This window comes from Trachurus japonicus, unplaced genomic scaffold (genome assembly GCF_045865225.1).
Source record: "Trachurus japonicus isolate A0001 unplaced genomic scaffold, Traja_1.0 AP031097.1".
NCBI classification, from domain to species: domain Eukaryota; kingdom Metazoa; phylum Chordata; class Actinopteri; order Carangiformes; family Carangidae; genus Trachurus; species Trachurus japonicus.
Window position 1 is genome coordinate 1 of NW_028221230.1, and position 62217 is coordinate 62217.

The 62217-nt window shown below is 39.0% G+C and overlaps 7 protein-coding genes across 7 annotated transcripts; all 7 read left to right on the top strand.

Annotated features, from left to right (window-relative positions):
• The first annotated feature begins 11897 nt into the window (after positions 1-11897).
• On the top strand, positions 11898-12986 carry LOC146959764 (uncharacterized). Its single transcript, XM_085772921.1, has 3 exons — positions 11898-12071; positions 12194-12372; positions 12461-12986. Exons 1-3 carry the CDS (start codon positions 11898-11900, stop codon positions 12984-12986), a joined length of 879 nt encoding a protein of 292 aa, XP_085629047.1.
• Positions 12987-17498: 4512 nt separating this feature from the next.
• LOC146959765 (G protein-coupled receptor 4-like) lies at positions 17499-35774 on the top strand. Its single transcript, XM_085772922.1, has 5 exons — positions 17499-17681; positions 17814-17998; positions 18108-18603; positions 33698-33899; positions 35665-35774. Exons 1-5 carry the CDS (start codon positions 17499-17501, stop codon positions 35772-35774), a joined length of 1176 nt encoding a protein of 391 aa, XP_085629048.1.
• A 6097-nt stretch (positions 35775-41871) lies between these two features.
• LOC146959766 (mas-related G protein-coupled receptor member A8-like) lies at positions 41872-43010 on the top strand. The gene is made up of 3 exons (XM_085772923.1): positions 41872-42060; positions 42203-42390; positions 42500-43010. The coding sequence occupies exons 1-3, from the start codon at positions 41872-41874 to the stop codon at positions 43008-43010; spliced, it is 888 nt and encodes a 295-aa protein (XP_085629049.1).
• Positions 43011-45054: 2044 nt separating this feature from the next.
• LOC146959767 (G protein-coupled receptor 4-like) lies at positions 45055-46137 on the top strand. The gene is made up of 3 exons (XM_085772924.1): positions 45055-45237; positions 45333-45520; positions 45630-46137. Exons 1-3 carry the CDS (start codon positions 45055-45057, stop codon positions 46135-46137), a joined length of 879 nt encoding a protein of 292 aa, XP_085629050.1.
• Positions 46138-49156: 3019 nt separating this feature from the next.
• On the top strand, positions 49157-50319 carry LOC146959768 (G protein-coupled receptor 68-like). Its single transcript, XM_085772925.1, has 3 exons — positions 49157-49315; positions 49449-49636; positions 49812-50319. The coding sequence occupies exons 1-3, from the start codon at positions 49157-49159 to the stop codon at positions 50317-50319; spliced, it is 855 nt and encodes a 284-aa protein (XP_085629051.1).
• A 1997-nt stretch (positions 50320-52316) lies between these two features.
• On the top strand, positions 52317-59077 carry LOC146959769 (uncharacterized). The gene is made up of 4 exons (XM_085772927.1): positions 52317-52429; positions 57701-57914; positions 58291-58478; positions 58576-59077. The coding sequence occupies exons 2-4, from the start codon at positions 57714-57716 to the stop codon at positions 59075-59077; spliced, it is 891 nt and encodes a 296-aa protein (XP_085629053.1). The 5' UTR covers positions 52317-52429; positions 57701-57713.
• On the top strand, positions 54426-55565 carry LOC146959770 (G protein-coupled receptor 4-like). The gene is made up of 3 exons (XM_085772926.1): positions 54426-54605; positions 54748-54938; positions 55034-55565. Exons 1-3 carry the CDS (start codon positions 54426-54428, stop codon positions 55563-55565), a joined length of 903 nt encoding a protein of 300 aa, XP_085629052.1.
• Positions 59078-62217: the final 3140 nt, after the last annotated feature.

Here is a 62217-nt window from a genome sequence, read left to right on the forward strand (position 1 = left end):
TAAATTTTTTTTTTTACACCTTTGTCTGTTTTTGGCTTGTTTAACTTTTACACAATTATAAAGGGTTTCCAACTCAAATTGTTTGTTGTAAGTTCTTTCTACATTATTCCTTTTAAAAAAAATAAAAATAAACTAAACAACATGACTTGTTTGTCTTAATTCATTTTAAATTTGAAAAATCTCACTAATATTTTGTCATCAAGGGGCATCATTTAAAAAAAAAAAAAAAAAAAAAAAGCTTTAATGTAACTACAATAAAAACAACTGAGAGAACGACAGAGAAGCAAAGCACCTGCAGTGTTTATAGTTTATTACATTAATGTGACTCCCAGCAACAAATTCACCAGAAAACTATGTCTGACTTCCTCAGTGGTGAAGATTAGATGAAGCAGAGATCATTAAGATAAGAAAATGTTTTTGTCTTTTAAAAGTTCATGTACACCATTACTAGACGTCAGTTCAAAAGTTCATCATCATTGGTATAGATAACCATCTTTGTTTTCGTCAGGAGAAGAGAGCACAACCTTTTTTTTCATACAGCATATCATGTTAATGTTTTCCTTTTTTCTTTTTTTTTTAACAAAAATGACCTCAGCAATATGAAGAGAAAAAACACCTCTTTTCACTTCCTGAGAGCGGAAATAAGAAGAAGCAGAAATAAGATTAAGAAACCGACTTCATGATATAAGTAAATTGTTGCATTAGACAAAATCAGACCGACACAGACGAGAAAACAGTCAAGAGGAATATGCAGGTTGTTTTTCACCAGCTTTCAAAGGTAAAGTTTGTGTCACATTTAATCTATTTACAGTATAACCTCCATTCATAAAAACTGTAAAGTGACTGACGACCTAGAGCACTGGAAGAGAGAGTAACGACACGCATTGGTCCAATGGAAGCGCCTCCTGATGGCGGAATATGGGTATTGCAGAAGCGCCCAAGAACTGACATCTCTGCATTGATGGTGAATGAGCAAGTGTGGTATTTTCAATAATTTAAGGACATTTATAGATCACCCACGTTAATAGCATCATTGAGGATCCTTTACAGATAAACATGAACACATAGGCAAGTAAAAAAACAACAACAACAAAAAAACAGTTGTCTACATCAATGTTTCAATCTACATTTTGTAATAAACTAATTAAACAACAAAAGAAACACGGCCGTTTTCATCAATTTACAAGCAGGTGGGCAACACACATACATGGGAGTGAATGGGTTTTCTGGGCGCTTTTGCAATACCAATATCGGGGCACAAAACCCTTACCACGGGAGTCAATGGTGGTGTTGTTACTCTCTTTTAATTAGTGTGACTGCTGAAAGCAGTCACACTAATGCTGAAAGCTGCTGAAAGCAGTCACACTATTGTTCTTCTGTTCGGCCATTTTCTTCCGCCTTTTTACGGTCTTCTTCTAGTCCTTCATACTTTGTGCTATTTCAACAATTCATATATCAAAACGTGCAGCTTTTTTTGAACTTCATCGGTATTACTTTTCTCTTTTTAACTATTTATACTTTTTCAAATATTTAACTTTTTCTGATTTTTTTCAGCTTTATAATGTGTGTGTGTTGCGTCTAACGAGCAGAGCTAGAGTGGTGCTAGAGTGGAGAGAGGCAAAAAAACATTATAGAGTTTTTCTGGCTAAACTGTCAGCATGGCCACAAATTAAACTCTAGACAAATTATTTTCTCCAGTTTTGTAGCCACACTTGTCTTCTGGCTAAAATTCTGGTCAAAAATGTAAAGAGACTTAGATAATAATTTAAAATATTTTTTAAATGCAGCCAGGGAGCTCTCTGCTCTCATTCAGCCCAATGCATTTTTTCACAGCAGCAGGAGAAGGAGCTCAACTTTGTAACTTGCTGTTAAGTGCTTTTTAAATCATTTTAATTCACCAAAAAATAGTCACAGGTCACAAAAAAGTCCTCTTCTTTCTTGGTGTGGCTAATTTCTGCACTTTCCTTACCTTTTTCTTTTAAGCAGGAGCCAGTGATCCTCTTATTAAAGGTTTTCTTTACCCCTCACATACTGTCTCTGCCTGTAGCCTAGTGGTTAGCTTGCTGAGCTGGAGACCTGAAGGTTACTGGTTCAAATCTTGCCTCAATAACAATTATAGTGAATTATTTTCCCAGTCGTCCTCTGTTGACTTCTGATAACTTGCTTCATGTTGAAACTGCTGCTCTCAGCCTGAAATTCACAGAAATTTTCATTCTAAGTCATTCAAGCTTGACTCTCAAGCTTTCTTGGTGTTGACACAGTGTGTTTCCAACAGGTGCAGCTTTGGGCTCGTTAACTTCAGAGTGAGACAGAGTGCAGCTCATCAACAGACAACAGTCTTTGCAACAGTGTGTACACTGTGGCCTAGAGGCAAAGTCAAAGTCTTCTGACAATGAGATTGTGGGTTCAATTCCTACCTTGGTCAACCATTTGTATGGTCATCACTGCTTGCACTATTTTCACAAAAGAGTCCTCTACTTACTTGTTGTGGCTAATTTCTGCACTTTCCTTACTTTTTTTTTAAAGCAGAAGCCAGTGATCCTCTTATCAAAGGTCTTCTTTGCCCCTCACATACTGTCTCTGTCTGTAGCCTAGTGGTTAGCTTGTTGTTTAAGTTGTTTATTATCAGCAGGATAAACCCCTTGAGTTGTCGCAACTCGTTTTCGAGGGGGTCCTGCGCACCTCACGTCAACATAAAACACAACAACACAACACATCACAGTACAATGAAAGGATACAGAACAATACAATAAAAACAAAACAAAACAAAACAAGACAAAGACAAAAACTGGACAGACATACAATAATCAGTCGGACAAGTTGCAACCGAGTTTGGACAGGTATTTAGCGAAATGTGGTGACAGTTCAATGAAAGCATGAACAAGTAGTTTCAAGATGTGAAGACAGGGCATGATTAAAGCAATTAAGAGATGGAGAAGATCTGATACACATGGGTAGGTGATTCCAGTCATTTGGTGCTCTGAACATAAATGCTTTTCTACCGGTTGTTTTTCTGGTATGTGGAACGGAAAAGTAGGGGTGAACAGAGTGTCTGGTTTGATAAGTAGAGGTGAGTTGCACAAAATACTGTTTAAGATAAGGGGGGTAATTAAAATGAATACATTTGAAAATAAATTGGAACCAGTGTAACTGTCGTCGTGCATGTGGAGAAGGAAACTGAAGAGATTGGTACATTAGGCAGTGATGTGTAAGATAGGGACATTCAAGTATGAATCTGCAGGTTCTGTTATAAACTTTGATCAGAGGAGCTAACACAGATTTGGAAGCAGAGATATACACAACATCACAATAGTCCAAAATTGGAAAAATAAGTTGCATAGCAAGTTTCTTTCTAACACTATATGTAAAACAGTTTCTAGACCTATACAACATATTAATACGACAGTTCACCTTCCGTACCGTATAATCAATGTGCGTTTTAAATGACAAAGTAGGATCTAACCAGACACCAAGGTATTTCATTTTATCAACTTTCTGCAGAGTTGTACCATCTTTACAAGATATATTACATAAATCTGAAATGGATTTCAATTTGGAATTTGTGCCAAAAATCATTACGACAGATTTGTTTTTATTAAGAAGTAATTTATTTTGTAAGAGCCAGTCTTCAAGAATACTGAAGTCAGACTGAATGGTGGTTTGAACTTCAGATAGGTCAGATTTTGAAGTATAAATGACGGTGTCGTCTGCATACAATTGCACAGAGGAATAAGTAAATATAGACGGTAAATCATTAACAAATATAGAGAAAAGAAGGGGTCCCAAGGTTGACCCTTGAGGCACTCCTCTTTCCTGCACCAACAAGTCAGAACATTTTCCATCAACAACAACACACTGTTTCCTATTATGTAGAAAAGAGCTAAACCATAAAATTACATTTTTAGATAGACCAATGTTATAAAGCTTATCTAATAATAAATACCGATCAACGAAATCAAAAGCTTTGGTTAAATCAACAAAAATTGCACCAGTAATTTCACCATTCCCTGCAGCAGTAAAAATATCATTTGTTATTTTCAACAAGGCAGTAGTTGTTGAATGGTTGGATCTGAATCCAGACTGAGAGGGAGATAAAATATTATTAATCTTGAGGTATTCTGACAGTTGAGAATAGACCAGTTTTTCCAGGATTTTTGCAATTGAACAGATGATAGATATAGGTCTATAATTGTTGCAATCAAGGACATCATTTGCTTTATGAAGTGGAGTGATTCGTGCTGATTTCCAGATGTAAGGTAATTCATTAGTAGAGAGAGAGAGATTAAACAAGTCAGCGAGAGGATACATAAGAACATTGGCGGCTAATTTGATATATCTGTTTTCCAGGCCGTCAAGTCCAGCGCTACTATTTCCATTGGATTCCCTAATGACACTCAGCACTTCAGTTGGTGTGATTTTTCTAAATGAGAAAGATGAGGGTGAGGATGAGCTGATAGGAGGTGAAGTGTAGCCATGACAGTCATAGGTATAAGATGCAGGAAGAAGAGTAGAGCAAACAGAGGAAAAATGATGATTTAGTGCTTGGGCAACAGATAAAGAATCGTGTAAAATAGTATCGTTAACTCTTATTTGATTAATAGTATGCTTTTCTTTAGCATTTGTAATTGATTTAATCTTTCGCCAAAACTGTTTTGGGTTCCTGAAGTCAGAGTTCAGACATTCTTTATAATAATTAGATTTGGCATTACGTGTTTTGACTTTACTCTGGTTTCTAAGTTGTCTATACATTTCCCAATCATCATTGTTTCTCGTTCTACGGTAAGTTGACCATGCTTTGTCTCTTTGTCTAAAAAGACTAATAAGCTCTGGAGTGATCCAGGGAAGATGCTCACCCTTGACCTTGACCATTTTCCACGGAGCATGTCTGTCAAGCACTTCATTATATTCAGTATAAAAATAGTCCCAGGCATCTTGTACATTGGGTATTAATTGAAAACGATCCCAGTTTATGTTGATCAAATCATGACAAAATAAATCTGTATCCATTTTTCTATGTTGTCTGATCTTTATCAACTTTGGAGGTGATTTGGGGAGTTTAATTTTCCATACACAATAGACAATCGAGTGATCACTAAAGCAGTCAGACATAACACCAGATTTGGCAATCCTATCAGGATGTGAAGCCAGTATCCAATCCAACAAAGTACTTGTTTTCTTGGTGACCCTTGTTGGTTCATCTATAAGCTGGGTAAGGTTTATAGCAGTGAATTTTCTTTTGATTGTGTCAGATGATTTGTCTAGCCAGTTCCTATTAAAGTCGCCTAGTAAAATTAATTCATTCATGGCAGATATAGAGGTGATAGTTGAAATCAAGTTGTTAAAGGAGTCCACTGGGGAGGAGGGTGGTCTGTATATACTACCTATGTGCAAACACTTATTCGTACTATGTAATACAATTTTCACAAAAACGGACTCAAAACCATGTGGGCCAGTAGTAGGAATAACAATTTCAGAAGCAATGTCTGTAGAAACATAGATAGCCACACCTCCATGCCTAGTAATTCTGTCAGCTCTATATAGGACATAGTTCCTAATACTAATTTCATTATCTGAGATATCACTGTTAAGAAATGTTTCCGAAAGTGTAATGATATTTGGCTTGTGCAAGTAAACCCATGTACGGAGTAAATCAATCTTGGGTACCAGACTTCTGATATTTAAATTAATTATTTTCAAGCCTTTAATATCATCCAATGCGTTTTTCAAAACAGTTTATGCTGTCACCAGACAAGATACTTGAAAATAGAATCGAGTTGCAACCATTACAAATCAGAACACATACATACACACACACAACATATAACACAAAATGACAAGTTAAGTCCATCAAGGATGCCCAGGCTATATCCCAGGTAGCATCGGGTGAATCCCTGGGTTTAATAGCCAAGAGCATACCTATGAGGGTTAACTGTGATCAATAACTCAATGCTCTATCTGTTGTCAGAGAGAAAACGAAGTATATATTCGTAGCCTACCATAAGAAAAGAAAAGAAAAAAAAAATGCAAAAGAATAGGAGAGAGAGAGAGAAAAAGAAAGAAATAATGACAATAATATTATACAGGCAGCATCGTAGCCTAGCCATAATAACGTCAGAGGGGTCCTTCTCAAGGGTAGTGACGCGCTATCTGCGACAGTCAAAACATAAACAAGCAGGCTCAGTAGGCTCAGTGGGGCATGTATCGTGATGCCATCATGTTAACACAAAACACTTAGAAGCAACGCAAATAATCCCCATCAGAGTGCAAAGAAAGTCAAAAGAAGATGAAGAGGAGAGGAGAGTCAGTCGGCGGCTTCTTTCCAAGCTCAGCCCACCGACAAGATACTAACAGGTAGCAGTAGCTAGCCCAGTGCTAGCCAAGCCCGGGACAAGCACTGCTAGCACATACTGTCAGGAGAGTTCGGTGCTGTTTTTAGGACAGCTTCAGCATGCTCGGGACAGTCAAAACGTTGTTCTTTGCCAGCAATAGAGACACACAATGTGCATGGATAACGAACAAAGTACTTAATCTTACGGTCACGGAGCTCACGTTTGATGTTGGCAAAGCTCTTGTGTCGTCTAGCCAAGTCTGCGCTGAGGTCTGGATTGAAGTAGACACGGGACCCGTTGAACTCCACTTTCCTTTTCGCCCTGGCCAGCCGGATGATTTTCATCTTGTCCTGGAAGTTGAGCATCTTCATGATGATGGGCCTGGGAGTATCCCGGTCTTTTGGACGCTGTGTCGGTGAGCGATGTGCTCTTTCAATGACTGGAGAGGAGGGGAAGTTCTCCCGGCCCAGTAACGATGGAATTAACTGGGACATGAACTGGATCATATCTGCACCTTCAGCAGACTCGGGTATTCCAACAACACGAAGGTTCGAGCGGCGAAGCCGGTTTTCCTGGTCGTCCATCTTCTCCCGGAGGAGAGTGTTAGCAGCTTCGAGTGCTTTCACTCTCTCGGTAAGATCATCAATGTTGCTCTCGTTTGTGCTGATTCTCCCTTCTATCAGCTCAACTTGTGATCCCAATGTGTAGAGGGAGGTCTGAATATTAGCCAAGCCAGTCTGAATAGGATCCACTTTAGAGTTAATGTGCGTCAGCATTTCAGTCTTACTCTTCTCAATGGCGTCCAGCAAACATTGCAGTGTTAGAGTTGCCATCTTCACGCCAAACAGGCACAAAATGAGTTCACAGAAATATGACTGAAGCTGCTCAAACTCGACGGATTAATGAGAGTGGATCACATGCATAAAGTTGCAGTAGTATCGGCTACTAGGCTTCAAACAGACAGAGCGATCGAGACACGTACTCTCACGCTGCGGCCATCTTGGTTAACGAGTGCTTGCTGGTCTGAAGACCTGAAGGTTGCTAGTTCAAATCTTGCCTCAACAACAATTATAGTGAATTATTTTCCCAGTCGTCCTCTGTTGACTTCTGATAACTTGCTTCATGTTGAAACTGCTGCTCTCAGCCTGAAATTCACAGAAATTTTCATTCTAAGTCATTCAAGCTTGACTCTCAAGCTTTCTTGGTGTTGACACAGTGTGTTTCCAACAGGTGCAGCTTTGGGCTCGTTAACTTCAGAGTGAGACAGAGTGCAGCTCATCAACAGACAACAGTCTTTGCAACAGTGTGTACACTGTGGCCTAGAGGCAAAGTCAAAGTCTTCTGACAATGAGATTGTGGGTTCAATTCCTACCTTGGTCAACCATTTGTATGGTCATCACTGCTTGCACTATTTTCACAAAAGAGTCCTCTACTTACTTGTTGTGGCTAATTTCTGCACTTTCCTTACTTTTTTTTTTAAGCAGAAGCCAGTGATCCTCTTATCAAAGGTTTTCTTTGCCCCTCACATACTGTCTCTGTCTGTAGCCTAGTGGTTAGCTTGCTGGTCTGAAGACCTGAAGGTTGCTAGTTCAAATCTTGCCTCAACAACAATTATAGTGAATTATTTTCCCAGTCGTCCTCTGTTGACTTCTGATAACTTGCTTCATGTTGAAACTGCTGCTCTCAGCCTGAAATTCACAGAAATTTTCATTCTAAGTCATTCAAGCTTGACTCTCAAGCTTTCTTGATGTTGACAGTGTTTCCAACAGGTGCAGCTTTGGGCTCGTTAACTTCAGAGTGAGACAGAGTGCAGATCATTAACAGACAACAGTCTCTGCAACTGTGTGTGCACTGTGGCCTAGAGGCAGAGTGGAAGTCTACTGACCATGAGGTTGTGGGTTCGATTCCGACCTTGGTCAAACATTTGTATGGTGATCACTGCTTGCACCATTTGCTAATTCTGCAACAGCGTTCAGCTGCTTTCAGCATTCACACCATTTCCATTCTTGGAAATGCTTTTTCTAGTTAATTAATATGCTTCACATGAATTTACAAAACTACAAAAAGAAGAAAAAAGCAATGACATGAATGAAGAGAAATAAAATAAAAACTCACACCCTCACAGCTTTATTCAAACTGAACAATGTAAGGTCTGCATTGAAATACATGTTCTTTTTTTATAAGTTACAGATTTTATAGGAAGATGGAAGATTTCTACATTAACAACTCCTCACTAAGCTACAATAACAGCAACATCGACGACTACAAAATTGACATCAACGGCAACACTGTCAATCGTTCATTCATCAGGGACGTGGTGACGTGCATCATCATCAGTATCGGCCTGCCACTGACCCTATTGGCCATCTATGGATTTTACTCTCTGGTGAGACATACTAACAACAACCTCTGGTATCTCTCTTATATTTTTGTATAGCTCACTCCTCTTGTAGATTTTTTTTTATATAGTATATTTTTGGGGCATTTTTTTGCCTTTATTTAATAGAATAGTACAGAGAGACAGGAAATGGGGAGGCAGAGAGATGGAAATGACATGCATAGGGCTGACCAATGCAGGACTGTATAGCCTCTGCATATGGGCCGCCTGCTCTACCTACTGCGCCACACAAACGATAAGACGAACTGACCAAACCATAACCGGCTTGAAAAGAAGCAATAAATTAAGTTATCCTACGTTGCCTTCATCTAATCTACTAATGTTGCTCTTTAACTTGATATTATCTGTTTTTTCATCTGTGGTATTATGTTTTCATTCCATTCTTTTGCTTTTAGTCTTTTAATGCATGTTTTCTTCTTAGCACATTGAATGACATTTGTGTATGATAAAATACAGTATAAATAAATGTGCTTTTTCCTTTTCTGAAATATGGTTATTGATTGGATTTCTTGAGGAGACATTTGATCGTCGATCATAAATCATCATTTTTGACTCCAACCTTTATAGGCCATTTTTTCCTCCACACTCCTTGGTACCTTTTTCCAAACTGTTTGAATGGATCACTTTTGTCATCATGTTGGTGAACAAAGCAGAACATAGTGTTGAAGTTAGTCATTACATTTGGAAAAAACTTTTGAATAATAAAAATCCTCATTAATTGACTCTGTGCAACAGCTTCAGTAATTCTGCAAGTTAAAATCCAAACTAGTGTTTTTAAGCCACTGCTTGTAAGTCTAAATCATGTTCTCATGGATAACATCTTGCATCACACCACACAAGGAAATGATTAATAGCCACAGTATTTCTTCCTGTTTCTCAGAAAGAAAGAAAAAAGTCATTTCAGAGAACATACATAGTACATTTAGCAGATATTGTTTTACGTTTTTGCTTTGTTTTTTTCTGTGTGTGTGTGTTGACTTAGGTCAAAGTGTCGACCTGTTGTTGATTATGTCTTGTTCCACCTGAGTGGAATATGTGTTGTTAACATGAAAGAAACATGGAAGCTACAGCGTGTCTGTTCTTCTATTTTTACCTGTTACAGACACAGAGAAGCAAAGCACCTACTGTACAGGTTATAACAAGTTTATGTGATGGATTGATTTTATCAAGAAGCTAATCATTGATTGATTGAAACAGTCACAGCACGAATAGGTCATGTCTGCAGAGACCAACTGGGGCAGCTCTGGCCTCTGTGCTTCATTTCAGATTTCAGACAACTTTATTTATCCCAGAGGGGCAATTCAGTTTAGCAGACTCAGTTTTGTTAAAAGACAGATAAAAACAAGATCCATGATTTCGAGCAATCAGTCTGTGGCAGACTCGCACAGCACATCAATAAATCAAGAACACAGTTCTCAGTGAAACTATCAGAGACGAAGCACTTTGTCCCATATATTTATTGATATCTCACCTTTTCAGGGTTCAACATTTACAGTTTATAGCAAGAATGTCACTCTCAGCAATGAATTCACGAATACATCTGTTTCCATTAGTGATGAAGATTAGACTAGACTGAAATTTTATAATTTGCCTCTCCGTTTTTGTCTATGTGTGTTATCAAACAATGACTAGCACAGAAGTCCAACAACAACACCACCTGGGTTCAGATCTGGAGGCTGTTCAACCCAACCTCACCCCTCCAGGTGGCACTGTTGCTGTCAACATGGGCAGCAAAAGTCCAGATGGTGAAAGCTCTTCACCCACTACACCTTTCTGACAGTATCTCTTCCTGAAATCTCACTTACAGGTTGTCATCAGACCACTATTAAAAATCTGCTTTAGTATAGATTTGTGGAATGAAATGAAGGCATTTTTTCAACAGAAGTAGTAGCAAACATGGGAACAGAGATGCCATGCACTCACGTGCTTTATGGTTAAAATGACATCTGGCAGACAACACTTGTGTTCACTTCATGAGAAGCAGAAATATGATGAAGTAGAGATTAGATGAAGAACCGCCTTCACGCTATATTTAGCTTGAGTTACTGCATAGATGGGACCAGACTGACCAGAAATCAATGAAATAAACATCTGAGTTGTTTTCCACCAGCTTTCAAAGGTAAACTTTCTGCTGCATTATTTCTCTCAGTCTAACCTTATTGATAAAAACTTTAACAAAGGAACAGGACTGTTGATGTAAAACAACATGACTTACAGTTATATTCTTTGTTCGATATTCTTTGTTTTTCGTCTCTCTTGCCTTACGTTATTGATATTTGTGCTAAAATGCTGGATTCATTGAAATTTACACTGTACTGCAGTTGTATTGTGTTATTGTGTGAAAATTTGTAGGTAATCAATGTTGGCTATAAGGAGCGTCTTAAAGGAGTTGTATGTGAGAATGTGGCCAAAACTGTTGCTGCAGTCAAATTTAAAACACTGCAGCGCGTTGTTTCCTCTTCCTTTGCCCCTAGAATCAATGTTGATAGCCAAACGCTAACCTCTGCCCTTCTCCAGCTGGTATTTTCGTCCAGTGCAACAACGTGCGCAGCGGATTTGATAAATTGGCAGACTGCTGTGCGCCGAGATGTGGTCACGCAGCAGGGGGAGGTGTCGACAGATTCACCTTGGCGCAGTGACAATTTGTTCCCAATAGACCGCGCCGAGAGTGCGCATTATTTCTCTCAATCTATTTATAACCTCATTCATCAAATCTGTAATGTTATTGATGGCCATTGACTGTTAGTAATCTACAGTCAGTGTCTTTTAGCCTCTCTCATGGCTTTAATGAAATTAATTAGATTTTTGTGCTGGATGCTGGATTAATAAAAATTACACTCTAGCATAGTTGTACCGTGGTAGGAAGTCAGTGTAAGGCTATCTAACTCATCAAATTCATCATTGCGGTCAATATCCTGTAATAAAAAATGCCTCATGTTGATAGTGTTAGTCTCTCGATAATTAACTTGATCATTTTGACCAGAATCACAGCATCAGCAGTTTTCTACTGAGAAGACGACGGTGATATTCAACACACCGGCAGAAACCTCACAGTTTTTTCTCAGTAGACCCAAGGTGGACATTCACCTCACAGCTATATTGTCACTGAACGATGTGAGGTCTACATTAAAATACATGCTCTTCTGTCTGACAACAGATTTTATAGGAAGATGGAAGATTTCTACATTAACCACACCTCAGTGGACAAAAGCTACAATAACAGCAACACTGAGTCCGACAGCAATACTGTGAGAACATTATTTATTGTGGAAGTGGTGACGTGCATCTTCATCGGTGTCGTCCTGCCACTGACCCTAGTGGCCATCTATCAACTTTACTCTCTGGTGAGAACTCAGTTCATGACTGAGGAAGAGTTTGATGACAAATTCATGAGTGCAGTTTTCAGCAGAACAAGATAAAAACATTTCCAACCACTGTGTTTACTCTTCTCAATGTTTTCCTGCAGGTCAGAGATGGTCAGGTGGCTCCGATCTACATCATCAACCTTCTCATTTCTGACCTCATTCAACTCTGCTCCATGATCATTAGTGTGGCAAAACCTGATGATGACAATATCTCAAGTGTGATTTATATGTATGGTCTGATGGCCAGCGTTTGCTTCATGGTGTGTGTTTCCCTGGAAAGGTAGCTATCAGTCTATTCTGTCTGAACATTTTATTTCATCATAACTCAGATGCTCCACAAAGACGATGTGTGTGTCTGTGTATTACAGGTATTTGGGCATCGCCTGGCCGCTGTGGTACCGCTTCAGAAGAAACATCAAGACCTCTGTGGTGGTCTGTGTTGTGGTCTGGATACTTCCTCTTCTCTTTATTCTACCCCACAGTTTTGGAGTTTATCCTAACACCATGCTAATCCTCATTGGTCTCTTCCTCCTCCTTCCCTTCCCTCTGTGCATCTTCTCCCTGTTTGGGACCGTTAAAGCTCTGTCTGCAGCCACCAGTGTCCCTCCTGATGAAAAACGGCGAATTGTGGCCATTTTGGTTTTGGTGCTACTTATTTACACACTGTTGTTCCTGCCCATCATCATTGTGCTCCTTGCAGAAGAAGCAAGGAATCATGATTCCTTACTTGTCGCTGACACTTTGGCAAAGTTCAGTCCTCTTGCAGACTTGTTTCTGTATGTTTTCAGTAGGAAAGGAGCTGCAGACAAATGTTTGGCCTGTGTGTGTCGTTGCAGGATGAACAGTGACAGAGATATCACAACAGTGACAGAGATGTCAGGTATCAACTCATAGGCAGTCGCTAAAAGAATTAGAAAAAGAAAAATGGAGGAAGAAATGTATAGAGACAAATCATACTGTTGTCCTCTGACGCGATTTGCAGTGTTACGCCTGACTATATATTCACTGTAACACATCGTCATCGTCAAATTAATTTGTAGACTAGCACTGCCTGAAAGGTGTTGACTCTGGCAGCCACAAACGTCTCACTTGCACTGCACCATCAAGGTCATTTTTATTTGCATGGCATCATTGTATGCCACTTGATGCCCGATTTTTTTTAAATACCTCTCACAATTGAGCAGAATAGAGTGATGTGCAATAGGCTCTAAATGGAGTCAGCTTTACACCATCAAAACACATGCTGGATTTCAGTGCCAGGATGTTCGCCTGTGCATACATACTGCGGCACTGCCTGTAAATGCCATCATCATCAGTCATTTCATCTGTGATCCGATGTCCAAGATACTTAACCTTATCACTTGTACAGAGGTCATTATTAGACCATTTAAAATCTGGAAGATTCTGACATTTGTCTTCTTTTGTTCTGATTAACACAACACTCTTACGGGCATTATATTTTATATCATTTCCCAAGCCATACAGTAGTCAGTACAAATATTAAGGAGCTGCTGAAGACCAGCGGGTCTTAGGTGATTCACCAACATAATACACCATTACACCAATCATCCACTCAGTCTTATAGGCATTCAGTCTAACGAGAAGTTTTGTTTTTTCTTTTGGTCAATTAAAAGTTGATGAAAATTATTATTATATTATCAAGTCATCACTTTTATAGCTGAGCATGATCACTCTGCCATTATAACTCTCTCATTTTTACACCTTTGTCTGTTTTCGGCTTGTTTAACTTTTACACAATTATAAAGGGTTTCCAACTCAAATTGTTTGTTGTATGTTCTTTCTACATTATTACTTTTTTAAATAAACTAAACAACACATGACTTCTTTGTCTTAATTCATTTTACATTTGATAAATCTCACTAATATTTTGTCATCAGGGGGGAATCATAAGCTTTAATCTAACTACAATAAAAAACAACAGAGAACGACAGAGAAGCAAAGCACCTGCAGTGTTTATAGTTTATTACATTAATGTGACTCCCAGCAACAAATTCACCAGAAAACTATGTCTGACTTCCTCAGTGGTGAAGATTAGATGAAGCAGAGATCATTAAGGACCCCCCCCCCCCCCTCATGACTTATCATGCAGTGTTGCTCAATTTCACATTATTAGACTGGATGAAGAGAGGAAACAACAAACTCTGCTAAAAGAAACTTATCCAGGTTCAGGTTGTGATCCAGCAGCTTTAATACAACGTTTCTGTTCCAGAGTTTGTGTCACATTATTTCGTACATCTTCTTACTATCTATTTATAACTTCATTTATAAAAACTGTTAAGTTATTGATGACCACTGACTGTGGGTGGACAGTAATCAATTTTTTTTAAAAACTTTTTTCATTTGTGCTAAAATGCTGGATTAATAATTTGTTCCAAATTGCTTCTGAACCATCTTCATGTGTTTTTGTCCGTGCTGCACGGAGCCTTACCAATTGGGCTGTATGTGGCCCCTGAACTAAAATGAATTTGACACCCCCGATTTAAAAGGTTAAAATTAAATAAAAATGGATTGCCAAGGTCAAATTTTTTTTATATGTAAAACTACTTGTTGCCTGTTTTGAGAGATGATACTTGTGATTTATTAGTCATGTCTGCAGAGGTCAGAAAGGGGAGCTCTTCCCTCTGTGCTACGTTCTGGATTGTCTCTTTCCTTTTGCCAAGGTTCAGTCCTCTTGCAGACTTGTTTCTGTTTGTTTTCAGTAGGAAAGGAGCTGTAGACATGTTTTTGGCCTGTGTGTGTTGTTGCAGGATGAACAGTGACAGTGACATCAGCAGAACAACAGCATGATTGATTGAACATTAGTGACTGTTATTGACTCCGATAAATGGAGACAAGACAGACACTGTTGTCTTCTGGCTGTGATTTCTATTTAATTGTGGCACCTGCTGTGCTGCACTGTGAAAGCTCATGAAAGCTTTTGTTAAATGTTCATTAAAAACACATCTCTCATTTTTACATCTGTATTTTGACTGTTTTCTGCTTGTTTAACTTTTTTCCCCAATTATAAATAGTGTCAAACTGGAACTTTTTGGTCTAAGGGCTTTTGACATTCTTTTGTTTATTCATTGATTTGAGTGCGTTTGGAAACCTCCTATATATTTACATTGTTTCTCAATAAAATAAGTGACATATTGCAAGGAACTGTATGTAAGACTGTGGCCAAAACTGTTGCTGCACTCAAATTCAAAACATTGCAGTGCGTTGTTTCCCCTCCCCTTGCCCCCAGACTAGAGGTTGCTAGATAAAGATGATCATGCCTCTCTAAAACATGTTAGACTACATTACTGTAGTTACTACCTGTAGTCAGAGAGTTGAAGCAGCAGTATCGGTTATCATAGTAAATATACAGTATCTCCTACATGTTCGTGGTTCTGTAGTTTGAGCAGGTTGTTGATTAATATTTAACTTTTTACTCTGATTGTTTAATTGCTCTGACTCACAGTAACTATGAGTTCACGTCAACTCAAGCGATCTTTGTTGCACTTCTCGGCTCCAACGCTGTGTGTGAGTGTATGTGTGCATAGTGCTGACACACACACTGTTACCCTGCATCTGCAGGAGCCTGTTCTTCACATGAGCCAACATACTGTATGAGAACCGTTTCTGCAGAATAAACATCAAGAGCATCTCTGTGTTTTCACATTAGGACTTTCCTCCACTTTCTGACCGCCGGTTTTATAACGACCACAGACTAGGAGAACTGACCGGGCCGGACTCGTCTCATGAACCGCTCCAAATATTCACCATTATCACCAACATTTCAACTTTTCAAACTTTCACTTTGTAATTCTTCCCTTTGGCTTTAGCTGCAGCTGCTGCAGCTCAAACTATATGCTCACGACAGGAGGCGGTGTATCAGACAGTGGAGTGACAAGCTGCTTATTTCTCCCATGTGATGTCAAGGAAATATGACCATAGCCGATAAACGAAAGCGACCAAAAAAAAATGTCACAATCTCAATTGGAGATCGTTTTTTCTCCCAGTCGTAGTAGCTTAATTGGCAACCCAGAGGCCGAAATGCCACCAACGCAAAACACAAAACACAAAACCAAAACATAAAAATGATTTGCAGGCTGCATATGTGTTAAAAGAATATTCTGGCTGTGCTTTGTTGTCAGTTAGATCAGTATTTCAAATTAACATGATTTCTTCGTCTCTGCTAACATAATGAGTGGTTTTATGATTACTTCCTGTACATTTCTTACATAAAGTTCCTTTAAATGTCAACATTCTGTTTACAACTTTTATACTAAATGGTTTTTGCAGGTCACACAGTTGTGAACCAACACAAACAAATTAATGTCCGCACTAGTCACGCACCTGCATAGTTTTCATAAACATTTGTATAGATAACCATCTCTGTTTTCCTTAGAAGTAGAGAACACATCATAAAGAACCTCTTTCATAACATTATCATGCTACATCGCTGAATTACACATTATTAGTCTGTGAGGATTCAGAGGAGAAACAACAGACTCTGCTAAAAGGAACTCACCCGGCTTGTGATCCAGCAGCTTTCAAAGGTAAAGTTTGTGTTTCTTTCCCTGACCATAACTGTAACGGTGTTGGGACTGGACACTAGTTCTTGTCATCTACAGTTAGCTCATGTGTTTCCCTCTTGTCTTAAAGAGACAAGCCAAGGCAAGGAAATTTTATTTGTGTAGCCAATTTTTAGTTTGGTTTGTGTCAAAGGGCTTTACATGGCAACATAACAACATCCTCTGTCGTAACTGAGATAGGTGCTAAAATGCTGGAGCACTCTCAGATGTATCATGTATTATAGCTGAAACTACTGTATTTGTGTGAACTAGACACAGGCCAGTATGATTGTGACTTCATAATAACCTTGAGCAAAAATATCACATTTTCACAATATTGTGGTTTTGCAACTACAGTACAGACACACACGCTCACACACACAAAGCAGGGGCACAGCAATTCTGCAGACTAGATACAGAGCTGGGGACAATATTTGTTTTGTAAAAGCTGATCAGCAGAGATGTTCTTCTTAAAAACAAACAGACATTAAAATTCAACATTTCTCTGACAGACGCAGGCAGCAAAGAGGAGCTGATTGGAGATGCTATATTGTCTAAACCTTTGGTGCTGAGGGAAAACCCTGTGTATTGATGGGGGAAAAGCTCTTGGAGTACTACCTTTAAAACTCTGTCTTTGAGTCATTTATAATCTAAAGGGAAAACAGCTTCCTATGCTTCCTAGCATAGGAAGGGTATGGTTGAAAATATTAGTGGTTTAGAAACACTGACTTTTTAATACCTTGAAACTGGAGACAGCATTTTACAGCATTAGTTTTATCTCTGAATACTTTAAAGTGGAGAATAAATGACCTGCTCTTCTCTTAAACAACAGGTTTACTGTTGAAGAATGGAGGATTTCAACGTCAGCAACACCTCAGCGTACGAAAGCCACAATTACAGTGACTACAACTATGATTACACAGGAATCAGCTATAAACAATATGTACTGATCAGAGATGTGGTGTATTACATTGTCACGAGTATCGGTTTTCCACTGATCCTATTGGTCTTCTATGGAGTTTACTCTCAGGTGAGAACTAATTGAAGTCTTAATGACGGATTCATATGAGTGCAGTTTTCAGCAGAACAAGATAAAAACGTATCATCAGCTCACAACATGTTTCCAACCACTGTGTTTACTCTTCTCAATGTTTTCCTGCAGGTCAGAAAGGATCACGTGGCTCCGATCTACATCATCAACCTTCTCATTTCTGACCTCATTCAACTCTGCTCCCTGATCGTTGAGGTGGCAAAACCCGAGAATTCCCTTTTTCTGGCCAATGAGGCCATTTACATTTATGGTCTGATGACCAGCGTTGGGTTCATGATGTGCATCGCCCTGGAAAGGTAGCTATCAGTCTTCTCAGTGTGTGTGTAGCTTTTCTCTGTTTGAACATTTTATTTCATCATAATTCAGATGCTCCACAAAGACGATGTGTGTGTCTGTGTATTACAGGTATCTGGTCATCGCCTGGCCGCTGTGGTACCGCTTCAGACGAACCATCAAGACCTCTGTTGTGGTCTGTGTCGTGGTCTGGATCCTTCCTCTTGTCTTTCTGGTCTCACTCATGTTCTGGAGGTCTCAGGTCTCAGGAATCATCCTTGGTGTTTACTTCCTCCCTCCCTTCCCTCTGTTCATGTTCTTCCTGTTTGGGACCATTAAAGCTCTGTCTTCAGCCATCAGTGTAACTTCTGATGAGAAACGGCGGATTGTGGCCATTTTGGTTTTGGTGCTACTTATTTACACACTGTTGTTCCTGCCCATCATCATTGGGTTTCTTGCAGGAGAATATCGACATGATTCAATGTTCCGGTTTGTCTCTGTGCTTTTGGTAAGGTTCAGTCCTCTTGCAGACTTGTTTCTGTATGTTTTCAGTAGGAAAGGAGCTGCAGACAGGTTTTTGGCCTTTGTGTGTCGTTGCAGGATGAACAGTGACAGTGACATCAGCACAGTAACAGTCTGAATGGTAACATGTGATATGCAGTCGTTAGATGCAGGCAGAGAGAGAAAAGCTGCGGAAGTACAGCAGGCAAAAAGTAAAATAGAAAAGGAAATGTAGAGACAAAACAGATACTGTCGTCTTCTGATGTGATTTAAAACTAATAATACTACTAACTATATATCCACTAAAAATATTAAGTTTTCTCTTTTTAATCTATTAAAAGTTCATGTCTATCATTATTACACTTTAGTCAGGAAAGCAAAGTTTATATCACTTTAATAAACTGAGATAAATTACAGCATGACCACTCTGTCATTATAACACAACTCTCTCATTGTTACATCTTTGTTTTGTCTGTTTTCTGCATTTTAACTTTGCTTGTGTTACTAATGAACAGTATAAAAACTGGATTTTTTTCTTCATAATTTCTAAATAAAAACATATTACTTGTTTACTTTTTGTACAATTAATATTGTATGAAAAACAGCAGGAAGGTGATGGTGGTTCTCAGGTTCTCGTTTCAGCTCAGAGCTTGTGAGGGGTTTGTGTGTGTTAACTGAGAGTACAGGGACAGGCGACGGTCAGAGAGGGCAGGCTGGGGTGGGAGTCAAGAAATGGGAATCAAAAGCAGGATCAGACTGGGCAGAATGTGACAAAGAGGTCATTCACCTGCATAGTTTTCATAATAATTTGTATAGATAACCATCTCTGTTTTCCACATGAGAAGAGATCACATCATCCGTAACCTCTTAAAAACACGTTGTGTGTTTATAGTCTAGTCTACAAATGAATGAATTGAATTCATTAGGAAATTACACCTGTCTTCCTTCATGGTAAAGATTAAGTCATTAAAGGGATAGTAGCATTTTTTTTTAAGTGGGGTTGTATGATCTACAAATAGCCCCTAAATACTTAAATTGCAGTAGTAGACTCTCTGCACTCCTCCCGTTAGCAACGCCAGCCCATAGCCCTGCCCAGAGATTTACAACATACAGTGTTGTGAACAGACCCAAAGAAACGGCCTATTTTTGTAGCCTAAAAGAGGTTTTACCTGAAAAAAAATACACAGTTCCATTGTTTGCTATAATATAATTTTTTCCAGCCCTTCAAAGTGCAGGAAAAACGCAGTTTTTATTTGGACCTAACCAACTCGTATCCCTCCGCCCAGGGTTAGCGGTTCGATCAGCAGTTGGTTAGGTCTTCTGTTATGATCTCTAATTACTGCTATTTTAACCCTTTGATGCACAACATATGCACACCCCCTCTAATGCGCAACATGGGTCTAAAATGACCCGCATTCATTTTCCATGTGAATTCATGCTGGGTGAGTGTTTCTTTGTGGTATCTTTTAAAATCAATAAATTTTATGATTGAATCCTCCAAGTATCATTTGAATATCTTGTTTTTAATTAGTACAGGGTGTTATTTCCATTTTTACTTTCTTATTTTATGAACAAATAGACAAAAAGTCTCAGAGAGTGGACCAGTTAGCTAGCTAGCTGTTGACATTTCTACATTCTACTGTATTAGTTAACTACAGTAGAACATGTCAACAGCTAGCTAGGTAGGTAGCTGTTGACATGTTCTAGCTGGTGTCTACAATAGAATATTATTCTATTGTTGTCACCAGCTAGAACATGTCATCATGTTAACAGTTAGCTAACTTGCTAATATTAAGGTATTTCCATTTATGACAAGTAATGTAGCTACTTATTCAAGGTAACTAAAACCTTATCAATTATGCACAGTTATCTTTAATGAGTCATCAAATGTTTCTTTAGGTAAATTGGAATAATTGTAAAACAAGTAAATATGATTATATGTGCTTAAAAAAGAATATTTAGGTAAGAAAATGATAAATACTGTGCAGTGATTTCAAAGATATAACATTGAAATAGCCTACTCAGATAGAATAAACTATGGCTAGCTGTTGACCACAGTAGAATGTCAACAGAGCTATTAATGGGGGAAAAAGGACAAGTAATGACTAGTCATTATTGTAATCAAGGAAACAATTGTCTGTTGTTGGTATAGATAGTGAGGGAATGCTAAAATTAAAGTATTCTTGCTATACTTGTTTTTTCAACTGGTCCACTCACTGAGACATTTTTGTTCATTTTTGTTCACAAGTAAGAAATGAAAAATGGAAATAATGACCCCACTAATAAAAAACAAGATATTAGATAATACTTGGAACATTCAATCATAAAATAGATAGATTTCAAAAGTTACAGCAAAGAAACTATCACTCAGCATGAAATCACATTGGAAATGAATGTGGGTCATTTTAGACCCATGTTGCGCATTAGAGGGGTAGTGATACAAAATGTGTTTTTATTAAAAAAGTGAAAAAGTAAAAAATAAAAAAAGGATGTATTATGATCAAAAACAAGTTAATTGAGGAATACCTGGAATTCTATATGATGAAATAAATTTTTCGCAAAGATATAGCACAAAAAAACTCACCCGGGTCTATTTAGACCCATGTTGTGCATCAAAGGGTTAAGAGTATTGACTTAAAAGGATCAGAAACATAAATATCACTTGCAAAAGGCAATAAAATACGGGAGCATATTGCATTCAAATGAAAAAAAAATCTGAGTAATCTTTTTTTTTTCATTTGTTTTTTTTAATAATGTTTCTCCTGTTTTTCACTAGAATGTTTTTCTGTTTTTCATAGTATTTTTTTCTGACTTAACAAGATTTCAAAATCCTGCAAGTAACGTTTATCATGGATCTATTAGATCTCAGATTCTTGTCTAAGAAGCTTGTTTAGCTTTCTAAGATTTCAAAATAGAGGTGACCTTCAAGGGCGCAGATAGAGGGTGGGACAGGTGGGACTCGACACCCCCAGATTCTGATTCACTTGGATCCGTCCCCCTCACTTTTATGGAGAGAAAAATCTCGAAATGCAAAAAAATGCGAAAAAAATGCGAAATAGCGCCTCTCTGGACACGTATGGGCTATGTGGCGAGAAACGGTATTACACTCCTGTATTCGGTTGTTGAGCTGAGTAGGCTGCGTCGTCTCAAGCCTGGTTACCATAGTTACCCAGAACGCATATGACAGGCATCAGTGGGACAGCTCCTAGTTTAGGACCCCATAACCTAGAACTACCAACAACAAAACGGCATGCAAGATGAGGCCAGCCAAACCCAAAAAGCAGAAAACGATTGCATCGTTTTTTCAAAAAGCATCAACTGTAAGTAAACTGTGTGTTATCATAAACGTTATCATATCACCTTGCAATTTTTGTTGGTAGTCTGTCTGTTCAAAGAAATCTCGCCGTGGAAGTAAAATCGTAGTACAGACACAGAGTGAGAATAGAGGAAGAGAGACCAATTTCACAAGGGGGAGGGGAGGGGGAAACCTTTATGCATTTATTTATTATCAATTAAATCGTCCATTGCAGCTTTCTGGGGTCTTCTGGAAATGTGTAGGCCTGCTTGAATCCGTGATATTGCCAAGCCTAATGGTCTAGACTCTAAGTTGTTAGGTTACAGTTTCAACAGCGATTGCTAACGTCATCATTTTAAACCGTGAACTGTTATTTTAGTTACTAACACTCGGCGCAATGTGTTCCATTTAAGGTGAATCAGTATTTAACACAATTATTGTGTTGTTGTCATACATCACCTCCATTGAATTTGAATGACTGAGCCTGTTAGCTTGTTATTATCTCGCCTTACAGACACAGTTAATTATTTTTTAGAGTCCAGAATTGAACTTTGTAGGCATTACTAACCATTATAGACAAAAATGCACTACACAAAATAACATATATTTTATTATTTTAAGCTTATTAAAATAAAATGCTTGTACTGTGATGTTGGTTGACAGGCTCATTTATGCAGACAGGAAGTTTGGCCACCATAGCAACACATTATATTGGCATATCCATATGGAATCTTATAATCTCTAGTAGAGATATGGCTCCTGGGACTGGTAGCCTCTGTGGTAGCCTGTAGGTATGCCCATGTTAAATTACTGCCAATGGCGCTAATGCCTTAAAGCAGTTATAATGTTTGTTTATGCTATGTTAAAATGTTGTCATGGTCCTGGCCTGCAGGTAGTTCCTGAAGATGGCAGTGAGGGAGGTGAAACTGAAAGCGATCCACTGGAGGGTAGCAGCAGTAGGCCTAGTTGTGCATTAGATCTACAGCTTGAAGAGGCAGAAGGGAGAGAGGGAGAAGAGGGAGGGACAGAAGAAAGAGAGAGAGAAGGAGGGTCAGAAGAAGGATGGACAGGAGACGGGACGGCAAGGCCAGAGGCAGATGGAGGAAAGGGAGAGGAGGTTGACATAATGACATACACAAAACCAAATCAACCTGACCCTAGATTTGTCCCCCCCAGTTTCAAAAACCTATCTGCGCCCCTGGTGACCTTCCAAAACGCATTCATTTGCACAAGGGTTACGAAAAACAGAAAAATAAAAAAGACCTCTGAAAACAGAAAAATAAATTACTAAGAAAAACAGGGGGAAAAAATAGTCAGAAAAACAGAAAAAAAATAGTAAAACAAGAAAAGAAAAAAAGACAAACCAAAACCCTTACATTTGATCAAGTGAGATAAGGGAAAAAATCAGCAGGTGATCAAATACTTATACTTATTTTCCACACTAAGACAAGTATCTTGTATTATGGTTTTATATTTGTGTGAACAGTATTTAACAGGTTTAGTATTATCATTAAATAATTTGAGGTGGGTATTAAAAACTGCTCTTGTCTCACGCTGAAGACTGTGCAGTAGTTGTACTGTGTCTAAGTAAAGTTAAAACAACAACAACAAAACATTTATTGATTGCAGCTTTGACAGATGGAAAAATAATCAAAAGGTGTTAATGTTGTTAAAGTGATGGAAATAAAGTGTAATAAAAGTAAAGGGGGAGATATTGAGCCAGCACGTGCAGAAGGGCGGTGGTGCTGGAGCACCTTCCCCGAAAACCTGTCAGACGCACCATACTGTAACATGAGAAGAATTATTTGCATTTTTGCTGAAAAACATGTACAACCCGTGGCCCAGTTAGTAGGTTTTGCAGTGGTATCCGTGCACATTATTAGATGTATGGTAAGATGACCTGACAAAGTAAACATTCTGTGCGTGTGTGTGTGCCTGCAACATACCTGTAGCCTATTACAGTAAGTTATAGCCAACAGCTAACCACACACACACAGACAGTGTGCTGCTTGAGGGGGGAAAGTATGTCAGGCTTCTTGTTATATAAATAAATAAATATAGGTGCTTTTTTTTAGCACCTGCCCCCCCCCAAAGGTCTCTGCACTGGCCTGCCAAATACAATGTGGTTGGACCACTTAGACCTATGTGAACTGGTTGAAAAACAGTATAATATGGGACCTTTAAGCTGTAGACGAGTCTTTAGCCTGTGTGTCTGTCATTGCAGGATGTCAGCAGAATGATGTCAATAGGAAGTCGCTCCATGTAGACAGAGAAAGAAGGAGGCACATAAGACGACCATAACCGGCTTGAAAAGAAGCAATGAATTCAGTTATCCTCCCTTGCCTTCATTTAATCTTCTAATCCTGCTCTTTAACTGGATATTATCTATTTTAATGTAATCTGTGCTATTATGTTTTCATTCTCTTAATATGCTTTTGCATTTTCTCTGTAAAGCACATTGAATGACCTTTTTTTTGTAACATAATACTGTATAATGTACACATATTTTTTGTTTTTCCTTTTCTCAATTGCCATTGTTGATTAAATGATTACCCAAACCTAAATAACCCAAACCTAAATACCTAAATAAAAAAAAATCCCCACACTCTTTGGTATCTGTTTCGCTTTCCATGAACCATCAGTGTCATAATGCTGCTGAATAAAGCAGAACATAATGACGTACTAAAAGAAATGATTTATCATCTCTGTGCAAGATCTGCGATAAGTTTGAGAAGTGTGAGACTGAGTGATGTTGCAAGAGAGCAGCTCCTTCCAGCAGCAGCTCAGCATGTAGCTTGTATGTTCATATGCATGGGTTAGGGTTATGATAGGTATTTTACGGTTAAAAAACCGTACCACCATTGTGGTTTTTGTGCTACTTATTTACACACTGTTGTTCCTGCCCAGCATCATTCTGTTCCTTGTTCAAAGATTTGCGTATAACCTCTGGTATCTCTCTTTTCTTTTCATAAAGCTCAGTCCTCTTGCAGATTTATTTCTGTATGTTTTATTAAGGAAAGGAGCCACAGACAAGTTTTTGGCCTCAGTGTGTTGTTGCAGGATGGACAGTGACACTGATACCAGCAGATCAACAGAATTAGAGATCACAGGTTGTTAGACAAAGGAGGAAAAAAATCAGAGGAAGTAAAGGAGGGAAATACCAACTGACCAAACCATAACCAGCTTTGAAAAGAAGCAATAAATTCTTGTATTCTACATTTATAATCTTCTAATCCTGCTCTTTGTAATCTGTGCTATTACTGTATGTTTTCATCCCATTCTCTTAGTATGCTGTTTTTACTATGTATTATTTTTTCAATGCATTTTTTCTGTTAAACACATTGAATGACCTTTGTGTATAAAATACTGTACAAATAAATTTGGTTTACCTTTTCTAAATTGCCAATTGTTGGTTAAACGATAGTAAGTTTGAGAAGTGTGAGACTGAGCGATGTTGCAGGAGGCGAGCAGCTACTTCCAGCAGCAGCTCAGCATGTTTGTGTGTAGCTTGTGTGTGAGTAGTGGGTGACAGAGCGAGAGAAGCGGAGACAGAGAGAGAGAGCGCAGTGATGCAGGTGAGCAGGGAGTTAGCCTGTTAGCAGCATCGCTGTGAATGAACAGCATGTGTCATGTGTCATGTTATAAGGGTTACAGTATAACAGTCATTATACTGTGCAATAGGAGAATGAATGGGAAAATATAAGGTTAAAAAAAAGTTATAAAAACACTCTTAGGGAGATCTTAGGGAAAATATTATAATTCAATTTCATTCTTTTTTTTTTGTAAAAACACTGTCCTACAAAAGGTATTACAAGACAATCTACTTGTTGAGCCTGTTTTGAGAGATGATGCTTGTGATTAGTCATGTCTGCAGGGACAAGAAGGGGAAGCTCTTGCCACTTGGCTTCACTCTGAGCGAAACTATCAGGTTCACTGTGGCCCTTGTATGTTTATTTATATCTCCCCTTTTCACAGTTTCAACATTTATGGTTTAGAGCAAGATCAGTTTGAAAGTTCATCATCATTTGTATAGAAAACCATCTTTGTCTTCCTCAGGAGAAGAGAGCACATCATCAGTAACTCTTTCTTTTCTTTTTTCTTTTTTTACAACATACTCCAAGATGCTTGGAGCTGCCTACCTGACAATGTGCAGGTTGTGTTCAGAGAAACATAAAAATATAAAATATATTTAAAAAAAACTAAATAATAATAATAATAATAATAAATATTATGATATTAGGGATTTTCTTTCCTTTATTCTTTTTTTGTGTTGCTTAAAATAACCTCAGTGGTATGAAGATAAGAACCACCCCTGTTCACTTCCTGAAATGCAGAAGAAGAAGAAGAAGAAGAAGAAGAAGTAGAAGACGAAAGTGGATTACCTTCATGATAAAGCAAATTGTTGCATTAGATGAGACCAGATTGATACAGACAACAAGGGAAATATCCAGATTGTTTTCCTCCAATTTTCAAAGGTAAAGTTCGTGTCACATTATTTCTTACAATCTATTTATAACCTCATTCATAAAAGCTGTAAAATTATTGATGACCACCAACTGTGGGTGGAAAGTAATCGAAGGTTAGTGTCAATTTCTTCTCTCTTGCCTTTAATCTCATTAATTTGATTTTTGTGTTAAAATACTGGATTAACAAGTGTGCATGTGTGTATTCATGACCTATTTTCTCACTTACTAGTATACCACTTACAAAAAACTACTACTCATACTTTTTGCATCATATTTGTCAAAGCCAAACACACTTTGTTCAGAACAGTTAAAAATACAATCAAAATAGAGTGACAAATTAAAGTTTGTGTGTGTGTGTGTGTGTGTGTGTACAGTGTTGGGGCCTTGTTAGGTAATCAGTGCTAGGCTGAAACAATACAATACAATATTAATATTTATCATATTATCAAAAAATTGTATTAGACTCATTATGGTGTGTGTGTGTGTGTGTGTGCGTGCGTGCATGTGTGTGTGCGTACATGGTCCTTGCTGAAAGCTTTAACAAGATGACAGTAAACAGGAAGGAAACTGGGGCAGTGTTAAACTCAGTTGTTAGAGCACCCGCCCCATGTGTTGAGGCTATAGTCCTCACTGCAGGCGACCCCGGTTTGAATAACCCTAACCCTATCCTGCGTGTCAGTGAGAGGAGTGCGCGCATACGTGCCATGTGTATGTTACCTATGTGTTTTGGTGTGTGTGTGTGTGTGTGTGTGTGTAACTGTAATCACATGAAGCTACCTGTATGTGTTGGTGTGTGTGGCTCCAGGTGGATTGTTTATAAACATGTTAACGAGCTCCAGGTGGATTGTTTATAAAGTTAACGAGCTCTGGCCTGAGGCTCAGAGGTTACCACGGCAACTTGAGGTGGTTGCCAATAACGATAGAGGCCCCCCAGGCTGAGACAGACAGAAACGTCAAGAAAAAGAGCGATTTTCTGCCTCTGCACTGGTCTCGCATTTAGGCTTACTGTGACAAAACGGTAACTCCTATCAGAAAAAAACACAGATCAACAGTGCTGTAAGGACTTCCTGAAAAATTTGGTACGATTTGGTGTTTCTACAATAAATATTTTGGAGACACTGGCAATTTTAAAACAGGGGTCCATTCTGCTTCTCTAAAATAATCTTTGTATTGGAGTCAATGAGGAGCAGAGACAGACGTGGCCGCACTTAGAGGCTGACAATTCAAATTCTGTAAGTCTCTCTGATATTTTGAGCACATGGTGAGAGAGATAACAAGATTGTCTACAAATTTAGAAAAAATTATGTGTGTAGAGTGTAAATTGTGGCCGGGCCGAGTGTGGAAAGAGAAAAATTCTGGAATTTTTCTGGGCTCTCTCCCACTCTAACCGATGATGTCACCCACTCTGACAAGAACATTCCGTGCAATACACACCCATTATAATCTCATAATTTCTCCAAAAATGATCATGATCATTGAACAGTGATTGATCAAAAACTATAATACCTATCAAAACATGGATTAATACACTAATACACAAGACTTGTGTCTACTATTTAAAGTTCAAATTAAGTCTCTAGGTGAAAGTACGCCTGAGCAGTAGACGTTTGTAAAACTCCAATTATTGTTCTTTTTCGCTCTTTTTTTTTCGCCCGTCCCATTGACTTCAATGCAAAACTTACGTCGCGAAAAATTCCTAAACTGTTGAGAAAAGTAATAGCACACCAATCCTGACACGTTTTGATATATAACTAGAAACAGCATTTCCTAACGGAACATGCGTGTGAATGCTGAAACCCAATGCTGAACCATGCTGAATTAGCAGAATAAATTGACAAAGACATGCGGAATGGCATACAAGAAACATGTCCATGGAAGGAATTGAACCCACAACTTCATGAGTGGTAACCTAGCACACTAACCATACGGGCACAGAGAACCTGAGTTACAATGAGCTTTATACTATGAGGAATCAAAGACTGTCCAATGACAGCTGAATAATTGGAATCAAAAGTCAAGCAATGATGTGAAATGACTGAGGCAGGAATTGAACCCATGACCATATGATCACTAAGCCTTTACTCTGCCACTTGGCTACAGAGAGCACACTGCTTTCAAGACTGTTGTCATTCATTGTAATGTGATGATGTGCTGCAAACTGGTATGAGTAATCAAGAAGATAACAAACACCTGTAACCAATTGAAGGTGGGGGAGGAGAGCAGAATTCAACATAACATAACAAGAGTTCTTCCCTGGGATTCGAACCAGTGACCTTGGGGTTGGCAAGCGGCCACCCTACCCCCTACACTACAGTGGAGTTGTGCAAAAGAGGTTGAGACTTTGATGAATGTGAGATTTTTCAATGATGCTTAAAAAAAAAAAGTAAGGAAAGTGCAGAAATTAGCCACACCAAGCAAGAAGAGGGCTTTTTTGTGACCTGTGACTATTTTTTGGTGAATTAAAATGAATTAAAAAGCACTTAACAGCAAGTTACAAAGTTGAGCTCCTTCTCCTGCTGCTGTGAAAAAAATGCATTGGGCTGAATGAGAGCAGAGAGCTCCCTGGCTGAATTTAAAAAATATTTTAAATTATTATCTAAGAATGGAAGAATGAAGAATGGAATGGAATTGTTTGTTTGTGTATGTGTGCATGTGTGACTGTGTGTGAGTGTCTGTGTGTGTCTGTCTGTGTGAGTGTGATGCCTGTGTTTGTGCGTGGACATCCTCTGTCTGGTTTATCATGTGTGTGTGTGGGGCTGTGTTTAAAAACATCTTAACGAGCGGCCAGGCTGCACCTGCACCTGTTCCATTTATAGACTTTGATAACGAGCTGGCCCCAACAGCTGGCCACTGCACACAGAGCAGAGCAGAGAGATTTGAGCTCTGTGCAGCTTCCGAAAACAGCCCATAAAAAGAGAACCGTACCTCTTATCAGAATGTGGCCATGACTACTGGGGCAAGGAGACCTTCCTGAGCACATTGATGTGCATTAAATGTTTGTAGGGCAAAAACTTTTCTCAGGGTCGCAAGGTAGAAAAGGGGGGCATTTCTGCTTTTCTAAAAAAATCAGCTCCTACTTTTATATTGAAGTGGATGAGCCACTGGAGCGGGTCTAGCTGCACAATTAGGCTCACTGAGACAATTCTGTAAGTCTGTCTGCTGTTTTGAGCACATTAAATGAGACACGACAAGTGTGGCTACAACCCGGTGAGGAAATCATGTGTCTAGAGTTTAATTTGTGGCCGTGCTGGCAATTTATCCAGAAAAAATCCTGAATGCTTTTTCGATCCCTCTCACTCTAACGATGATGTCACTCACTCTGACCCAACCCCATACACACTCATTGAAAAGTGTGAAATTTGTCAGAAATCCTCATGTGCTTTTAAAGGATTTATCTCAAAAACGGTACAAGCTATGAAAAAGTTGTACATACAGGATGAATACACTAGAAAAAACATTTCCAAGAATGGAAATGGTGTGAATGCTGGAAGCAATGCTGAATGAGCTGAAGAAATTGTTGAAAGAAAGAAAGAAAGAAAGATTGAAACAAGAGAGAAAAAAGAAAAGGACAGAAAGAAAGAAAGAAAGAAAGAAAGAATCAAACAAACAAAGAAGTAAAAAGACAGAAATGGAGTGAAAGAAAGAAAGAAAGAAAGAAAGAAATGGAGTAAAAACAAAGGAAGAGAAAAGGAGAAGAAAGAAAGAAAGAAAGAAAGAAAGAATCAAACAAAGAAGTAAAAAGACAGAAATGGAGTGAAAGAAAGAAAGAAAGAAAGAAAGAAAGAAAGAAAGAAAGAAAGAAAGAAAGAAAGAAAGAAATGGAGTAAAAACAAAGGAAGAGAAAAGGAATAGAAAGAAAGAAACAATCAAACAAACAAAGAAGTAAAAAGACAGAAATGGAGTGAAAGAAAGAAAGAAAGAAAGAAAGAAAGAAAGAAAGAAAGAAAGAAAGAAAGAAAGAAAGAAAGAAAGAAAGAAATGGAGTAAAAACAAAGGAAGAGAAAAGGAGTAGAAAGAAAGAAAGAAAGAAAGAATCAAACAAACAAAGAAGTAAAAAGACAGAAATGGAGTGAAAGAAAGAAAGAAAGAAAGAAAGAAAGAAAGAAAGAAAGAAAGAAAGAAAGAAAGAAAGAAATGGAGTAAAAACAAAGGAAGAGAAAAGGAATAGAAAGAAAGAAAGAAACAATCAAACAAACAAAGAAGTAAAAAGACAGAAATGGAGTGAAAGAAAGAAAGAAAGAAAGAAAGAAAGAAAGAAAGAAAGAAAGAAAGAAAGAAAGAAAGAAAGAAAGAAAGAAGAAAAAGAGAGAGGGGGATGATAGATAGAAAGAGGTAGATGGATGGATGGATGGATGGATAGAGAGGGAAGGATATAAAAAGTTACGTAAAATACAAATGAAGGAGTAGAAGAAAGAAAGAAAGAAAGAAAGAAAGAAAGAAAGAAAGAAAGAAAGAAAGAAAGAAAGAAAGAAAGAAAGAAAAAAAGGAGACAGAGGGGTTAAAAAATAGGGAGGGGTATAGATAGATAGATAGATAGATAGATAGATAGATAGATAGATAGATAGATAGATAGATAGATAGATAGATAGATAGATAGATAGATAGATAGATAGGACACATGTTAAAAGCTGCATCCTATGTCCCAGGCTCCACCTGTAATTGTACTACTATTAATAGAATTGGAAAGACTAAACGTCTGAACTTAAATTCATGAGAAAAATATAAATTGTTGGAGATGTTTACATCAAAAGTATAAAATAATTGAGAGCCTGATGAATTTGAGCTGAAAACCTGTGTGTGTGTGTGTGAGTCTGACGGTCTCTCTGTCTGCGTGTATGTGCAGAAAGTAAAACTGTTAAGCGCCACAAAACTCCTCTCTCCCTAATGATCTGATTGATTGGCAGCCTGCCCTCAGAAGTTGCCATGACGACTACCATGCTTACATTTTACTGTGTGGAACAGTGTTGTGTTTGTGTGTTTGTCTGTTTGTGTATGTGACTGTGTGTGAGCGTCTGTGTGTGTCTGTCTGTGTGAGTGTGATGCCTGTGTTTGTGCGTGGACATCCTCTGTCAGTCTGGTTTATCATGTGTGTGTGTGGGGCTGTGTTTAAAAACATCTTAACGAGCGGCCAGGCTGCACCTGACCTGTTCTATTAATAGACTTTGATAACGAGCTGGCCGCTACAGCTGGACCAACTGCACACCCATAGCAAAGCAAAATCGAAGATGAGATCTCCTTTATGTCACATTTACATCTCCTAGATATAAATGAGCACTAATCAAGACAAAAGTGGTTTTCTCATTCTTCTCAAATGTCTCTCCTGAGAATTAAGTCTCACAGTGAGCACTGTGCAAGTTCTCTAAATTCTCTCACAGCTGTCTCTTTTCCTGATCTCAACTAAGAGAAAAATGAGACATGCTGTGCCGCTTTCAAATATGTCTCAATTTGACCTCAGTTATGTCTCAGTGAGAATTCTGTCTCTCACTGCTCACTGTTTGAGTTCTCAGATTCTCTTACAGTTGTCTCTTTTCTAGTGTTTCAGCAAAAAGAAAAATGAGAGTAGTGCAAGCTCTCAAATTAGTCTCAACATGAGACATTATTTAATATTATACCTCAATCATGTCTCAGTTTATCTCTATCCTCCAGACCAGAAGGGGGCGGTAGTGCACTGCCCAACCGCCGAAAAACAAAAAGAGGAAGAAGCAGCAGCTGAACCGTTGCACGGCGGGAACATTACAGACGTGACCGTTAACTACGGGGGAGGGGGGGGCACAGGTGGGACAGAGAGGAGTGTCTGTTGGTCGCTGCGCTGCTGCTGCTGCTGCTGCACAACGTTTTTCCCCAGCCACGCCGAGACTCGAAGAGGTAAGAATGAAATTATTTTTGACATTCTCATGAGGTGAAAAATTAACAGTTGTGGCGACGGAGCGGTCCGCTGGAAGGTGGGGATTAGGTAATTAGGCGTCTGTCCAACAAGTAATTGACAAAGAAACTCCGAACTGTAACGGTGGTAATGGTTAGCTAAGCTAGCTGCAGTAAGATACAATGGCAGATAAGCTAACGGCTAACGGCTAACGTTAACTCCAAGCTCCAAGGTTGAAACACGGCTTTTTTATTTTATTTTTATTTTTTATCATATTTATTTCAAACCACAATCGAATTTTTCTATTGGCTGAGATGGAGGCAGATGACGGTTTGGTGGCCGCTTTCGTCACCGGCCACCAGCTCCCCGACCAATCAGCACCGGCTGCTGCCTGCCGCTAACGGTTGCTAGGCACTCTAGCTGCTCTGCTGCGGCTAACGGTTGCTAGGCACTCTAGCTGCTCTGCTGCGGCTAACGGTTGCTAACAGCTGTCTGGATGGGAATCGTTAGTGCGGCCGGCGCTAACGACCCGTTAACGAGCCGGCGGATCGGCTGTAGATGCACTGTGTCACGGCTCTGGCGTCCTCTCCTGGTAGTGTCCACGCTACTAGTGCTGTTAGAGTTGCTCCTTAGTAGCTCGTTAGCGCTAGCAGAAGTGTCGATGTGTGTTTATTACTTTTTTTTTTTCTCTTTTGTGTGATTTCGCGGGTGTGAATTACTGTAAGTTAGTCCTAGTCTGAGAAATAGCCGATCTACAAGTTCACAAACCTACTGAGAACTTGCAGATCTAGCTATTTTAAATAAATGCCCACTATTAAATCTTTTATGGGGGTCTCTGGCAAAAAATATTTTCTAATTAGGTTCTACATTGCATATCAAACTGGGGGTCCTTGAAATTAAAACAGTTTGAGAGCATAGACTGTAAAAAGAATGGACGTAGCGTCCGTGACGTCACCCATTGGTTTTGGGGAGTCGTTTTTGTGACTCAAATATGGCGGCCTGGACAGCGCCATGTTGGATTGGCCGGCCGAGAACCCGCCCACTGGCCTCGAAGCAGCTGTCTACGGAGCTGCTCGGACCTGTCACTCAACGTTTCCGCGCCCTAATTGGCTAGAGTTTTAACCTAATAACAGTAAAACTGTAGAGTTAAAAAAAAATTCACCCCCCTCAGAGTGTGTGCGGGGGTAGAAACTATCGATTGAGACGAAAAAACGTTCTGACACCAGGCTTTTAACATGTTTACTGAGGATGTAAAGTCGGCGATTTTAACACGGGGGTCTATGGGGAATGCTCCCTTCTGACACCAGCCCCCAGAGGAATCCGAGGGGATTGCAGTTTTTTGAACGCGGAAGTGAGCTTCACTTCTCAGACCGACAACTGCCCCCTTGTTTGAGAGCCACTGAGTAAGTTACACTTGTGAAATCTCTAATTGAAATATTGATTACATGTTACCAGATGTTCATTTATTTATTCAGTTTCTTTGACTGTGAAATTCTAGGGTGTGGCAATTCTTGAAACCCATGATTTGATTTGACTTTTGATTTTAAAAAATTAGGGTCACGATTTGATTTTTTCATTCTCTCTCTCTCTCTTGCAGGATCTGGCTAAGCTGCCAAAAGGCCACCCAACTCCACACAAAATAAATATGTTAAAAGGTGATGAGCCATCAGACTCAACGTCAGGGTCTGACACCATTATAATAGATGAGAGCCCAGTCTCTAAGCATGGCGAGAAAATTCCATCGCTGAATCCATCACCTGACGGGGGACATGCAACACAGCTGGACCACCACCTTATGGGTAGGTTTGTCATAATTATTACATAATCGCCTGGGCCCACATGTTCAAAACTTTTAATCATTATCCTATTAGATTTGGTGAAGTTCATAACCAAAAAAACAGCAGTAAGATAACTTTGTTATCCAAATAGTATGTGAATGACTCATGGGCCCTGATGAAGATTATTTGCTATTATTTTTGTCATTATTTTTGCTTAATGGTCAGAATCGTTTACATTCACCTATTTAAATTAATCTAATAATAACACTTAATAATTAAAAGCAATAATAGCAATTAAATTATAGTATGAACATAATTTAACAGCACAACAATTCATTATATGAATTATTATTGTGAGATTTTAATGATAAGGTAAAGTTTATAAATCGGCTAAAGGTGATCAAATTAATCTGAACTAGTAGCCTATAAATCTAGCTGCCCCTAGCAGCAGCAAATCTATTTGCTCCGTAGGTGGGTCTTCTTGGGCGGGCCACCCAAGTAAAGCCTTTGTAGGGGACACACTAGTTAATGGTGGGCTACTTAGTCTTAGGACATATTAAAACATGCCTACATGTTTGGCCTCACATAGGCATTCTTCAGGCCATGTAGAAAGACATGACACACCACACGAACAAGCTACTCACTAATTTTTTTTTCTTGTGGTGTTGTAGCATGTGCAAGGTTATCTAGGCATGTTTTAATTATGTTCAAAAATGAACTTGCCTGCCATTAAAGCTGAGTAGCTTGGTATTTTCTCACTCCTGTATTGTTTGTACTATTTCTCCCTTTCAGATCGAGGCCAGGTCAGAGAGCTTCAGACTCTTTGCGACTTAATTGGAGAGTGACATCGTGACAGCCCATCTTCATCATCAGGCCAGCAGGGGCTGTTTCCTGGGAGAAGCATGTTCGTCTCATCATTCCGCCTTGCTGCCATGAATCACGCATGCATGCGTCTGTTCCATGCACTTTTTGAATCCTAAGTAAGTTTTTTCAAAAAAGGCTCTGTGTTTTTAGGCCAGGATAGTGGGAATAATGATTATATCCAATTAGGACAGTGTAGCAATGATTAATGATGCAAAGTCTGCGAACTAGTTCAGGCAGACAACTCAAGCTGCGCCCATCCTGATCAGCTGATCAGTCACATGCTCTCCTCATCCAAATAGGGCGGGCTATTTAAACCCCCCAGTTTACCTGCTCATCCCTGGCTATGCTGCTGCTGCCGTTGCTATTTTCTGCATACACTCTGCTCCTGCTGCTGCTGCTTCTGCATACATCTCACTGCTGCCGCACATGAGGTTTTGCAAACCCACCACCTCCCTAGCATCCACCTGTGGGCTCTGTCTCTATGCTTCATTCTGCTTCATTCCCTGTAATGTCTTGCAAAGCAGATCATTCAGGGAACAAATTTCTGAGTCAGAGCCTGACACTAAACCTGCTGCAGCCATGCTCAAGGATACCTATGCTGTGCTTCAGCTTGCAATGCATGCTTATAAATGATTTGTTCTTATTTCAGAGTTGTCTGACTGAACTATCAGAATAGAAGTTTAATATCAGAAATTAAGTGTTATCCAGTATCACTTACAGCACTTTTAAGGATAACACTGTTGTTTACATTTATATTTATGATTGGCCCCAAAATCTTACTTGCTGATTTGCAATTCTCTGAACTGAAATGGACATCTCACGGTGTTATTTCCTTTTAACCTGAAGTGCAGTTGTGTATGGTCTATGTGGTAAGTCTTTTCGTCAAATTACTCACGACAGATTTTATGCTCTTGTCTTACAGCTTATGACCTGAGATGTGCAACTCTACCGGACTGGGAACCAATTGAGGAGGCCAAGCTGAAGAAAGCCTTTGTGAACAAATGTAGGGCCAGAGCAGGCTCCAAAGAGTAGGCCACTGGTATAGCCTGCCCTATGTGGACTGCTTTCTCTCTCACCTTTTTTTTTTTTTTTTTTTTTAATTTTTCTCATTCATTTTCATGGACCAGTAAATGCCAAGTTCATTTTGAGGTCTGGTAGTATGCGAGTTGTTAGTAGTAGTAGTAGTAGTAGTAGGTTCTCAGGTCCTTTTACGGTGGCTTGGAGGTGCAAATCAACATAACAAAATCTGAAACACTTTTACAAAGCTTGAGACAAATTTACATTTTAGAAAACATTTTTACATATCCTGAAACAAATTTACATTTCAGAAAACAAATTAACAAGAAACTAAACATTTTTACAAACACAGATAAATGTGCAAGTCCCAAAACAAATTTACAAATAACATCAACTGGAAAGGGAATGCACCAACTCTGGGGTTGAACCAGAGGTGATAACAGAAGCAGCCAACCGGTGTTATGGTAATGTAATTTTGTTTTATGATATGTAAAAATGTTTTCTAAATTGTAAATTTGTCTCAAGCTTTGTAAAAGTGTTTCAGATTTTGTAATGTTGGTTTGCACCTCCAGGCCACCGTACATTGTTGTTCCACGTACCACAGCAGTGCTGGTCAGTGTGTTTTTGCTTTGTTTTTTTTTTACAATCTGGAAGTGTTGTACGTAGTAATGGTGTCACACAAATAAAGTTTTCAACTTTTCAATATTAAGAATTGTTTTTACAGTTATTTCTAATTACTAAAGTTTATTCATCTTTAAATTACATTCTCAATTTGTTCTCGTATTTCTCAAATATAGCTCAGATATCATTCTCATATATAGCTTAAGAAAGACATTTAAGAGAAATAATTAAGACATGGAAGAGACATAGGACAGACAATGATAAGATCTCTTTTAAGGCTCATACTTCTCAGATTTGTCTCATAAAAGTCTCAGATTCATCTCATGTTATTCTCGCCAATTCTCATTCAAATAACCAAGACATAATTGAGAACAGGGGTATACAATTATGAGATCTCATCTGTTTATCCCAATTCTCAAGTATTGCTCAAATTGTTTTCTCAATTCAACCTCCTTTGTCTTACTGGTGTCTTGTCTCTTCTTAGCTTATCTCTTGCTCCTAAGGGACCCTTAGGAGAAATAATTCAGAAACAAATGATCACAGAATGATACGAATATGAGAAGCTCAAATGTATCTCAAGAGACGAGATTGAACAACAGATGAGCAACACATTTTTCCTATGGGCACAGAGCAGAGCAGAGCAGAGAGATTTGTGCTCTGAGCAGCTTCCCAAAACAGCCCAGAAAAAGAGAACCGTACCTCTTATTAGAATGTGGTCCTCCTGACCATCTGGGCAAGCAGACCTTCCTGAGCACATTGATGTGCATTAAATGTTTGTAGGGCAAAAACTTTTCTCAGGGTCGCAAGGTAGAAAAGGGGGGCATTTCTGCTTTTCTAAAAAAATCAGCTCCTACTTTTATATTGAAGTGGATGAGCCACTGGAGTGGGTCTAGCTGCACAATTAGGCTCACTGAGACGATTCTGTAAGTCTGTCTGCTGTTTTGAGCACATTAAATGAGACACAACAAGTGTGGCTACAAACCGGTGAGGAAATCATGTGTCTAGAGTTTAATTTGTGGCCGTGCTGGCAATTTATCCAGAAAAAATCCTGAATGTTTTTTCGATCCCTCTCACTCTAACGATGATGTCACTCACTCTGACCCAACCCCATACACACTCATTGAAAAGTGTGAAATTTGTCAGAAATCCTCATGTGCTTTTAAAGGATTTATCTCAAAAACGGTGCAAGCTATGAAAAAGTTGTAAATACAGGATGAATACATTAGAAGTTTGTCTACAGCTCAGAATTTGAATGAAGTCTCTAGCTGAAAGTATGTGGACGCTTTAAAGGCTGAAAGAAGTAAGAAGATTTGAAGAGTTTCAAGACTGTTCCAATGCATTCTCTATGGGGAAAAAAAGATCAGAAATAGTTGAATATTGCAAAAAGTATGAATAGTTGAAAAGAGAAAAGACATAGCACACCTGTCCCGAAAAGGCTGAACATTTTGATATTTGAATTGTTGAAATAGCACAAAGTATGAAGGACTAGTTACATGACAAAGAAAGGCAGAAAATGGCCGAACCGAATAACAATAGTGTGAATGCTTCCAGCATTCACACTAATTAGAAGTTTGTCTACAGCTCAGAATTTGAATGAAGTCTCTAGCTGAAAGTATGTGGACGCTTTAAAGGCTGAAAGAAGTAAGAAGATTTGAAAAGTTTCAAGACTGTTCCAATGCATTCTCTATGGGGAAAAAAAAAATCAGAAATAGTTGAATATTGCAAAAAGTATGAATAGTTGAAAAGAGAAAAGATATAGCACACCTGTCCCGAAAAGGCTGAACATTTTGATATTTGAATTGTTGAAATAGCACAAAGTATGAAGGACTAGTTACATGACGAAGAAAGGCAGAAAATGGCCGAACCGAATAACAATAGTGTGAATGCTTCCAGCATTCACACTAATTTGTAATTTGTCTAGTAGCGAATTTGTAGCGAACCGAAAATCGTCCGGAAGAGAAATAATAAAACAGAAAAAATCCACACAATAACAATAGTTATTGGTGCACTTGTCGTGGCCCTAATTATTTTCATGATGTGAGGTGGATCATGTGACCAAGGTCAGGTCATTTCATTAAGCATTCACACTATTGTTATTCGGTTCGGCCATTTTCTGCCTTTCTTCGTCATGTAACTAGTCCTTCATACTTTGTGCTATTTCAACAATTCAAATATCAAAATGTTCAGCCTTTTCGGGACAGGTGTGCTATGTCTTTTCTCTTTTCAACTATTCATACTTTTTGCAATATTCAACTATTTCTGATTTTTTTTTTCCCCATAGAGAATGCATTGGAACAGTCTTGAAACTCTTCAAATCTTCTTACTTCTTTCAGCCTTTAAAGTGTCCACATACTTTCAGCTAGAGACTTCATTCAAATTCTGAGCTGTAGACAAACTTTTTAAGTATTCCTCTATGACTCAGCTTATTGATATCTTCAACAGTTTCTGATATTTGGCCGCTTTAAAATCATTAAGTTTTTTGACAAAATCCAGCTTTATAATGGGTGTGTGTTGCGTCTAACGAGCAGGGCTTAGAGTGAGTGACATCATCGCTAGAGTGAGAGGGATCGAAAAAACATTCAGGATTTTTTCTGGATAAATTGCCAGCACGGCCACAAATCAAACTCTAGACACATGATTTCCTCACTGGTTTGTAGCCACACTTGTCGTGTCTCATTTGATGTGCTCAAAACAGCAGACAGACTTACAGAATTGTCTCTATGAGCCTAATTGTGCAGCTAGACCCGCTCCAGTGGCTCATCCACTTCAATATAAAAGTAGGAGCTGATTTTTTTAGAAAAACAGAAATGCCCCCCTTTTCTACCTTGCGACCCTGAGAAAAGTTTTTGCCCTACAAACATTTAATGCACATCAATGTGCTCAGGAAGGTCTCCTTGCCCCAGTAGTCATGGCCACATTCTGATAAGAGGTAGGGGAGAGTGGGGTAATTTGTGCCATGGGGCAAGTAGTTCCACCCCTGTTATCTAGAAAACCATAGAAGAAGTTGGTCATGTGACCACATATTTTTGAAGGGGCATCCATTTCACTCATCCTATCAAGAAGGGAGACACATGGCTTGAGAGGAGAGCACATTTATGTTCAAAAAACAAGTTTTTGCCCTCCAAAGTAAAATTTCTATGATCAAGGTTTTTTGATTGCCATGTTTGAACAATTATACATAACTTTGTTCACAGTTCACACATGTTTTAGTGCTTTATTAAGCTACACCATGAGTCTATACCGTTAGCATGATGCCAGCTCAAAACAGCTGGGGAATCGTTTTTTCTCAAAATGCTGGGCTTGGGGTAATTTGTGCCAAAGGGCCTGGGTTAAGTTGTGCCAGTGGCAGTGCTGTCTGTGTATAGGAGAAACATGGCAGTGGGCACGGATTTGCTTGAAACTTAACATGTGTGATGAGGGACCGCCCCTGAACACACCTGCCCAGTCTTGTTGTGCTCGTAGCCTGGTGGATGAACGAGACATGGCGTTTCTTTGCGCCACAGCCCCCAGCGTGGCTCAGGCCTCCACGACTGCATGGGGACAAGCGAGGGCCCGATCACCGCCGCTTCTGGCTTTAATTTTGTATGGAATGTCTTGCTTTTATATAGCATTAACATTTGTGAGATTAAAATTATCTGTTTTACTTCAATTATCAATGGCACAATTTACCCCGGTGTATTCTCTCTAATGGCACAATTTACCCCGCACCGGGGGCAAGTTGTGCCAGATTTTTTTTTTTTTTTCTAAAGCTATATTTAAGAAACAGTTGATTTAAGATTCAAAGTGATTGTTCCCAGGGATGCACAACATCCTAAACTATATGTACATATATTAGTTGGGGGCATTATTATAATCCCCTTGCTTTAAAGGCAATTTAGTAAAAATTGGCACTACTTACCCCGCTCTCCCCTACGGTTCTCTTTTTCTGGGCTGTTTTCGGAAGCTGCTCAGAGCACAAATCTCTCTGCTCTGCTCTGCTCTGCTCTGTGTGCAGTTGGTCCAGCTGTAGTGGCCAGCTCATTATCAACGTCTATAAATGGAACAGTGCAGGTGCAGCCTGGCCGCTCGTTAAGATGTTTTTAAACACAGCCCCACACACACACATGATAAACCAGACTGACAGAGGATGTCCACGCACAAACACAGGCATCACACTCACACAGACAGACACACACAGACACTCACACACAGTCACACATGCACACATACACAAACACACAAACACAACACTGTTCCACACAGTAAAATGTAAGCAGTTAGTTGAGTCGCCATGGTAACTTCTGAGGGCAGGCTGCCAATCAATCAGATCATTAGGGAGAGAGGAGTTCTGTGGCTTTCTGCACATGTACACGCAGACAGAGAGACCGTCAGACACACACACACACACACACACACAGGTTTTCAGCTCACATTCATCAACCTCTCAATTATTTTATACTTTTGATGTAAACATCTCCAACAATTTATATTTTTCTCATGAATTTAAGTTCAGACGTTTAGTCTTTCCAACTCTATTAATAGTAGTACAATTACAGGTGGAGCCTGGGACATAGGACGCAGCTTTTAACATCTATCTATCTATCTATCTATCTATCTATCTATCTATCTATCTATCTATCTATCTATCTATCTATCTATCTATAAACCCATTGTTTCTTTTTTTCTCTCTTTTTCTTTCTTTCTTTTACTCCTTCATTTGTATTTTACATAACTTCTTTCTATCTTTCCCTCCCTATCCATCCATCCATCCATCCATCTACCTCTTTCTATCTATCACCCCCTTCTCTCTTTTTCTTCTTTCTTTCTTTCACCCCATTTCTTTTTACTTCTTTGTTTCTTTCTGTTTTTCTTTCTACTCCTTTTCTCTTTCTATGTTTCTACCCCATTTCTTTCTTTCTTTCTACTGCTCTCTGTATATCTCTCTCTTTCATTTATCCACCCCAATATCTTTCCTTCTTTCTTACTACTCCTCTGTCTCTTTCATTCATTCTCTATTCTCTTTATGTTCTATTATTCTGTTTTTCTTACCTTTTTCTTTCTCTATCTACCCTTCTCTCTGTGTCTTCTTTCTTTCTGTCCTTTTGTTCTTTCTTTCTTTCTCCATCTACCCTTCCCATTTTCTTTCTTTCCTTCTGTCCTTTTCTTCTTTCTTTCTTTCTTCAGCTCATTCAGCATTGTTTCAACAATTTCTTCAGCTCATTCAGCATTGATTTCAGCATTCACACCATTTCCATTCTTGGAAATGTTTTTTCTAGTCTAAAATTATTGTTATTATTTGTCAAATGTTTTTTTTGAAGGGCCAGAGGGAGGCCTTCACACACATGCGAGAAAAGAAAAAAAAAGAAAAAAAGAGGCAGCGACAAAGGGGAAGATGCTCCAGCACCCACCGCTCCCTGCTCTGCATGTGCTTGGGCATTATCACTGAATGATGTGAGGTCTACATTAAAATACATGCTCTTCTCTCTAACAACAGATTTTATACAGTAGGAAGATGGAATATTTCTACATCAACAGCACCTCAGTGGACAAAAGTTACAAAAACAGCAACATCGAGTCCAATGATGAAACTGACATCAGCAACATTATGAAACTTGTATTCATCAGGGACGTGGTGTTGTGCATCATCATCAGTATCGGCCTGCCACTGACCCTAGTGGCCATCTATCAACTTTACTCTCTGGTGAGAACTCAGTTCATGACTGAGGAAGACTTTGATGACAAATCCATGCGTGCAGTTTTCAGCAGAACAAGATAAAAACATGTCATCAGCTCACAACATGTTTCCAACCACTGTGTTTACTCTTCTCAATGTTTTCCTGCAGGTCAGAAAGGATCACGTGGCTCCGATCTACATCATCAACCTTCTCATTTCTGACCTCATTCAACTCTGCTGCATGATCGTTTATGTGGCAAAACCTGAGAATTTGATCATCGAAGAAATCCTTAATTTTACATACATTTATGGTCTGATGGCCAGCGTTTGCATCATGGTGTGTGTTTCCCTGGAAAGGTAGCTATCAGTCTACTCAGTGTGTGTGTAAATTTTCTCTGTCTGATCATTTTATTTCATCATAATTCAGATGCTCCACAAAGACGATCTGTGTGTCTGTGTATTACAGGTATTTGGTCATCGCCTGGCCGCTGTGGTACCGCTTCAGACGAAACATCAAGACCTCTGTCATGATCTGTGTTGTGGTCTGGATCCTTCTTTTAATCATTGGCCTTTTTTTCCATTTCATGACCAGTTATTATTTCAGGCGAATCATCTATGCACTCATTTTCCTCCTTCCCTTTCCTCTGTTCATATTCTTCCTGTCTGGGACCATTAAAGCTCTGTCTGCAGCCACCAGTGTCCCTCCTGATGAAAAACGACGAATTGTGGCCATTTTGGTTTTGGTGCTACTTATTTACACACTGCTGTTCCTGCCCAGCATCATTTGGTTCCTTGCAGGAGAAGAAAAAAGTGATGATATCTTCTGGTTTGTCTCTGACCTTTTGCTAAAATTCAGTCCTCTTACAGACTTGTTTCTGTATTTCTTCAGTAGGAAAGGAGCTGTGGACAAGTTGTTGGCTTTGGTGTGTCGTTGCAGGATGAACATTGAAAGTGACATCAGCAGAACAACAGGATGAGTGATAACACAATTATTGTTAAAAAATATTGTTAGAAACAAGGTCAAATAGAAAATGGAAGAGGAAATGTAAGCAAATGAGACAAGACAGAGACTGATGCTTCTGACGTTTCAACAAGACGTTTAATTGTGGCTTCACCTGCTGTGCTGCACTGTGACAGCTTCAAGAAATATCTATAAAGCTATATCTTTTTCTGTTTTCTGCATGTTTAACTTTCTCCTGTTTATAAATAATGTCTAACCAATTGTTGTAAGTTCTTTCTACATTATTTCTTATGAACATACTGTTTGATAATGTTTATTCATTGTAAATTTGACCACCTTTAGCTCTTTACCCACAACTTTCTGATAACATTCCTCTCACTTGAAGGTTGTAATTTGGGCACTTTTAAAAATCTGCTTTTGTATGGATTTGGGGAATTAAATTAATGCATATTTTCACTATAAGTATATAGGAAAACATGGTTTATCATAAAAATGACATTTGTCAGTGTAAAGACAACACTTGTGTTCACTTCGTGAGAAGCAGAGATAAGATGAAGCAGAGATTAGATGAAGAACCTCCTTCGTGCCATATATTGCAGAGTTACTGCATAGTTGTGACCAGACTGACGAGAAATCATGAAATAAACATCCAGGTTATTTTCCACCAGCTTTCAAAGGTAAACTTTCTGCTGCATTATTTCTCTCAATCTATGTCTAACATCATTCAGAAAGGGTCCCTTAATTAATGTTAGTTAGTACATTATTAAGCATTAATTAAGTGTTTACAGATATATTAACAATCATTATTATGTATTACTTAAGATTAGGAAATACATTAATTAATGTAGCCTATTAGTAAGCAGTTAATTAATGTTTACTACTCAAAGTTAGTTAATAAATTATTAATTAATAATAAAAGTTGAATAATCATTATCTATGCATTACTCAGCATTAATTAACACATTAGTTTATATATTAATGCTTAATAATGTACTAACTAATGTTAATTAAGGGACCCTTATTGTAAAGTATTACCAAACTGTGGAGTTATTTATACAGTACAGGACCTGGACTGTTTTTTTCTGTTTTTCCTCTCTCTTGCCTTATGCTTTTGGGATTTGGGCTAATATGCTGTTTTTTGTTTTGTTTTGTTTTAATTTTACACTGTAGCTACTGCAGTTGTCTGTAAGGTTGGTAGGTAATCAATGTTTGACTATTGTAATATTGATACTAAGCATGTTTATTAAAATACTTTGTTACAGTTATCATTGGGAGATATCCTGAAACAGTGAAAGTATAACCAATATAGACACAGCCCTAAAATTTCACCATACTTTTGACTAATGATTCACTTTAAATTCAAAATTATCATTTCAGTAGTGCGTAGTGAAGGATTTGGGAGTAGAGGTTGGTAATGTTTACCATTATGAAACACAAAACACATCAGCAGACACTCAAGATTGAGTGGATTAGATTAAGATTGCGATGTCTGATTCAGAGCAGTCGCTGCAACCAACCAGAGAGATTTTAACAAGATGGTGGTAAAGAGAGGAAACGACTCAAGATGGTTAAGGATTACGGTGGCCATGAGGGCTCAACACACTGCAGCATGCAAACACACCAACAAACTAAAGAGCTGGAAAACAACATCATTAATTTGACAACACGTGTGCTGAAGAACTCACAATACAACAGAGGTTTTTCTGGGGACACAGAAGTTTTTGCAGTTAACAGTTTTTGCAGTGCATGCATCGTCAGCTGTGAAGTTGTTTCCTGAATTGTAGTGTGTTTGTGTGCATGTGTTATTTTAAGCTGCAGTATGTTGATCTCACAGGGCCACCGTAGAAGACGGTTGCTGAGCCCACATGGCACAGGGAGGAGGGAGAATGAGAATTTCTTTGTTTACGAAAAGAAAATTTTATTTCCACCATCTCAAATGAAGTGAATTCAAACAACTGTATTTGTGTGAGCAGCACTTCACAGCGTTAGTGTCATTACTGAACAGTACGAAGTGAACATCAAGATGTTCTACTCTCGAACAACAGGTTTCACACTGAAGAATGGAAGATTTCTACATTAACAACATCTCGCTGCACGAAGGCTACAACAACAACATCAATTATGACAATGAAAACAACACCATCACCCCCATCAGAGATGAATGGATGGATGTGGTAACGTGCATCATCATCAGTATCGGCCTCCCACTGACCCTAGTTGCCATCTATGGACTTTACTCTCAGGTGAGAACTCAGTGCATCAACAAGATAAAAACATGTCATTAGTTCACAACATGTTTCCAACCACTGTGTTTACTCTTCTCAATGTTTTCCTGCAGGTCAGAGATGGTCAGGTGGCTCCGATCTACATCATCAACCTTCTCATTTCTGACATCATTCAACTCTGCTCCCTGATCGTTTATGTGGCAAAACCTCAGAATTTCATCAGCGATGGAATCTTCAATTCAATTTACATATATAGTCTGACGGCCAGTGTTGGATTCATGGTGTGTGTTTCCCTGGAAAGGTAGCTATCGGTCTACTCAGTGTGTGTGTAGCTTCTTTCTGTCTGAACATTTTATTTCATCATAATTCAGATGCTCCACAAAGACGATGTGTGTGTCTGTGTATTACAGGTATTTGGTCATCGCCTGGCCGCTGTGGTACCGCTTCAGAAGAAACATCAAGACCTCTGTTGTGATCTGTGTCGTGGTCTGGATCCTTCCTCTTATCCTTCTCCTACCCGCCTCTATTGGTAATGCCTCAAATTTTATCCCTGGTGTCTTCCACCTACTTCCTTTCCCTCTGTTCATATTCTCCCTGTTTAGGACCATTAAAGCTCTGTCTGCAGCCATCAGTGTCCCTCCTGATGAAAAACTACGAATTGTGGCCATTTTGGTTTTGGTGCTACTTATTTACACACTGTTGTTCCTGCCCATCATCATTGTGTTCCTTGTAGAAGAAGCAAGGAATCATTACACCTTTGTAGATGTTGCTGAACTTTTGCTAGAGCTAAGTCCTCTTGCAGACTTGTTTCTGTATGTTTTCAGTAGGAAAGGAGCTGCAGACAAGTTTTTGGCCTGTGTGTGTCATTACAGGATGAACAGTGACACTGATATCAGCATGAATGATATCAACTTATAGAAAGTTGCTCCATGTAGACAGAGAAAGAAGGAAAGAGGAATTCACTAAGCATATTCATTCTGCCATTATAACCACATCTATCTTTATTTGTCTATTTTTCTGATTCTCTTACAAAGTTATAAAGAGTTTCCAACTAGAACTGTAGTTTTTGTCGTAAGTTCTTTCTACATTGTTTATTAATAAACGAAACAATATTCAGCTAGTTTGTCTTTGTTCATTTTAAATTTGAGCACCTTTCCTCACACTCCTTTCTGACAACATTTCTCTCAGACAAATCCTACTTGTATTTTGTCATCAGGGCAGCTTTATTCTAACTATAATAAAAACAACAGTGGAAGACAAAGACACAGAGAAGCAAAGCAGCTACACTTTATTGCAAGTTTCTAGTTTTTAACATGAATGTGACTCCCAGAAATGATTTAACTAGAAAACTAAATCTGTCTTCCTCAGTAGTGAAGATTAGATGAGGCTGAGATCACATCATTAAGGACCTCCCTCATGACTTATCATGCTGTGTTGCTCAATTACACATTATTAGACTGTGTGGATTTAAATGAGAAACAACAGACTCTGCTAAAAGAAACTCATCCAGGTTGTGATCCAGCAGCTTTCAAAGGTAAAGTTTCTGTTACATCATTTATCTCATTTTATTTATAACCTGATGAAAACAGTAAAGTTATTAAGAGTAAAGTCTCTTCTGCTTTAAAGACCAGTGAACTGAGGTTGACAGCTTGAGTATCATCACTGAAAAATGTCAGGTCGACATTAGAAACTTGCTCTTCTCTCAAACAACAGGTTTCACACTAGAGAATGGAGGCAAGAGGCAACACGAATATTGTTGTTATGTATGTATGTATGTTATGTTACAGGACAACAGATGGAAATTAGCGGCTCCACTAAATCTGGTGCAGCCATCTTTTTATTGTTTTCAATAACTAATGTCACTGCACACTGTCCTTTTTAAATAAATAAATGAAAAAAAAAAAGATAAGGTAGAAACAGCACCCTCCCACACATGTGGTGTTGTGCATCATCATCAGTATCAGCCTGCCCCTAGTGGCCATCCATGGACTTTACTCTCTGGTGAGAACTCAGTACATGACTGAGGAAGAGTTTCATGACAAATTAAACTTCATCAAGACCTCTGCTGTGGTCTCTGTCATGGTCTGGATCTCTCTTTTAGTATTTGGCCTTGTTTACTGTTTCACGACTATTATTCCAGAAACATCACCTATGCACTTACTGTATTTTCCTCCTCCCCCTCCCTCTGTTCATATTCTTCCTGTTTGGGACCTTTAAAGCTCTGTCTGCAGCCATCAGTGTCCCTCCTGATGAAAAACGACGAATTGTGGCCATTTTGGCTTTGTTACTACTGATTTACACACTGTTGTTCCTGCCCAGCATCATTTTGGTCCATTTTTGGTCAGGTATAACAGGGACGTCTGGTATCTCTCTTTTCTTTTCATAAAGCTCAGTCCTCTTGCAGATGTATTTCTGTATGTTTTATTAAAGGGACAGTATGTAGCTTATTTGGCTTTTTATTAGCAAAAATCAAATATTGCTTTCACAAAGTCAAATCATAACCGCATACAAATGAAAGCCGTCTCGTAGCACAGAATAAGTTGTTTATGAATACATAGGTGGTAGGTGCACCCACCACAGGCTGTCGTGTTGCATCGCCATCTTTGAATACAGTAGGCTATGCAAAATTGGACAAACCTGGCTCAAACGCACTACTGAGTGTCTGTGCTTGTGCCCCCGGAGGATGATCGACGTAGTTGTTTTTGTTTTTTTCTGCCGTTACAAAACACTCAGGGTGCTAGTTAGCATTAGCAGCTAGGCTACATCTTACAATGTTGAACTGTTCTTATACAAAGTGCAGCCAAACACCAGGCTGAAGAGAGAGGGACAGCAGAGGCTCTGACAGCTGTGGAGCTGCAGCTGAACCGGCAGGAGAGCACAGCGACTCAAGTCCTTTTTCTTTTCTTTTTTAGCAACGCCGTATAGTTACAGCTGATCATACCGTATCTATGTCCGAGTACGTTGTCCTCTGATCTTCCTTCATGGGACGGCACTGCGTAACTGGCACATCCTGTAAGTCCTCCTGTGTAACTTTTTGCAGTGAAATATGACTGAAGGCACGAGTGGAAGTCTGCCCGTGTGCTAAAAAAAAAAAAAAGATTAAAAACCTTAAGTAATTGGTCAGAGATACTGTTAGCAGTTAGCGGTTAGTTTGCTAACGTGTTTGTCCTCGGCGGCCACCGTCACTTTGCAGACGGGAGGGATGAGTGAGTGAGCGCTGCAATCTAGAATCTGAACGCTGGATGTCACGGTTTAGCCCCAATACTACATACTGAGGCTTTAAAGGACTTTCTTTTCTCTTTTTTTTCTTTCTTTCTTTCTTTCTTTTTTTTTTTTTTACTAAAAATGACCTCAGCAGTATGAAGAGAAAAAACACCCCTGTTCACTTCCTAAAATGCAGAAGACGACGAAGAAGAAGAAGAAGAAATTAGATTACCTTCATGATAAAGCAAATTGTTGCATTACACGAGACCAGATTGATCCAGACAACAAGGGAAATATCCAGGTCGTTTTCCTCCAACTTTCAAAGGTAAAGTTTGTGTCATAGTATTTCTTACAATCTATTTATAACCTCATTCATGAAAACTGTTAAATTATTGATGACCACTGACTGCAGTCACACACACACACACATCAATAGGCTATATGTATTTATATGTGTGTATATGTATTGAAAGTCTTGATGTCTAATTAAGAGGATGAGTGGGTTATTGATATTATCATTAGTAACAAAAGAAAGTAACTGAGACATAACCTACAGAAACATTCACAAACAAGAAGCCTGACATACGTTTCCCCCTCAATCAGCACACTGTGTGGTTAGCTGGGGGCTATAACTAGGCTACAGGTGTCGCAGTCACACACGCGCACATGCACACACACACACATACACACATAAAGATGTTCTACTCTCAAACAACAGGTTTCACACTGAAGAATGGCGGATTTCTATAACAACACCTCGCTGCACAAAGGTTACAACGCCTCCATCAACCACAACTGGGATGAAGAACTTGAGTTTACTGTGGTAACGTGCATCATCATCAGTATCGGCCTCCCACTGACCCTAGTGGCCATCTATGGACTTTACTCTCAGGTGAGAACTTAGTTCATGACTGAGGAAGAGTTGCATGACAAATTCATATGAGTGCAGTTTTCAGCAGAACAAGATAAAAACATGTCATCAGTTTCCAACCACTGTGTTTACTCTTCTCAATGTTTTCCTGCAGGTCAGAGACGGTCACGTGGCTCCGATCTACATCATCAACCTTCTCATTTCTGACATCATTCAGTTCTGCTGCATGATCGCTTATGTGGCAAAACCTCACAATTTCATCATCAAAGTAATCTTCAGTGTAATTCACACGTATGGTCTGACGGCCAGTGTTGGATTCATGATGTGTGTTTCCCTGGAAAGGTAGCTATCAGTCTACTCAGTGTGTGTGTAACTTTCTCTGTCTGAACATTTTATGTTATTGTTACGCGTCCTTGGGTGTCTTGAAATGCGCTATATAAATCAAAACTATTATTATTATTATTTCATCATAATTCAGATGCTCCACAAAGACGACCTGTGTGTCTGTGTATTACAGGTATCTGGTCATTGCCTGGCCGCTGTGGTACCGCTTCAGACGAAACATCAAGACCTCTGTTGTGGTCTGTGTCGTGGTCTGGATACTTCCTTTTATCCTTCTACCCGCCTTTCTTAGTTATGTCTCAATGTTTATCTTTGGTCTCTTCTTCCTCCTCCCCCTCCCTCTGTTCATCTTCTCCCTGTTTGGGACCATTAAAGCTCTGTCTGCAGCCATCAGTGTCCCTCCTGATGAAAAACGACAAATTGTGGCCATTTTGGTTTTGGTGCTACTTATTTACACACTGTTGTTCCTGCCCTTCAGCATTGGTATCCTTGCAGTAAAAGAAATGAGCCGCCATGTTACCTTGATATTTGTTGCTGTACTTTTGTTAAGGCTCAGTCCTCTTGCAGACTTGTTTCTCTATGTTTTCAGCAGGAAAGGAGCTGCAGACAAGTTCTTGGCCTGTGTGTGTCATTGCAGGATGAACAGTGACACTGATATTAGCATGAATGATGTCAATTTATAGAAAATTGCTCCATGTAGACAGAGAAAGAAGGAAAGAGGAATGTCTCACTAAGCATATTCACTCTGCCATTATAACCACATGTATCATTTTTCCATCTGTAGTAAGTAGTAAGTTCTTTCTACATTGTTTATGTAATAAACAAAACAACATTCATCTTGTTTATCTTTGTTCGTTTTAAATTTGAGCACCTTTCCTCTCACTCCTTTCTGACAACATTTCTCTCAGACAAATCTTACCTGTATTTTGTCATCAGGGCAGCTTTATTCTAACTACAATAAAAAACAACAGTGGAAGACAAAGACACAGAGAAGCAAAGCAGCTACACTTTATTGCAAGTTTCTAGTTTTTAACATGAATGTGACTCCCAGCAATGAATTCACTAGAAAACTACTGTCTTCCTCAGTGGTGAAGATTAGATGAGGCAGAGATCACATCATTAAGGACCTCCCTCATGACTTATCATGCTGTGTTGCTCAATTACACATTATTAGACTGTGTGGATTTAAATGAGAAACAACAGACTCTGCTAAAAGAAACTCATCCAGGTTGTGATCCAGCAGCTTTCAAAGGTAAAGTTTCTGTTACATCATTTATCTCATTTTATTTATAACCTGATGAAAACAGTAAAGTTATTAACAGTAAAGTCTCTTTTGCTTTAAAGACCAGTGAACTGAGGTTGACAGCTTGAGTATCGTCACTGAACAATATCAGGTCGAGATTAACTCATTGAGTGCCAGCCCTTTTATAAAATGGTCAGTGCCATGTGCCAGCGTTTCGGGGCATTTTGAGTAATATTTCAGGTATTTGGATGTCTTTTGGTGTGTCTTTTTGTTACGAAGACAGTTGGTATCCATTTACAACCGTTACATGGACGTGCACTGCTACGCCGAGACCCCCTGTAACTCAGAGAAGCCATGGAGGACTCTGAAACTTCTCCCAGCCCTTAGTCGACATGAGGGTGAGTAGATAATGTGTGAAATTTCAATTTCGGGTGAACTATCCCTTTAAGGAAATGAACCACAGACACGATTTTGGCCTCTGTGTGTGTTGTTGCAGGATGGACAGTTACAGTGATATTGTACGAGCAGATCAACAGCATGAATGTTCACAGGTTGTTAGGCAAAGACAGAAGAAAAAAAAACAGAGGAAGTAAAAGACAAACTGACCAATGAAGCAATGAATTCAGTTACCCTCCATGGCCTTCATTTAATCTTCTAATTTAACTGGATATTATCTGTTTTGTATTTTGTTCTGTTATGTCTTTATTCCATTGCGTTTACTTTTACTTTTCTGTTAAGCAAATTGAATGACCTTTCTGTATAAAATACTGTCGAAATAAATTTGATTTTCCTTTTCTAAATTGTCATTGTTGATTAAATGATTGGATTTCTTCAGACAATTAATCATTGTGCATAGATATATAACATAGTTGATCATCATTGACTCAAACCTAAATAGCTAAAAAAAAAAAAAAAAAAAAAACACTCCTCCACTTCCTAAACACTTTCAATGAATCATCAATTTCGTAATGCTGCTAAATAAAGCAGAGCATAGTGAATCATTTCTCAAGAAAAATGGTGTAAGGTCATCACATTTGGTGAATGATTTTATTAACCATATAGCATAACATAACATACAAACATAAATTAGGAACAATATACAGTACTATACAAACAATTAGGAGCTTAAGGGTAAATATTAAAAAGGTGATGCTTCCTTGTTTAATTAATTTTTCATGTTTGTGATTGATTGCTCTTGCCTTTCAGCTGGAAGAGGTTGAATAATATAAAAAATAATAAAATAAAATAAAAATGCCATCCTGCCAAAGGAATTGATCAATGCTCTACTTGTAGAGCCTGTTTTGAGAGATGATGCTTCAGCAAAGAGCAGAAAGTGGAGCTCTTGTCTCAGTGAAACTATCAGAGATTAGCAACTGTCCAGTACATTTATTATCTCCCCTTTTCAAGAGAGATAAGAAGATGTAGATATTCGATGACAAACCGCCTTCATGACACAAGTTGCAAATTGTTGCATTAGACAAGACCAGACTGACACAGACAAGAAAACAGTCAAGAGGAATATCCAGGTTGTTTTCCACCAGCTTTCAAAGGTAAAGTTTGTTTCACAATATTTTTCTCAATCTATTTATAACACCATTCATAAAAACAGTTATGTTATTGATGGCTATACTGACTGTAGGTGGACAGTAATCTACAGTTAGTGCCTTTTTCCTCTCTTTTACTTTGGATATCATTAACTTGATTTTTTGTGCTGGATGCTGGATTAATAAAAAATAGATATACTTTAGTGTAGTTGTACTGTGTTGGGGCTTTGGTAGATAATCAATGCAAGGCTATCAGAAAGTAATAGAATATTAATATACATATTGTATGAATATCCTATTAGTTTCTGATAGCCTTAGTAAAGTTATCATCAGGATCAACATCCTGAAACAGGAAAAACCCAGTGTTGATAGTGTTGTTCTCTGATTGATAATTAATTTGATAATTATGATCCGAATCATCACATCATCACATATGTATTTATTTTAGGGCTGTCAAACGATTATTTTTTTTAATCGCGATTAATCGCATTTTTTCCATAGTTAACTCGCGATTAATCTCTATTAAAAATATTATATATGGCGCTTTGGACTTTCAACCCTCCAAAGTGTTATAATCTCTAGACAAACAACTTTTAGACCAGACCTAGCAGGCCTAGTACCTAATCATAACACATGATGCATGAAACTCACACAGAATTGAAACGAATTGCATCCAGTGGAAATTGCCCTTTACTTTGCTACGCCTCTGCCTGGCCATGTGCATTTGTTGACAACAGAAGCCGTCAAAAAATCAATACATCGCCACGTGCATTTGTTGACAACCGACAATGTCAAAAAAATCAATACATGGCCATGTGCATTTGTTGACAACAAAGCCGTCAAAAAATCAATGGATAGAGCTGTGGATATATGTTAGACTGTGTATATTTGTGTAGCAACCAACTTGAAGGTGCCTTACCGCCACCTACTGGACTGGAGGTCCCACACTCCAGTCCTCCAGTCCAGCAGACAGAGGACAAAATGGGCCGCGATTAACCGCGATTAAAAAAATTAATCGCGTTAATTTTTTTAATTAATCTAATCGCGATTAACGCGTTAACTCTGACAGCCCTAATTTATTTACATTTTTGTTGATGCCTGTGGATGTGAATGAATCAGTGTTGTTCTAGTCGTGCTGCCTCTCTGTATTATAACAAATTCAATTACCTCCTCTGCCAATGACACTTGCTCATGGAAAAATAGAGTACATTTATTCTGCATCAACAGCATAAAGAACATGGACTATTCTACAATTATATTCAGTAATGAATTAGTTTTACAATCTCTTTTTAATTTCATTCAGTTATCAGGTGATCACAGTTTGGTTACCTATTTATGGGAAGTTTCTGCTCCATTATATTCAATATAAACACTCAAAGAAACTAATTCCTGCAAGCACCGGATGGTACGTCTAGGTAGGCAGAGCTCGGTGACTGCTTTCTTGTGACGTCACAAAGTCACAGCAAGTCTAGGTTTAAGGCTCAGTTTTTGAGTACAGGCTGTGTTTATTTCTCAATGGACTGAGGTTTTTAAAACATTTACAGTCTTAATATAGACAGTAGACCTGCTTTATCATTACATGTCCTAATTAATATTGATAATTTACTGTGAATAATATTTATTGAAGTAATTTTCTGAATCAGTATTATTTTTAAAGGAGGAGATTAAATTATTTTTTGTTGTTGGGCAGAAAACATGACCTGACTTAATGTTTTTAAACAGTCAAACTGCAACTAGAACATTTTATTTGATGTTAAATGGCCTTTTTAGGGAGGAATGGGAGGAGGGATGGGTGGAGGAGGAGGAATGGGAGGAGGAGAGATGATGTGTGTGTGATCACAAGGCCCGAACTCGAAAGATTTTAGGTTTGTGGGATGACCTCAGTTTTACTCACTAGACCCAAGTGTCTGATTCACCTCACAGCTTTAGTGTTATCGCCCAACGATGTGAGGTCTACATTAAAATACATGCTCTTCTCTCTAACAACACATTTTATAGGAAGATGGAAGATTCCTACATTAACAACTCCGTGGTGGACGAAAGCTACAATAACACCAACATCAAGTACAATCAAACCGACATCAATGTGAAAGCTCTCTTCATCAGGGATGTGGTAATGTACATCATCATCAGTATCGGCCTGCCACTGACCCTAGTGGCCATCTATCAACTTTACTCTCTGGTGAGAACTCAGTTCATGACTGAGGAAGAGTTTGATGACAAATTCATGAGTGCAGTTTTCAGCAGAATAAGATAAAAACATGTCATCAGCTCACAACATGTTTCCAACCACTGTGTTTACTCTTCTCAATGTTTTCCTGCAGGTCAGAAACGGTCACGTGGCTCAGATCTACATCATCAACCTTCTCATTTCTGACCTCATTCAGTTCTGCTCCATGATCGTTGAGGTGGCAAAACCCGGCGATGACATCACTGTCTTATTAATCTTTAAATTTATTTACACGTTTAGTCTGATGGCCAGCGTTTGCTTCATGATGTGTGTGGCCCTGGAAAGGTAGCTCTCAGTCTACTGTCAGTTTTGTTTCAACATTTTATTTCATCATAACTCAGATGCTCCATAAAGACGATGTGTGTGTCTGTGTATTACAGGTATTTGGTCATCGCCTGGCCGCTGTGGTACCGCTTCAGAAGAAACATCAAGACCTCTGTCGTGGTCTCTGTCGTGGTCTGGATCCTTCTTCTTGTCTTTCATATTTGTTACTATTTTGCGATTAGTTCTGAATTCAGACAAATCACCATTGATATTATTTTCCTCCTTCCCCTCCCTCTGTTCATGTTCTCCCTGTTTGGGACCATTAAAGCTCTGTCTGCAGCCATCAGTGTCCCTCCTGATGAAAAACGCCGAATTGTGGCCATTTTGGTTTTGGTGCTTCTTATTTACACACTGTTGTTCCTGCCACTCATCATTTTTTTACTTGTAAAAGAAGAGAGGAATTTCATTTTCCTGTTTGTCGCTGAGCTTTTGATAAGGTTCAGTCCTCTTGCAGACTTGTTTCTGTATGTTTTCAGTAAGAAAGGAGCTGTAGACAGGTTTTTGGCCTGTGTGTGTGGTTGCAGGATGAATAGTGACAGAGATGTCAGCATGAATGATGTCAGGAATTGTGTCTTCTGTCATCCTTAATGGTGAAGATCAGATGAGGCAGAGATCACATGTTAGGCACCTCCCTCGTGACATATTGCTATATTGCATTGCTGCAAAATGCATAATCATTTATGATGCATAGCCTGCAAAGCTAGTTCAGGCAGACAATTCAAGCTGCGCCCATCCTGATCAGCTGTTCAGTCAGGGTTATTTAAACCCTCCAGTTTACCTGCTCATCCCTGGTTATGCTGCTGCTGCTGCTGCTGCTGCTGCTGCTGCTATTTTTCTGCTCTGCTCTGCTGTTGCTATATCTCGTTGCTGCTGCTGCTGCTGCCCACAAAGTTTTGCAAACCCACCACCTCTCTATGATCTGATCCCCTGCAGGGGGTCTGCTTCATTCCCTGTAATGTCTGGCAAAGCAAGTCATTCAGGGAACGAATAACTGAGACAGAGCCTGACACTAAACCTGCTGCATCCATGCTCTATGCTGTGTTTCAGCTTGCCATGCTTACACTCAATGAATTATTTGTTCTCATTTCAGAGTTTTCTGGCTGAACTATAAATCACTGCCTCCCTCTTCCTCAGTAGCAGAGATCACATCATCAGTAACCTCTTTAAAGACATATCAATACATTGCATTAAAGAGTATTATACTGTATGAATGCAGATGTATTTATATACTTTGATTATGAATTGGTTGAATTTTAATAATTTATTGTCGTTATTGTTTTCCCATTCTGTCCATCTAATGGGTTTTTTGTTAATCGTTATGTACAATTCAGTATTCCACAATTTGATGTTTGATGGGACTGAAATGGGTTCTTTCAGGACTTCCTTTATGGTTTTCCCGGTCTTTATTGTATTTTTTTATGATAAAGTTAGCTGATGTTGTTTTTTTTCATTTTTGTCAAAAAGTGTACGTAATAAGTTACTGGGGCTTACCTGTGCATTTTAAAATTGAGCGCACGCTTGTTCAGGGAAATTTTGCTTGTGTGATATATATATAGGAACTTTGAGTTGCTAAGTACTATTTTTTTTTAAGTTTGATAGGTTGAAACATGCCTGTTTCTTTTGTACTGTAAGTTTCATGTATTCATTCTTGAAGGTTTATCTTGCCATATAAATTTGGATATTTTTTCTGTCACAGTTTCTCTATGTCTTTCTCTGCCTACATGGAGCAACTACCTATACGTTGATATCATTCATGCTGATATCTCTGTCACTGTTCATCCTGCAATGACACACCTGTTGGTATGGAATCACTGATTGGGGGGGCGACACGTAGACGAACAGGCAGAAGCAGCACTATTAAGAGGCTAGGGGAAGCTTATAGCCTAAAATTGTCACAAAAAACCCAGAAATAAAATCATGTTTAGTCATGTTTGCAAAGACCGATAGGGGGAGCTCTAGTTGTGGTGCTTAGAGGCCTCAATTTTGAAGGTTCAGCATTTATAGCTCATAGCAAGAATGTCACTCTATTCACAAGAAAGCTATGTCTGTCTTCATTAGTGGTGAAGATTAGATGAGGCAGGACATCTACAACTCAACTGAAAACATAAAACTTTTTTTTTTGTCTATTACTGTAAAAGTTCATGTATGTCATTATTACACTTTAGTTGGAAAAGCAACGTTACTGTAATATTAGCTACTTAAATGTTACCCAAAATGCTTGGAGCTGCCAATTTGCAGGTTGTGTTCAGGGAACTATCAAATTCAAACTATCAATCTTTTTTTAACTTCAACAATATAAAGAGGAAAAAACATCTCTGTTAACTTCCTGTGAGGCGGAGATAAGAAGGAGTTATATTCGATGACAAACCACCTTCTTGACAGAAGTTGCAAACTGGTGCATAAGACAAGACCAGACGATAAAACAGTCAAGAAGACTTTCCAGGTTGTTTTCCACCAGTTTTCAGGTTTGTTTCACATTATTTCTCTTACAGTATCTATTTTTAACCTCATTCATCAAAACTGTAAAGTTATTGGCAACCACTGACTGTAGGTGGACGGTAATATACAGTTAGTGTCTTTTTTCCGCTCTCTTTCCTTTGATGTCATTAACTTAAACTTAGCTCGACTGTGTGTTTGTATGTGTGTTGGGATGACCTCACAGCTTTAGTATTATCACTGAATGATGTGAAGTCCAATTAATTACATTAACTCTTAAACAACAGTTTTTATAGGAAGATGGAAGATTCCTACATTAACAACACCTCAGTGGACAAAAGCAACAATAACAGCAACATCAAGTCAGACGGCAAAAGAAACATCACCGACATCATCAGGAACACTGTGAAAGCTTTATTGATCAGGAACGTGGTGTTGTGCATCGTCATCAGTATCGGCCTGCCACTGACCCTAGTGGCCATCTATCAACTTTACTCTCAGGTGAGAACTCAGGTTGGTGGTTCGAATCCCGCTCTATCCCGGTTGCTGCCGTAGTGTCCTTGGGCAAGACATCTTACCCACCTTGCTCCTGATGGGTCGTGGTTCGCGCCTTGCATGGCAGCTTCCGCCATCAGTGTGTAAATGTGTGTGTGAATGGGTGAATGTGATGTACTGTAAAGCGCTTTGGGTATCATTCAGGTATAGTAAAAGCGCTAAATAAAATACAGACCATTTACCATTTACCATGACTGAGGAAGAGTTTGATGACAAATTCATATGAGTGCAGTTTTCAGCAGAATAAAATAAAAAAAACATGTCATCAGCTCACAACATGTTTCCAACCACTGTGTTTACTCTTCTCAATGTTTTCCTGCAGGTTAGAAAGGATCACGTGGCTCCGATCTACATCATCAACCTTCTCATTTCTGACCTCATTCAACTCTGCACCATGATTGTTGATTTGGCAGCCCCTGCGAATGACGTCATCACACAAACCTTACTTTCAATTTACATGTATAGTCTGATGGTCAGCGTTTCCTTCATGGTGTGCATCGCCCTGGAAAGGTAGCTATCAGTCTACTCAGTGCGTGTAGCTTTTCTCTGTCTGAACATTTTATTCCATCATAATTCAGATGACGATGTGTGTGTCTGTGTATTACAGGTATTTGGTCATCGCCTGGCCGCTGTGGTACCGCTTCAGACGAACCATCAAGACCTCTGTTGTGGTCTGTGTCGTGGTCTGGGTTTTTCCTCTTCTATTTGTTCTACCCATCAGTCTTGGAGTTTATCCTGAGGCAATGGAAATCATCCTCGGTGTCTTCCCCCTCCTTCCCCTGCCTCTGTTCATATTCTTCCTGTTTGGGACCATTAAAGCTCTGTCTGCAGCCACCAGTGTCCCTCCTGATGAAAAACGACGAATTGTGGCCACTTTGGTTTTAGTGCTACTTATTTACACACTTCTGTTTCTTCCTGCCATCATTTTGTTACTTGCAGAAGAAGGGAGGAATAATGATTCCTTCAGTAAACTGACTGTCACTTTAATAATGTTCAGTCCTCTTGCAGACTTGTTTCTCTATGTTTTCAGTAGGAAAGGAGCTGTAGACACGTTTTTGGCTTCTGTGTGTCGTTGCGGGATGAACAGTGACAGAGATCAGCATGAATGATAACACTGTTGTCCTCTGACATGATTCACAACATCACGTCTGACTATACAGTATATTCATTGAAAGCACAACGTTTTGTTTTCTCTTTTTGTCTATTAAAAGTCCATGTATAACTTTATTACACTTAAAGGGACAACAAGGAGTTTTGGAAAGCAAAGTGTTTTCACACTACATTTCCCTTGAGCCTCCGCGTGCACAGTGACATTTTTGGACCGGCACACGACAGACGTCTTGCCAAGAATGTTTTCATTCATCAAGAATGAAAGTTGGAAGTTCGAAGCCGATCAGATACCGTCGTAGTTCCGACCATAAACGCAATTCGGCTAACCCTAACCCATTAACAAGTGTGGGTAGCGGAGATTCATCCACATTAATATGAGACTTTTTTTTATAACCAAATACAAACTCCATGTTCTCCCTTTAAGTCACAAAAGCAAAGTTTATATAATTCTTATAGCTGAGATAATCTGCAGCATCACTCTACCATCTCATTTTTACATTTTTATTTTGTCTGACTTCTGCTTTTTTATTTATTTTTTTACTTTTTCCCCATTTATAAAGAGTTTCAGACTAGAACTGTAGCTTTTGTTGTAAGTACTCTCAACATTATTTTTTAAAATAAACGAAACAGCATACAACTTGTTTCACTTTATTTTTTTGTAAATTTGAGCACCTTTGGAAACCTCCTCCTTCACCACTCCATATGACCATGTGACGAAGACCTCATCACTGCTAATGACATATAAATGGTGATCAGAAACCATATCATTGCCCTCTGTTATTATGGTGAGTGCACGTACTGCACTAGACACATTTTAAAAACATCACATATGAACCCCCCACAGTATCACAAAAAAAATGCACCACAAATTTCATATTACTTATTTTACCGGTGACATCATGGTCCTTCCTTCCTCTATGACAGGGTTCAAACAAGAGCAGCTGCAAAATGCTGCCTTATATGGTGAAAGCAGCTACATGCGCAGCTGGGTTAATGGTCAGCCATACCATGTCCCACTGAGGTGGAGGGGGATTTTGTCTTGGGGTTAATGTAATGTATGTTATGGTGTAACTGAGTGATGTATGTGATGGATTGTGTTTTTGTCCTGTCGTTATGGTGTTAATGTGGAAACGAACTGGGCAGTTGTGGAGGTCAGAAATATAATTTGATGTTCTAATTTGACTTTGGATTGTCTTGGAGAGGGGCTTAGCATTTATAAGGCTCTTGTCAACAAAGCTCTCGAGTGAGTATTGGTGAAAAATGGCCACACGTGGTGAATTAGTGATTTGATTTGTTTTGGCTGTCCTGCCTTCACTCGATTTCTTTTCTTTTTTTGTGACCCTTTTGTGACTGAAGCCATCTTATTTTAATTTCCCCTGAAACAAACACATGCATATTTTTGGGGAATAAATTGTGTGAAAGTAAAAGCCTTTTTTACCTCAAGCAATAAATGTACCATCAAACTCATTGTATCGCTAATATATTTTGTTCATATGTGTTACGCCCCAGAACTTGTTGGGCCAGAGGGGCATAACAATGGACCCAAACAATGACCCAAACACAACGGCACTAAATTAACTAAAAGAGATTTAATACAAAACAAACAAAAGCCAAGATGGGAGGCAGGCAAGCCCAGCAGTCCCCACGCACCCACGCTGTGGAGGGAGCAAGGAGAGGGAGAGGGACACAGACAAGCACAAGGCCGAACCCCTATCGGCCGTAACACCCCCCCCCTTAACACAATGAACAACATGTTACATCAAAACACCATACTATTTATTTATTGCAATATCTTAAACAAAAAAGGACTACTGAACCTGGCCTCAACTCAAAACACCAACCACATGTATGAAATCCAACCCTGGGACTGCTGTCAGGACTAGACAAAGGGTCAAAGTGGATCCAACAACATCAAAATACAAAAAAAGGCCAACCAACGCACTGCCACTCGATGTAAGAGAGTGAGAAGCCAACAGTAGCCTTCTAAGTGGGTGCCACTCCCACCAGATACCAAAATGGCTACCACCATGAGGGAAACTACGAAACAAAGGTTAACTCACTTACAACACTGCGGTGACTCGAGGGCAGCCACAACCTAGCAAACAGTAACACACACGTGACCCAACCAAAAGTGGACTGCAACAGCACAACACAAAAGAGGTCACACAGTAGCCACTGCTACACAAAATGTTGCCAACTTACACCTAAGCTGCAACCAAACGACCCAACGAACGTACTGTGCAGGTACCACACAAAAAGTCACATACCCAAATTTACTGTTACTATTTTACACAGAATCCAAACGAAACTAGAGGTAGAGTCAACCCACAAGAGATTGTGATTACGCTGCTGTGCAACTCTGCTGAAGAGTGACGTTGTGGAGAGGCACCCTGTGATATGGTTAACTATCTAGTCTTCAGCCGGCTTCCCGGGAGGCTTCTTTAAACGTTGAACTCTGCAAGTGAACAATGGACCAAGGCAAGGCCACTGCCAACAGAAACTTACCCACACCCAGGTTTCACCACCAAAAATAAGAAAGGCAAAATAACAAAGTGGCAAGAGTCTTCAAGTAAACACAGACAGGCCATAAGATCACAGACCATCTTGAAAAGAAGACTACCACTACCTCACACAACAGCTACAGACTTTAACTTCACCTCATGGTTGTTCAGATCCCGGACGAGCCCCCAATTGTTACGCCCCAGAACTTGTTGGCCCAGAGGGGCATAAACAATGGACCCAAGCAATGACCCAAACACAACGGCACTAAATTAACTAAAAGAGATTTAAAACAAAAAACATAAAAGTGATACAAACAAATAACACAAACTAAAACAAACAAAAGCCAAGATGGGAGGCAGGCAAGCCCAACAGTCCCCACGCACTGCCCCTGCTTTCCAGTGTCAGCTGAAGGGTTCTTAAGCTCATCAGCCCAGGTGAGGCTCGTTGTCCTGATTGGGACCTGGGTGGAGCTGTGGAGGGAACAAGGAGAGGGAGAGAGACACAGACAAGCACAAGGCCGAACCCCTATCGGCCGTAACAATATGCATCAACATATTTTTGACTTTTATGACAGACAGTTGAGAGGCTGGAGGAGATGAAGGAGGAGAATAGGAGATATATATATATATATATATAT

Excerpts from the sequence above, each read along its gene's own strand:
- LOC146959769 (XM_085772927.1), top strand. The coding sequence starts at position 57,714 with ATGGAAGATTCCTACATTAACAACACCTCAGTGGACAAAAGCAACAAT. Across the intron at positions 57,915-58,290 it reads TCTATCAACTTTACTCTCAG|GTTAGAAAGGATCACGTGGC; the intron begins GTGAGAACTCAG and ends GTTTTCCTGCAG. Across the intron at positions 58,479-58,575 it reads GTGTGCATCGCCCTGGAAAG|GTATTTGGTCATCGCCTGGC; the intron begins GTAGCTATCAGT and ends TGTGTATTACAG.
- LOC146959764 (XM_085772921.1), top strand. The coding sequence starts at position 11,898 with ATGGAAGATTTCTACATTAACCACACCTCAGTGGACAAAAGCTACAAT. Across the intron at positions 12,072-12,193 it reads TCTATCAACTTTACTCTCTG|GTCAGAGATGGTCAGGTGGC; the intron begins GTGAGAACTCAG and ends GTTTTCCTGCAG. Across the intron at positions 12,373-12,460 it reads GTGTGTGTTTCCCTGGAAAG|GTATTTGGGCATCGCCTGGC; the intron begins GTAGCTATCAGT and ends TGTGTATTACAG.
- LOC146959770 (XM_085772926.1), top strand. The coding sequence starts at position 54,426 with ATGGAAGATTCCTACATTAACAACTCCGTGGTGGACGAAAGCTACAAT. Across the intron at positions 54,606-54,747 it reads TCTATCAACTTTACTCTCTG|GTCAGAAACGGTCACGTGGC; the intron begins GTGAGAACTCAG and ends GTTTTCCTGCAG. Across the intron at positions 54,939-55,033 it reads ATGTGTGTGGCCCTGGAAAG|GTATTTGGTCATCGCCTGGC; the intron begins GTAGCTCTCAGT and ends TGTGTATTACAG.
- LOC146959766 (XM_085772923.1), top strand. The coding sequence starts at position 41,872 with ATGGAATATTTCTACATCAACAGCACCTCAGTGGACAAAAGTTACAAA. Across the intron at positions 42,061-42,202 it reads TCTATCAACTTTACTCTCTG|GTCAGAAAGGATCACGTGGC; the intron begins GTGAGAACTCAG and ends GTTTTCCTGCAG. Across the intron at positions 42,391-42,499 it reads GTGTGTGTTTCCCTGGAAAG|GTATTTGGTCATCGCCTGGC; the intron begins GTAGCTATCAGT and ends TGTGTATTACAG.
- LOC146959767 (XM_085772924.1), top strand. The coding sequence starts at position 45,055 with ATGGAAGATTTCTACATTAACAACATCTCGCTGCACGAAGGCTACAAC. Across the intron at positions 45,238-45,332 it reads TCTATGGACTTTACTCTCAG|GTCAGAGATGGTCAGGTGGC; the intron begins GTGAGAACTCAG and ends GTTTTCCTGCAG. Across the intron at positions 45,521-45,629 it reads GTGTGTGTTTCCCTGGAAAG|GTATTTGGTCATCGCCTGGC; the intron begins GTAGCTATCGGT and ends TGTGTATTACAG.
- LOC146959768 (XM_085772925.1), top strand. The coding sequence starts at position 49,157 with ATGGCGGATTTCTATAACAACACCTCGCTGCACAAAGGTTACAACGCC. Across the intron at positions 49,316-49,448 it reads TCTATGGACTTTACTCTCAG|GTCAGAGACGGTCACGTGGC; the intron begins GTGAGAACTTAG and ends GTTTTCCTGCAG. Across the intron at positions 49,637-49,811 it reads ATGTGTGTTTCCCTGGAAAG|GTATCTGGTCATTGCCTGGC; the intron begins GTAGCTATCAGT and ends TGTGTATTACAG.
- LOC146959765 (XM_085772922.1), top strand. The coding sequence starts at position 17,499 with ATGGAGGATTTCAACGTCAGCAACACCTCAGCGTACGAAAGCCACAAT. Across the intron at positions 18,604-33,697 it reads GTGACAGTGACATCAGCACA|GATCTGGCTAAGCTGCCAAA; the intron begins GTAACAGTCTGA and ends TCTCTCTTGCAG. Across the intron at positions 33,900-35,664 it reads GCTGGACCACCACCTTATGG|CTTATGACCTGAGATGTGCA; the intron begins GTAGGTTTGTCA and ends CTTGTCTTACAG.